General features: G+C 38.9%; 1 protein-coding gene across 4 annotated transcripts; it reads left to right on the top strand.

Annotated features, from left to right (window-relative positions):
* Positions 1-24,107: 24,107 nt before the first annotated feature.
* Positions 24,108-71,126, top strand: LOC127420371 (solute carrier organic anion transporter family member 4A1-like). 4 transcript variants are annotated; one of them, XM_051662607.1, is made up of 13 exons: positions 24,108-24,278; positions 40,309-40,930; positions 42,610-42,982; positions 45,441-45,531; positions 54,058-54,179; positions 54,282-54,393; positions 54,962-55,116; positions 56,099-56,357; positions 57,267-57,429; positions 59,792-59,967; positions 66,406-66,619; positions 66,872-67,068; positions 69,033-71,126. In XM_051662607.1, the coding sequence occupies exons 2-12, from the start codon at positions 40,523-40,525 to the stop codon at positions 67,028-67,030; spliced, it is 2,232 nt and encodes a 743-aa protein (XP_051518567.1). In that variant the 5' UTR covers positions 24,108-24,278; positions 40,309-40,522; the 3' UTR covers positions 67,031-67,068; positions 69,033-71,126. The 4 variants fall into 4 exon arrangements, with proteins under 4 accessions (XP_051518567.1, XP_051518564.1, XP_051518568.1 ...); XM_051662604.1 differs by having other exon boundaries at positions 66,872-71,126; XM_051662606.1 differs by lacking the exon at positions 24,108-24,278 and adding an exon at positions 38,025-38,062 and having other exon boundaries at positions 66,872-71,126.
* Positions 71,127-72,089: the final 963 nt, after the last annotated feature.

The following is a 72,089-nucleotide window of genomic DNA, read 5'->3' as shown; positions in this document are numbered from 1 at the left end:
AAGCTTGTTTGTTACTGGAAGAGATGTTTTCAGTCTCCGCGACATTAACCTTTGTGCAGGACTACTGTCCATGTCCATGTATTCAGTTGGGGCATTTCTCCAATGAAGGATTGCTTTCCAAGGGTCAGTTCTGTCGTGCCTGGCTTTGCGCAGGAGGTTCTTAGCAATCTTGATGGCTGTCTCAGCCTTTCCATTTGATTTAGGATGTCTTGGTGAAGAAGTGACATGCTCAAATTCCCAGCTGGAGGCAAAGCGATTAAAAGGAGCGCCAAACTGAGGGCCATTATCTATGATCACTCTATCTGGCTGACCATGTCTAGCAAACTGAGCCTTGCAGTGCTTGATGACTGTCTCTGCAGATAGATCAGGAAGCAGTTCAATCTCCCAAAAATCTGAGAAATGGCCGGTGACTAAACATGTCCATACTGATGACCTGCCATGGCCTGCTGGGGATGTCATGAGATATCATGGTTTCCTTCTGTTGGTTGTGTGCAAATTCAGTGCAAGTTGAACATTTACTCACAAAGTCTTTGACTTCTGCTTGCATACTAGGCCAGTACAGTGTGTCACGGGCTTGACGATAACATGCGTCACCTTCTATGTGGCTTGAATGTATGCGCTTGAGCATCTCTGGACGTAGTGACTTGGGGATAATAACTTTCTGTCCACGGTACAAAATGCCATCTTGCGCACTTATTTCATCTCGATAAGGCCAGAATTCTCGGATGATGTGTGGTGTTTTTTCTTTCTCATCAGGCCAGCCTGCAAGGACAGTGGCTTTAAGGGCCTGTAGTTCATCATCCCTTTCGGTATGCTCCCTGATTTTCTTCAGCCACTGGTCCGTTACATTCAGGTATTCTGCTTGGTTGTTGAGTTGTACATCTTGCTGCTCTTTCTGCAGATGACATATTGCATGCCGCTGGTAAACAGCTTCCTTGCCTGTACAGTCAACAGCTGCCCTGCTCAACATGTCACTGATGAACATTTTAGGCCCCGGCTTGTAGACAACCTTGAGACTGTAGTTTTGAAGTGTCATGAGCATGCTTTGAAGCCACTTGGGTGCACTGAGAAGTGGTTTGCTGAACATAGAGATCAAGGGTTTGTGGTCAGTCTCTGCTGTAACCAACTCTCGTCCGTACAGGTAATGGTGAAATCTTTGGCAAGCAAAGATGATACTGAGAGACTCTTTCTCGATTTGCGCGTATTTAATTTCTGTGGGAGTCAGGGCTCTTGAAGCAAAGGTGACAGGCTGTCCTTCTTGCATAAGACAGCACCCAAGACCACTTTGGCTGGAGTAACTTTGTACTGTGATAGGCTTAGTAACATCATAATAGTGCAACACAGGCATTGACGTGGCCAGGGATTTAAGCTTGCGAACTGCATAGTCATGTTTGGGTAGCCAGTGCCAAGGGGTGTCTTTGTTGAGCAAGTGCCGCAGTGGCTTGCAAACAGTCAACAAGTGGGGCATGAACTTGGCTAAATAATTAGCAAAGCCGATGAGACGCTGTACACCTTTGGCATCCGTAGGGTTAGGCATGTCCATGATAGCCCTCACCATCTCTGGGTCAGGCTTCAAGCCAGTGGATGAAAGGATATGACCATGGAACTTCACTTCGGTGACCTTAAATTGCAATTTTTTTAAGCTAAGTCGTAGCTTGACTTCTTTGCAACGCTCCAACAGGGCCTGAAGCTTGAGATCATGATCATTTTCAGCTTGCTGGTCTGTGTCACCGCAGCCAGCAACAAGAATATCATCTGCGATGGGCTCAATCCCCTTTAGACCTGCTAATAGTTCATGCTGTTTCCGTTGATACACCTCAGGTGCCACTGAGACACCAAATGGGAGCTTTAGCCACCGTTTCCTGCCCCATGGGGTCCAGAATGTGGTCATAAGGCTGCTCTCTTGGTCCAGCTTGCACTGTAAGAATGCGTGTTTGGCATCAACCAAGGTGAAGATCTTTGCTTTAGGCAGTTTGTGTAACACATCCTCCAGAGTTGGCATAATATAATGAGAGCGTTTCAGAGCTTTGTTCAGGAACTTTGGGTCAAAGCAAATCCTCAGCTTGTCTGTTTTTTTTACTATCACCATGTTGCTGATCCAATCTGTTGGCTCTGTAACATCTGTAATATGACCCTCTGCCTGATATGCATCCAGTTGGGCTTTGACGGCTGCTTTCATAGTGATTGGAACATTATGGGGGCACAATGTACCGGTGTGACACTGGGATCCAGCTCAAAGTCAAATCAAATCAAAATCAAATCACTTTATTGTCACACAGCCATATACACAAGTGCAATGGTGTGTGAAATTCTTGGACCTCAGGCAGAGATTCCACAGGCAAGTTGAACACATCACTGTATTTGTCAATTAACTGTTCCTTAGTCAGAGGCTCAGACTTTTCATGTTCCATCTTTAGCACGTCATCTGGGATTGTAAACTGCATCAGGCCTAGATGTTCACAAGTAGAGCCTGAGAGAAGTGGACTTTGACTTGTCTGTACTATCTCAAATGACAGTTGGCATCTCTCTCCTTTGACCAAGCATTCTGTATCAAAAACACCCATGGAGTCCAGCGACTCGCCTGAGTACAGCCGTAGTTTGACGTTACTGGGGCAGAGTGGTGTGTGTGGTGCCACCTTTACTTTGTCCTTGTAGCTCATCACATTGCAGGTTGCCCCTGAATCTAACTGACAATGCAGTGACTTGCCATGTAATCGCAGGGAAACAAACCATTTCTTCCCTTTCATGTGCACTGTGCTAATGGACTCAGCTGTGTAAATAGCATCATCACTGTCCCCAACCGGCTCCTCCTTGGAATCTTCAGTGCAGTGAAGCTTCCCCTCTGTAGATCTGCTTTTGCTTTTAAGGCACATTTTAGCGAAGTGATTGTCAGTTCCACAGAGTCTGCATGTTTTGCCGTATGCTGGACAATGATCCCTGCCTCTTGAATGCACATTACCACAGTATCAGCATGTCTTGCTTGTGTCTAAGAGTCTTGGTATATTACTCTGCTTCCGCTGGTTAGGCTTGAATGGTTTCCTAGCAACAGCGTGAACTGTTTCGGCTGGAGGCATGCATGCCGCATCCATCGCTTTCATATGCATAGCGGTCTGTTCAGCTGTGCGACACATCTCAATGTCTGTGAGCAGTGTTACATTTTTTTCACTTAACAACCTGCGTCTGGTGCCTTCTTTTGTAATGCCCAGTACGATTTTGTCACAAATAATTTCATCCTTCAATCCACCATAATCACAAGTTGCTGCTTTTTCTCACAATCTGGTCACAAAATTGTCTATGGATACCCCTTCCTCCTGTTTACAACAGCCGAACACATACCTCTCATAAATGACATTTCTGGCAGGTTTGAAGTATGCTTCCAATGCATCTAGGATGGTTTTAACATCTCCCTGTTGCGCCGCTGTGAGATTCAAATTATGCCGGTAAACATGTCTGCATTCAGATCCCATCAAACTTCTCTATGTGGCAGCTTGGACCTCCCTGTTCTTTTCAGCCAGGCCCGTGACCAGCGCGTTAATGGCGGAGGTACATTAGCCGCGATGTGGGCTGGTACGCAGCTAGACGGGCGAGGTGCGGCTGCAGCATTATCAGCATCCATAATTGAAGAGATGGTCGGAATCAGCTGTTACAGTGTAAACTTAAAGATGAACACGCTAGGCATCTTCTGACACCATGTTTATGCAGCAGTATAGCATAAAATAAAAGGCAGACATGCGAGTGCAGCTCAGCAACTGTATTGAAAAAACAGCAGTCAGAAAAACACGACCAAAGCAATCGACTGCCGATCGCATGATCCATTACATCCTGTAACCGTCTTGTTACAATGTGCCCCTCTCCTGTTTCATATTCTTTTTTTCAAGGTAGATTGTGAAAAAATTACATGCTGTTTTCATGGAACAAGATCCCATATGTGTAATAGACACGTGTGAAATTAATGTGAACAAAGAAAAATACATCGAACCCCAAGTACATTTACACAAATGTAAGAAAACCAAAAAGTGTTAGTTTGTGCCTCTCTCCTTAATAACACTTCAAATTATAATCACATTTCATTATACAACTAATGGGGATTTTAAGTGAATGTTAGGGATTCTTTGTATAAATGCGGGTTTTTGTGTCTCATTCTCAGCACGCAGGGTGAAGATTAAACGTGAGCTGTGATGTATGTGTGCTATCTGCAGTGCCTCAAAGGATACACCATTAAAATGTAGATTATACAAACAGCTGCTGTAAATTTGGAAATGTTGCGACTGCTTCAGACTTTATGTTTGACAGCGGCAAAACAAATGCTTAAAGGAAAGAGATGGGATTCCCATAATGACATAATACATTTGAGAACTTCATCTCTACACTGTAAAAAATGAAATTGCATTTTATTCAGCTTGTTTTTTTTTTTGTTTTTTTGTTTTGTTTTTTGGAGTCATAGAAACTCAAAATGTAAATTACTTTGCATCTATATAAAAACACGTTAGACCAACAATAGTCCCCCAAATGTTGTCCCAACTAGTCAAACAGGGTTGTCTGAACGAACATGTTTAACAGTTTTGCTGATGTGTGAGTTCCCAGCATGCATTGCAACATGAATCAATTATGTGGTTAGTGTTTTAGGCTTGTTCCTTTATTTATGCTTTTTGGTGGTGTTGTTTTTTTTTTTTTTTGGCACTGTTGGCACTGTTAGTTAATATTTGTGTGGTGATGTTAGGAGCTCATCTTTTAACTTCATCAGCTTTGTTGATTGTCACCATTATTGAGGTATGTGTGTTAAGGATTGAGGTCTATTGTGTGTCTACATCAAACAATTGTTCATACCGCCTTGCCTCGCAAAAGTCATACCTCTCTCTTCAGAGGCAAAGATTGATGTTAACTTCATATAAAAGTACTTTAAATGGTGACAAAATGAAAGTTCTCACATTGTGAATTATCAGTTGGCTGAACTAGAAATGAGTAGTTCTCTCAACAATAATTTTTTCAATTAGTGAACAAGCAAATTCACACTGACTAAACAAAGCAAAGTTACAGAGGACAATTATTCAAACGTCCTTGAGAGAACCCAAAAATCTTACTGCATCATGTTGAGTTGAATTTTTAAGTTTGCTCAGTATTCTTTTTTTACCGTGTATGTGTACTATTGTCGGTCATGAGATATTGTTCGTCAGTGAAGTACATAAATCAGCGCTGATAAAAAGAGTCTGACTGAGTGGTCTAGTGGTAATTAATTTGCCCATTGCATAAGAGGTTAAAGGTTCTAATCCATCCATATAAAACTATATGTTTTAATTAACAAAGATTGCATCCGCACCTCAGTTGATGTATATATTGAGTGGGGACACATTTGTTTGCATTTTTCTATGGGATTCGACAGCAAAAGAGCTCAAACTCAAATGCAGGTTAGTTATCACACACATGGTTTAAACGTTTCCACACGCTGGTAAGACGAAACTTCATTTGTTTACTTGTTGCCATATCAACACTGCGTAGATTAAAAATCTGCTCTGGGAATTTGCGCGAGAGCACCAGTGACCAAGATGGCACAGCTCACGAACCCCCATGGCACAACAAAGCCATGAAACACTAGATTTATATAGGAAGAAAACACACTGCGTGCCGGCATGCACATTAACAATCAGATCACCTGGTTACCCCACACCTGAGAGCGATTAAGAGAGAGAGAGAGAGATAAAGGCAAAACACACGCTCAACACACACACAAACAATACGGCCGAGAAGGCAATCACAATGGGGGACATATTTCGCTTTTCTATTTCCTGGAAAAGAGCGTGAGCTGCAGAAAAAAGTGCTGACACTAAACGACATTGATAACAGCCAGAACAAACATTTATCATAAATTCAAAATAACACATTCCAGCGCCAGATTGGCAATCAAAACATACACAGATCAAATGAAAATATAATTAACTGAAGAACGTAGTTACACATACTTCATATACATAATGTACGAAAGAGCCTTCTATACAGGACACAAAAAAATCTTCTGTTATTTTGGGAATCATTCATGGAGCTTGGATGCCCTCTATTGGACATTTCTTGTAACTGACACTCATTACATATACACATAATGACATAGTTTTCTATTATTTTTACATTTCAGATGATATTTTTATTATATTTTATTTATGTAAAAATTAAGACATATGTTTATTAACAATAAACTTTAAAAACCAAGCATGCCAAATACCTCAAAACATGTGAATATGCACAAAAAGGAATGATGACATTTAATGCATTGCCATGGCAACAGTATTTAAGATATCAAGAATCCCTTCAGAATTTTAAATCTGCACTGTCTTGACATTATTAAATTTTTTTTTTTGAAGCAGTTCAGGTTAACATAATAGGGATATTTCAAAGTCCCTTTGCAGTTTAGCATCGTCAATGTCTTGGCATGATGTCGCCCACATTTGGTACCTATAACATAAAATGCCTGGGAGGAGTATATCAAATTCCAGAGCATGCATTTTTCAAACAGTCCAAAATGGCCAACTTCCTTTTGGGCAGAGCTTATGACTGTCAGCGCAAAAGTTGTCCGGCTTCATGAGATCTATATGTGTACAAAGTTTGGTGACTGTAGCTCAAAAGGGATGTGCTACATAGCCCCCCGAACATGCCCATGTTCTAGGCTGTGCCACAGTAAATTTGCCACGCCCTAATGGCCAGCGACTCTGATGTGTGTGCAAACTTTCAAGAGTTTTCACGCATGTTATGTACCCCAAAATTACCGAAAACCTTGAAAAGAAGAATAAAAAAAATTAAAAAGAATAATAATAATAATTAAAGCTGCAAGCAGCGATGAATGGGCCCTCGCACCCTGGTGCACGTTGGGGCTGCTGTGCCAACTCCCTGTGGTGATCATGATTTTTATGGCATAAGTCAACATTTAAAACACTTCCACCTAATCAGTGATTTCTCAATGTATTACTGAAGCTAGAGAAAATAAATGACATCAAATGAAATATCAATCATTTTATAACTATACATCAAAACATGTAAATTCCTGTTGCCAGTAGGTGGCGCTATGACTATAACTTAACTACATTGGCATGTAGGTGTATTCAGGCCAGGACTATTATCAAACATGTGACGTTTGGTGCAGATTGGACATTTTATGTATGAGTTACAACAACTTCCTGTTTCATAGCGAAACATCAAACTATGCCAGGCTGCCATAGACACGCCGTGCAGTGAAAACTCAAAAGCTTCACAATTTAGCATCGCCAAGGCCTTTAGATTAGACTGACTGAATATGATGTTGATCTAATTTAGTCTCTAGGAGGAGTTTGTTAAAGTACGAGGCCTGGAAATGTAAAAACTGAACAAAAATTGAAGAGAAAAATTACAATGGCTGACTTCCTGTTGGGTTTAGGATATGGTTCTAAGAGTCTTTTTTTGTACGTATTGACATGTTACATATGCCTACAGATATTCTTACGTGTAGGTGAAACGTGGCGTGAGGGCTGCTTCGTTGAAATTTTGTAGGTGGCACTATTGAGCCATTTTGCCACAGTTCATATATCAGATGTACATTTTCCCCACTTTTGAGATGTGTGCGAAGTTTCATGAGTTTGAGCATGTTTAGGCCTCAAAAATGTGACTCGTTTCATATCGAACTTTGTCAGGCCACCACGGACACGCCCTTCAACGAAAACTTCGCAGTTTAACATCACCAAGGCCTTTAGATTAAGACTGACTAAATATAATGTTGATCTGATTAAATCTCTGGGAGGAGTTTGTTAAAGTAAAAGACCTGGAATTGGCTGTTGCCAGTAGGTGGCGCTATGACTATAACTGAATATTGGCATGTAAATGTATTCAGGCCGGGACTATTATAAAACATGTGAAGTTTGGGGCAGATTGGACATTGTATGTATGAGTTATAACAACTTCCTGTTTCACGGCGAAACATCGAATTTTGTCAGACCGTCACAGCCAAACCATGCAGTGAAAACTCAAAAGCTTCGCAATTTAGCATCACCAAGGCCTTTAGATTAGAATAACCAAATATGAAGTACATCTGATGACATCTCTAGGAGGAGTTCATTAAAGTACGAGGCCTGGAAATGGCAAAAACTGAGCAAAAATTGAAGAGAAAAATAAAAATGGCTGACTTCCTGTTGAGTTTAGGGCAGGGGTCCAAGAGACTTTTTTGTAGGTATTGGCATGTTAAACATGTGTACTGATTTTTATACGTATAGGTGAAACGTTGCGTAAAGCGCACATCGTTGAACGTTTGTAGGTGCCACTATCGAGCCATTTTGCCACACCTAATTCTGAAACTCATATCAGATGTAAATTGTCGCCACTTCTGATGCGTGTGCAAAGTTTCATGAGTTTTCGAGTATGTTTAGGCCCTCAAAAATGCGATTCATTTGGGAAAAAAATAATAAACGCCTAGAAGAACAATAGGGTCCTCGCACCATCGGCGCTCGGGCCCTAATAATCCTTGAAGAACAATAGGGCCTCACACTTTCAGTGCTCAGGCCCTAATAATCCTTAGAAGAACAATAGGGCCTCACACTTTCAGTGCTTGGGCCCTAATAAGAATCCTTAGAAGAACAATAGGGCTCCGCACTTTCAGTGCTTGAGCCCTAATAATAAAAATAATAATCCTTAGAAGAACAATAGGGTCTCCGCACTTTCAGTGCTTGGGCCCTAATAATATTAGCGTAGATGCCATTAAATGTTTTGCAGAGTTATAGAGCATGATAAATATTTCTGGTTCCAGCAGACCTAACTAAAGCAGCCTAATTGTGAGTTGGTGGATAAATTAGGTGTATACTAGGGACGGACATTTTGGTAATTTTGTCTACTTGAGTACTTGTCGAGTACTCGAGGGGCGAATATAGTATATAATATATATATATATATATATTTAACTGTATATATAATAACATGTCTGACAAACATCTATGGCTGCTGCATTGTGCCTTGTTCCAGTGTATCGTCTATTCATTATTATAGAATATAAAATAGTATGTTACAAAATGTACAAAAGATTCAAAAAATAATGCATCATATTTTATCATTATGTGAAGATTCGCTGTCCAACTCTGAAAGAATTTGCCCAACGTACGTCTGTCTGTTCTTCCTTCAGGTTACCGTAGTAATCTTAGTAAGCACGCACCAGTTTTTTTAGTGATTGTCTGAACCGTCTATTTTCAAATAACAGGAGATGCCATAACCATTGCGTTTTTAATATGCATGTTAAATTGAAGTTCAGTTTGAAGACGCTGCATTGTGTTCCATTTAGCTGCACTCTGTCTAGCTCTGTCTAGCTGTTTGAAACACTCGCCTGCTGTATATGCGTTGCTTCAGCGCATTGAGTCCACTGCCACATGCGCCTGGTGTGTGTGTGTCCCCAAATGTTCGCTCTTGTGAGGAAAGCCGTGATGCTCTGTATTGTTGTTGCTGTGATTCATGAAGCGTTCCATTCACGGAGAGTCTGAATTTCCACCTTTCAACTGGAAAAAGTGCAACGGAATGACACTTTATTTTGGACATCTAACTTGGAAACTCATGCAGAAATCTTCAACTCCCATTTTGTCGAGATGTAGGTGCGTGTTATTTCACACAGGGCAGGGAGGTTTACAGTCAGTGACAAACATTTACTTTTATTAAATAATATCCATTAATGAGTCAAAATTCTTACATGAAATGATAATAAAACGTGTTTAGCAAACATTTTGCAGAGGCAGGTGTTCAAAACACGGTTAATTACACTCTCTTTTGATTATCGTAATGATAGCATTGCAGTGTTGTATCAGTTTGGTTGCTATGAGATGTTTCTGACAATCAATGTACCCTTCAAAACTACAACGTAATCAATCTCAAAATTAAAAATAAGCTTCCTCTTTGTTTGTGTGTTTAGTTGTCAGGTAATTGTCACTGGATTATGAATTAAGTAAAAAGTCACATCATGCGTGATCACTATAGATCATCGATCATCGTTTTCATGATTGATCATTGCTGCCACTCAAGTACTCGTGCTCATCCCTAGTGTATGCCTGGCTAAATAGATGAGTCTTTAGTCTAGACTTAAACTGAGTGAGTGTGTCTGCATCCCGAACAGTGTTAGGCAGACTATTCCATAGTTTAGGAGCCAAATAGGAAATGATCTACCTCCTTTTCTGGATTTTGATATTCTAGGAACTATTAACAGGCCAGAATTTTGCGATCGTAATGAACGTGATGAAATATAGCGTGGTAGAAGGTCACTTAAGTACTGCAGAGCTAGACCATTCAAAGCTTTGTACATTGTTGACTACATTTTAAAATGAATATGAAATTTAACAGGTAGCCAATGTAACGATGATAAAATGGGGCTAATATGATCATATTTCTTGGTTCTAGTCAGCACTCTGGCTGCTGCATTTTTAACCAATTGGAGTTTATTTATTGAACTTGCAGGACATCCTCCCAGTAATGCATTACATAATCTAGTCTTGAGGTCATGAATGCATGAATTCGTTTTTCGGCATCAGCCACATTAAGCATGTGTCGTAACTTAGCAATATTTCTGAGGTGGAAGAATGCTGTTCTACAAACATTGAAAATTTGATTTTCAAAGGACAAATTGGTATCAAATATAACACCTAAGTTCTTTGCTGTAGAAAACGACGTAACAGTACATCAATCGAGAGTCAAATTATATTTTAACGGCTTCTTTTTAGAGGTTTTTGGTCCAATAATTACTACATCTGTTTTGTCGGGATTGAGTAGGAGGAAATTTCTGACCATCCAATCGTTGATTTCATAGATACAAATTTCATTGTGTTTTGAAGAAATATAAAGTTGGGTATCATCGGCTTATCAGTGGAAACTTATTCCATGATTCTTGATAATATCTCCCAGGGGAAGCTTATATAAGGAGAAGTGCAGAGGCCCTAAAACTGATCCCTGTTGCACTCCATACTTAACTTTTATTTGATTTGAAAATGTCTTGTTTACACAGACAAAGTGGTAGAAGCTTGCTAAATAGGACCTAAACCATGCTAATGCATGTCCACAAATGCCAACATAATTCTCAAGCCTGTTCAAGAGAATGTTGTGATCTATGGTGTCGAAGGCACCACTAAGATCTAAATGCACTAGAAGAGAATTGCAGCTGCGATCAGATGATAAGAGCAAGTCATTTGTAACTCTGATAAGTGCAGTCTCTGTATTGTGATGGGGCCTAAATCCTGACTGAAATTGTTCAAATATACTATTTCTCTCTAGAAATTAACATAGTTGGGAGGACACTAACTTTTCTAGTATTTTTGACATAAATGGGAGATTTGAAATCGGTCTATAATTAGCCAATTTTCCAGGATCAAGCTGTGGTTTCTTAAAAAGTGATTTGATAACTGCCATTTTAAAGTTTCTTGGTACATGTCCTAAGGATAGCGAGGAGTTAATAATATTAAAAAGAGGTTCTGGGATTACAGGGAATATCTCTTTTAAGAGCTTAGTTGGTATTGGATCTAACATGTTGTGGCTTTTGATGTTTCGATAAATTTGGTTAACTCTTCATGACCTATGTCAGTGAAGGATTGAAGTTGCTCGTGAGGAAAATTATGAGATACTGTGTTCTGTGGTACTGTGACAGACAATTGCATAATTTCAAGTTTATTTCTGATTATTTCATTTTTATCAATAAAGAAATTTATGAAGTCATTACTATTGTGCTGCGACAGAATATCTGGCTCAGTCCAGGCTTTATTCCTAACCAATTTAGCCAGAGTACTGAATAAACACCTAGGATTGTTGTGGTTATTTTTTATAAGTTTGCTAAATTATGCTGACCTGGCAGCTTTTAGTGCCTGTCTGTAGCTACAGACACTATCCTTCCATGCACCGCGAAATACCTCTAATTTTGTATTCTTCCACTTGTGCTCCATTTTCCGAGCTGCTCTCTTGAGAGCATGAGTGTGATCGTTGTACCATGGTGCGGGGTGTTTTCTTTAATTTTCTTTAATTGAATGGGGGTGACACTATCATGAGTGCTAGAGAAGACTGTACTTATATTTTCTGATATTACTTCAAGTTCTTATAGACTTTCTGAGTATATGAGATAAATCTGGAAGATTATTAGTGAACCTATCTTTAGTGGTCGAAAGAATAGTTGTACCTGAACGATAACATGGTGTAGATTGAGTAACATTAGCTGATCACAGCATACAAGAGATGAGGTAATGATCTGAGATGTCATTGCTCTGCGGCAGAATTTCTATTGTATCAGTATCAACTCCATATAACAGAATTAAATCTAGCATATGATTATGGCGATGAGTTGGTCCTGTCACATTTTGTCTGACTCCAAGAGAGTTTAGAAGATTGATAAATGCTAATCTCAGTGTGTCATTTTCATTATCTATGTGAATGTTGAAGTCACCAACAATTAAAGCTTTATTCACAGTAACTACTAGATCTGATAGAAAATTTGCAAATTCACCAAGGAAATCAGAATCAGCCCGGGTGATCTATATACTGTAGCAAGTGCAAAAGACAACAGATATTTTTTAAGTGTATCTGATGGTGTCACATTAAGCATTATTAGTTCAAAAGACTTAAACTTATATTCTGTCCTCTGAGTAACACCAAAAACTTCACTGTAAATTGAAGCAACACCTCCTCCTCGACCCTTATAACAATAACCTGGCACCAGAAATGCCAGATGTCAGATGATCTGGCACCAGAAATGCATTTAACAATAGTGGCTGGAGTCTCTATTTCCACGTTCCTTAAAATAGAATCTCCTAAAACCAAGGCTCTTTCAACATGATTCTCAGTGGGTGCATCACTGAGTGGGGAGAATCGATTGAAAACCCTAACAGGAATGGGAGAGTGGTGTCACTTTGCTGAGCGAGTATGCAGCCGAGACATCACCCAAACTCCCTGCTGTGGGGGCTCTACAGACAGAACCAAAGTGTGTGTGTTGCTCACTGTACTGCCCGCATCCAAAACAGTATCTACCAGCTTCTCTTTCTCACTGACCTCCACTAGCATTTGGATGAGTGTCTCTAAGTCATTAACCTTCTCCGTCAGCCTGACTAATTCCTTACATGTAAACCTCTCACTGCTGACGGAAGAAGCTTTAGTAAACATGTGACATGCAATGCAGGAAGCAATAATATGAGCGGATGCCATGACTTACCGCAATTATTTGTTGTCGTTGTTATGGTTGTGTGACAAGGAGGAGGGTGTGGCAGAGACATGATGGTGCACAGCCAGCACTGAGTCAGCTGATCAGTGGGAGAGTGAGATAAATGGGAGCCAGAGATGCCAGTTCGAGAGAGAGAGAGACGCACGTGGCTTTGTGTTGTTTTAAGTTGAGTTTGGCATTAAAGAGACCCTATTATGCTTGTAAAACTGGGATTTTACCTTTCCTTTAGTGTGTAACATAGCTCTTTGTGTATGTAAAAAGTCTGTAAAGTTACAAAGCACAACGTCCACACAAAAGGGAGTTATTCTCTCCCACAGACAACACTGCTCAAGAACTACAAGGAATGGGCTGTTTGTAGTCCAGCCATTTCTTCTGTAAAGTATCTACGTCACTATGTAACACATTTGCGTAATGCCCGCCTAAGGGCTACTTTGGCCCGCCCTTTAGCAAACGTAGTTATAGCCGAGGCCAGGATGAGTTGGTGTTGTTGCCATGTCGAGAAGATGCTGTTTTCTTCACTGCGGAAGCAAAACCTCTTTGTTTGGACTTCCAAAGGCAGACGAATTAAAGTTTCAGTGGTTAAGATTTATTTTTACCACTATTCCTCAGCAGTACAAACACAACCAATGCCAGATTTTCAAGACAGTTACACCTGAAAGACGGTGCAGTTCCCACTTTGTTGGGACACCCTGGTGCTTCAGGATCACAACCTGTGAGTATGCTTGATTATTTGTGGATATATCTGCTTCAAATGCAGAGTTTTGTGTTGTAGCTGCGATGTACACCCAGTGCACAGCTGTAGGCCTCTGCTAACCTGCTAGCTAATGTTATTGTGTTGAAATAGTTTTGCTAATCAGCTGCTGGCCCATTTTTCAAACAGATTAGGCCAGCTGACAAATCAGAGCAGACTGGGCTTTTCGGAAAGGGGGGCTTTAAAGAGACAGGAGGTAAATCAGAGAATTTCGGCCAGAGTATGAAGAGCGGGGAATAGAAATGTACGGTATGAGAAAAATTAGTTTTTTGAACATTAAAGCATGTAAACCTATTCTAGTAGACCCACAAAATAAAATGATGAACTGTAAATTAGTATAATATGGGCTCTTATAGTTTACATTGACTGTTCCCACCTCCTCCTTGCCCATCCTTTACTCGTTACATTGGTGCCGAAACCCAGGAAGGAGGAGGGATGCGCTGTTGTGGAGTCCTCGTCACTGCCATCTGTAAGGGGTGGAGCCGCGGCCGTCCGCCGTGGGACGGATGAGTCGCTGCCAGCCACCGGGAGTTGGAAGAACCGCTGCCATCCGCCAGGAAGGGGTGAGCCGTTTCTACCACCAAGGTCAGAGGACTCACTGCCGTCTGCCCGGGGAAGAGCGGCTGTCGTCCGCCAGAGGGCGGAGGAGTGGTTGAGGACCAGGCGACAGTGTGTCCGGGGATCGTCGAGCTAGTTTTTCTCTCTCTCACTCTGTGTCTCCCGCTTGCCCTTTCCCTCTCCCCTCTCCCTCCCCTTGTCTCTCCCCTAGGTTCCCAGGAGGCGGGATGGACCACCGGCTGGTAGAACGGCTGGAAGGCAGCATCTCCCTTCCAGAGATGGAGGGGAGTAGGTCAGTCCGGATGGCACCCTGGCCTGAATCAGGTGGGGGAGGAGGGCGTGGCTGGGCTGTGAGGGTGCAGGGCTGGCGCTGAGTCAGCTGATCAGCAGGAGAGCGAGATAAAGGGGAGCCAGTGATGCCAGTTTGAAAGAGAGAGAGAGAGACGTGGCCGCTGTGTGTGTGTCTTAAGTTTAAAGTTGAGTTTGGCATTAAAGTTTATGTTTACTGTTCTGCCAGTTCCCGCCTCCTCCTTGCCCATCCTTTACTTTTTACAGGTTGTTCTTGAGCGGCGAGTGTTTGAGATCAATGTGAATCCCTCATGCAATTGTTTGCTGTTGTTGTGTTAGTTTCTGTTCAGATGTTTGAGATTGATGCAATAATCCGTGTAAAACACAGAGGAGAAAACGAATGCACGCAGACGAAATGCAAGATGTAGACAAGCGGAAAAGAGAAAAGTAAGAAAACGGGTGCATGTGGTAATATACACGCAATTGAAACAGTTGGAAAGCGAAAAAGCATGCAATAAAATAAAACGATGAGCAAAGAGGAATAAGCAATGCTAAGCAGGCTAGCAAGCTACAAACAAACAGACTTGTGCAGCGTGCCGGCATGAGTCTGTTCGTGGTTCAAAGCATTTAAGCTCAATTAACAGCATTTTGACCATGTTTATTACCTCAAAAATAATTTTAACATTCTTTGTTTATTAAAAAAAGCAGCATGCTTAAAATTTATATCTATGAATATAATATTTAAAAGAAATTAGAGAACAGTTGTCAACCACAAACATAGGCCGATAGACTAAATAAATTTCTGTAACTATTAATTTGAGTTAAAAATAACATAAAAATTCTTGGAACTGATTCAGATTGAGTTATGCTTAAAGGAGCAATATGTAACAATTTTCATGTAATATTAGCCCTTTTTTGCCAATGTGTGAACGGCTTGTTATGCAACTTAAAAAATTAGCCCTTCCCTGACTTCCTAGGTTGCCTATTAAAGTCTGTAGACTAATTTTCATGCGAAGGGAGCGGGTCGCTTTTGCCAGGAAAATGCAAAGGATGTGACGTTTATGCGTGCTCCCGAGAGCCTTGCCTCAGACAGTAATAGCTTCTCTTCCACTATTCAACAGCGACAACAAACTGCAGCACTAGGTAACGTTATCTTTGAGATGGAATCCAGCAAACGTCCGGCTCCCAGTACAACACCGACTCCTACACAAACTCTGAGTAAGCCAAAAAAACAAAAAAACATATATCTACTGAATCCAGTCTGACTAAGTGGGAACGTGATCGTGGTCGAGCGAAAACTACAGTGAACATCGGCAGGGCATTTGATTCCTGGAGGGACCTTCTGTAAGGGGGAATTCACCCACTGGTCCAAGGACGGTATCCAGTGGCATGCCTGAAGGTCTCCTGCATGTTCTGTCTTATCGTGCACAACATTAAATAATACTTTGATTATGTAGGGCTTTACTGGTTGTTTAGATCAGTGTTACTATCAGAAATAATTAATAATTATTTCTGTAGTTATTAATTAATATTTAAATTAATCAATTTAATCTAACTCATTAAAACCTCATATGGGGCTCCAGTAAAGGTACTGCGCTACGTTTAGGAGCAAGTTTGATTATTAGCAATAATTAATAATGATCAAAGATAGTTATTAATTATTAAAATCAACAGAACATTGATGAGAATCAATGTTAGCTTTTGAAATCCTTTAAATCAACAGTTATCAAAGATAATCGTTAATTGTTAACATCGATGAAACATTAATTAAAATTAATACTAGCTTATTGATCATTCAAATTCAATCATCAAAGATAATTATCAATTATCAAAAATCAATAGAATATTAATAAGGATTAACACTGATGGGGCACCACCCTGAAATCAGGGACTAATAACCGAATAGTAAATCAATATTAGATTGTTTTCTTAGGAAAACTGACATCCGAAGAATATCGATTTTCGGGAAAAAAACAAAACAATGAATGAAGGTTTGAATCCGAGCACTGACATCCCGTCAGCATGACACAGGCGTATGCAAAACAAACCAAAACACTTCTCTTTGTAATATAAACAAAGTTTATTTATGCAGTAATATCAATTAATAATTAATACAATGCAGTCAATAAACTTCCGACTTACAACTACAAACTAAACAGTGATATGATTAGATATGGAAATAAAAATAATCCTATAACACATAAGGTGTGTGTGTGACAGTGTGTGTGTGTGTGTAAGGACACGCACAAAATGGCGGATGTGATGTCACGTGAGACTTCCAGCCAGGGAATATGACCGTGAATGGGGGCGGCGAGAAACCAGTCAATGGCGTCTACCAGTTACCGCGTGTATCCGCTTGTACGATAGCTTAGGGACAAAGCTGGGTGTGGCAGCGGGGGCATGGTCAAGCATCTCTCCGGAGAGAGAAAGCGGTAAGGGCGCTTACACCTGAGCTAAATTATGTCTAACACCTGTCTCTAATTTCAGTGAGCACGGGGAGAGCGGCATAAATAGAGCGACACAACACTCAGTCGAGAGAGAGACTGGATACGACAGAGCCAAGCCAGAGCAAGGATTTTCTAGTAGTGGAAGTTTACTTATGAAAGCAGTGTGTGTTAGTGTCAGTTTAGTGTGTAAAGGTAAACTGTAAAGTGGTGTCGCCAAGAGGGGAAAATAAAGCCTCACCTTAAGAAGGAAAAACTGCTCCTCGCCTCATCTTTTACACTTGGCTTTAGCATTAAGCTATCTAGGATCCAAAAATGTGTGCCAGAATGTTTGTGAGGGGTCGCATGCGTGTGTGTGAATGTGTGGTTAGAATGAGAGAGAGAGAGAAGTGACGGCCCTAAAGCCGATTTCGCGATCGTGGGAGAGAAAGCAGCTGTAAGTTCATCGCTCAGAGTACTTTGACTCTTTAATGGATGAACTCAGTTTACCTGTCTCACCCGCGATGGAAAAATTGCACAACAGTCCAATTTGGTTGGATCACAATACAGCAAAACAAATTAATGATAATTAATACCCTGAGTATTAATAATGAGCGGACATGGCAGTCCGTAAACTGTACAAGCAAAAAACATTGAAACACAAGAATAACACACTATAACATTGGACTCAAGATGGCGCAGAGTATGGCTGCTGCGTTGCGAGCTCCGACACAACATAGTAATGTTTTGTTTGTTTTGTTCACAATTCTTATGTTTTTTGTCTTGGATGTTATCTGCCTTATTGTCTACGACAGACAAACACTTTTGGACATTGGTTCAGCAATCTCACACCGTAAACCGGACTTCACATTCCTCAATGCCGACCCGCTGTTTACAAACACGGCAGCGGAGCCCTTTGTCTGGGCAGCACGGCCGCGGAAACGCAGGAGGAAAAGGGGAAACAGAGCCGCCGTTCTCATCAGAGTAAGACGCCGCGCAAATCGACCCCCGCTACCCACTATTCTACTGGCAAATGTTCAGTCTCTGGATAACAAGCTCTGCGAGCTGAAAGCGCGGATCTCTTTCCAACGAGATACAAGGGACTGCTGCATTATCTGCCTAACAGAAACTTGGATGTCTGTGGAGATTCCAGACTCAGCCATTGAACCCGCGGGGTTCTCCGTGCACCGAGCGGACAGAGCAAAAGACCTCTCAGGTAAAAGCAGAGGAGGTGGTGTATGTTTTATGATCAACAAATCCTGGTGTGATCAGAGGAATGTACATTCTATCAAGTCTTTCTGCTCTCCTGATCTGGAATTTCTTATGCTTCTGTGTCGACCATTCTGGCTACCGAGGGAATTCACAGCGGTCATTATCACTGCTGTGTACATCCCCCCACAAGCCGACACAGACCGGGCACTCAAGGAACTGTATGGGAGTATAAGTGAGCAGGAAACCACGCACCCTGAGGCCGCGTTCATTGTGACCGGGGACTTTAATAAAGCCAGTTCAAAATCAGTCGCACCAAAATATCACCAGCACATTAGTTTCAACACATGAGGTGACTGGGTTTTGGACCATTGCTACTCTCCATTCCGGGATGGCTACAAATCCCTCCCCTGCCCACCATTTGGCAAATCGGACCACTCTTCCATTCTGCTTCTGCCCGCTTTCAGGCAGAAATTGAAACAGGAAGCACCCACCCTCAGAACGATCCAGTGCTGGTCAGACCAATCAGATTCTACGCTACAAGACTGTTTTGATCACACGGACTGGGAGATGTTCCGGTCCGCCTCTGATGACGACATCGAGCTTTACACTGATAGCGTAATGTGTTTCATCAGAACGTTCGTAGAGGACGTCATTCCGACCAGAACTGTACGAATCTATCCAAATCAGAAACCTTGGATCAATAGCGATGTTCGCGCGGCACTTAATGTGCGGACCTCCGCTTTTAATTCCGGGAACGTGGAGGAGCATAAACAAGCCAGTTATGCCCTCCGAAATCAGAACCGCAAAACGCCAGTACAGGAGTAAGGTTGAAGGACTGTTTAAAAACACCAACTCTAGAAGCATGTGGCAGGGAATTAACATCATCACGGACTTTAAAGGGAATAAAAACTCCGCCATGAACACCGCTGCCTCTCTACCGGATGAGCTAAATATTTTTAATCCTCGTTTCGAGGGAAATAACACCGCCCTCGCGGAGAGAGCTCTCGCGGCTGAAGCTACAGAGGTTAGTTCATTCTCCGTCTCTGCAGCGGATGTAACCTGATCCTTCCGACGGGTGAATATCCGCAAAGCCGCTGGCCCAGACGGCATTCCGGGCCGCGTCATCAGAGCATGTGCGAACCAGCTGGCTGGTGTTTTTACGGACATTTTCAACCTTTCCCTCTCTTTGTCTGTAGTCCCCACATGCTTTAAAACATCCACCATTGTGCCTGTTCCAAAACAATCAAAAATAACTTGTTTAAATGACTGGCGTCCTGTTGCTCTGACCCCCATCATCAGCAAATGTTTTGAGAGACTAATCAGAGATTACATCTGCTCTGTATTGCCTCTCTCTCTTGACCCGCTGCAGTTTGCTTACCGCAACAACCGCTCCACTGATGATGCCATTGCATCTACAATACACACTGCTCTCTCCCACCTGGAAAAAAGGAACACTTATGTGAGAATGCTGTTTGTAGACTACAGCTCAGCATTCAACACCATAGTGCCCTCCAAGCTAGATGAGAAACTCCAGGCTCTGGGCTTAAACAGCTCGCTGTGCAGCTGGATCCTGGACTTCCTGTCAAGCAGATGCCAGGTGGTTAGAATAGGCAGCAACATCTCCTCATCACTGACCCTCAACACTGGAGCCCCGCAGGGCTGTGTTCTCAGCCCACTGCTGTATTCCTTGTACACACATGACTGTGTGGCAACACATAGCTCCAATGCCATCATTAAGTTTGCTGATGACATGACGGTGGTAGGTCTGATCACTGACAATGATGAAACTCTGACACACTGGTGTCAGGAGCACAACCTCTCCCTCAACGTCAGTAAGACAAAGGAGCTTGTGGTGGACTTCAGAAGAAAAGACAGAGAACACAGTCCCATCACCATCAATGGAGCACCAGTGGAGAGAGTCAGCAGCTTCAAGTTCCTGGGTGTCCACATCACTGAGGAACTCACATGGTCCATCCACACTGAAGTCATTGTGAAGAAGGCTCATCAGCGCCTCTTCTTCCTGAGACAGCTGAGGAAGTTTGGAATGAACCGCCACATCCTCACACGGTTCTACACCTGCACTGTGGAGAGCATCCTGACTGGCTGCATCTCCGCCTGGTACAGCAATAGCACCGCCCACAACCGCAAAGCACTGCAAAGGGTGGTGCGAACTGCCAGACACATCATCGGAGGTGAGCTTCCCTCCCTCCAGGAAATATATACAAGGCGGTGTGTGAAAAAAGCTCGGAGGATCATCAGAGACTCCAGCCACCCGAGCCATGGGCTGTTCTCACTGCTACCATCAGGTAGGCGGTATCGCAGCATCAGGACCCGCACCAGCCGACTCCATGATAGCTTCTTCCCCCAAGCAATCAGACTTTTGAACTCTTGATCTCCCACGATCAAAATACATCAGCACTGCACTTTATTACCCTTACTCTTATATCTCACACCGGACTGTCATAAATTATATTATTATTATTATATTATGTTCTCTCTTAACAACTGACTATCAACCGACAGCCTGAATGTCAATACAGTACAATACTGTACATTCTATATATATATACTTCTTTATATATTTTTATTTTTTATTTTTATTGAATAATGTGTATCTATATAGTGCGTATTGTATACTGTACAGTGTATGTTATTATTTGTATATTGTTGAGTGTAATTACGTGTATAACAGATGTTTAAATTGTGTTGTGTTAATTTGATGTTATTGTAAATTGGTATATGTCTCATCACTGTCATGACTGCTATGTTGACTGGAACTGCACCCAAGAATTTCACACACCATTGCACTTGTGTATATGGCTGTGTGACAATAAAGTGATTTGATTTGATTTGATAATATTCTATCTCTGCCCAGACGTAAACCTCTTACTTGAATCGCACGAGGACACAGGTAGAATGTGTTTTCCTCCATCCTTTAACTCTGACCCGGTTCCTTGAGGCTCGGGTGCTGACGGGAGGCCGTTTCCTTGCTCTGTCGGTGGGTGGTATGGCTGTTGATTCTCGGCGGGCTGGAGGAGAACTCAGAAATGTCGACTTGATTGAAGATGGAAGAGAAATCTTTAATCTCTTCACTTCTGTAGGCAAACGGATGAAGATGCAAATTGCTCTGCGGTCTCCTTCGGATCCGTTAGAGTGTTCGGTTGAACACAGAGTAATCTCAACTCATCCAGCGAGATTGAGATTGTATGGCCACAGTTTCAAGTCGGACGTTACTTCCTTGTGCCACGAGGTTGCACCTGAGAGCAGCGATGAGAGCGTCTATACCCGGTGAACAAAGTTGCTGGAAGCTAATCCCGGAAGCATTTCAGAGGTATTTCAACTCCTGATGATGTCATGTTTGAGGGACATTCTGTTGTGTGCCTCATCCAATAGGAGTTGAGAGTTCGATCCTTTAGTGAGCAAGGCTTCATGGGATTTGTAGTCTGTTTTGGACTCCCTTTATTTGATTTTGGCACGATTTTTATCAGTATAATTTACAACTTGGAATGTGGGGGCTTGAGTTAGGTTTTTACGACTGTGTTAGGCCTGCCTTTGTCTTCTATCTGAATACATGAGGCCCAACAGCCATCTTGAGGCAACAACGAAATTTTGTGTCACATCCATGACTGTCATGGCAGGTATCTTTAAAAAGACGCGTACACAGAAGCGGCTCTTTATCGAGTGTTTTACGTCACTTGGACGGAATATAATATTATATATATATTTACTGTATATTTCAAAGGATACAGCTCATGCCGGAATGCTGCTGGAAGCGGGTAAGTGTCTTGCTGAGGCGAAGAACCCAATGCCAGCGGCGAGTTGGAGAGACTCTTCGCCGGAACACTAGAGGGTGCCAGTGAATCTTTCACTGCAGGTGCTGAGAGTCAGGCGATGAACGTCCTGATGCATCTGCAGGGAAGTCCCTTCCACTGGAGGGTGTCCATCGATGGCAAAGAGAGAGCTGTTCAAGACAAGATGATTGTTGTTGTCAAGACGAGACAATGTCGGTCTTGAAGGAAGAAAATTCTAAAGAAATGGTTTCTGCGCACCCACTTATATAGGCCAACTGCATGCCTAAAGGGGCAGGGCTCAAACACCATTGCCAATAATAAGATTGGCATTATTATACAAGGGCTACAACTAGGTCGTCGAAGGACTAAATCGATAGGGAACCATCCAATCTTTCCCCCTCCGCAATACAAACTAGATTATCTACAGAATAGAAATATACCCAGAACATTTGTTCAAACAAGTCAGATCTGCCCCTGCTTGCCTCAAGTCATACAGTACTTATAGTAGTCAGTTTATCAGCACTGAGAATAGCTCACTTCCTGAGAAAAGCAACGTCTCACATGTAGAGACAGAAGCAGTCAAACCACTAAAGTGGATCGATGTCTCTCTTACACCACAGAAACAAGGTCATAGACAACCAGAAAATGAGCAACAGCTATTTGAGTTACATCGTTTTACTGTACAAATAATATAAAAATAAAATACATAAAATATTTACTGACATCATCAAACATTCAAATCAACAGGAACCAGAGAACACTTGATATGACACAGGTGGAAAATAATACTACCCTCACAAAAAATGACCATGTAACCATAATAGTTAAGTACTGTTCATCTATTGCTGCTGTCATAAAATCTCCTTCAAACAGTGCATTTACATTTATTTATTTATTTATACTATTTTATTTATAGGAATTTTTTTTTTATAAAGTTGTGTATTGAGAAAGTGCAATAAAGAGATAGTTCACCTAAAATTGAAAATTCTGTCATCATTCACTCACCCTCATGTCGTTCCAAACCTCTATGACTTTCTTTTGTTGAACACAAAATGAGATGTTAGGCAGATTAACAGTCTCAGTCACCATTCACTTACATTGCATCTTTTTCCAAACCATGAAAGTGAATGGTGACTGAGGCTGTCAGTCAGTAACATTCAGCCTAATATTTACATGCAGACCAAAGTGCAGTTAACTCTCAAAAATCGTATTTAAAAAATCTGACAAAGTTTTCTCTGCTTTTAACGTCAAACCGTGAAGAGGCATGCGAACAACACTTGCGTACATTGGATAAGCCAGTAAGAATGCTGGTAAAGGTGTTTACATGCAACGTGAAATCGGGGTAATGGCCAAAAAATCTACCCGTGTCGATCAGTTTATTCTTAAGCAGTTTACGACTGTACAAAGGAAAGCCATTTAATGCGTTTACATTGTCACACACGTCGGCTTATTAAGAATAACTGTAAGAAAAATTATTATCTCCACAAAAGAAAAAAAAAAGTCATACAGGTTATGAACAACATGATGGTGAGTGAATGATGACAAAATTTTCATTTTTGAGGGAACTACCCCTTGAACAATTTAGTACAGTACTCACTTTTTGTTATGACAGTGATATCTGATACCTTTTCAACAGCTTAATTGTAGTAACAATAACTGTAATAACTGGTATTTTGGCATCAACTATGTTTTCCATGGTACATTATTGTAAGGATTTTACTTTTAAAACATGAATGAAATGAAGAACAAGGGATACGGAGAGGAGCACCACCCATACTAAACCCTTTTGATTGAGGATGATGGTTGTCAAATTGTAAAAAAAGTGGTCACACAGCCGTTAGTACCAAGGTTAGTCAGTATGACACCTATTGGTTCAGCAGCATAACGCCATGGGGGGCGGACTCTCATTGGGTGACAGCTGCTTAATCTGAACGATGAGCATGTTACATACAGCCTAAGCGTTTATTCATGGGAGCACGGATATAAACATCGTGTTGAGAAAAGCACAGCAACCCGAAATGCATTGAAAGACCTGTCTGGAACGGAGGACTCGTCTGAATCCTCGGTAGCGTGAAAACGTGAGTAGTTTTCATGACATTTCCATGTTGAGACAGTGATGAACGCACCATGTGCGGCTGATGATAGTGAAGGTAGTAAACTCTACAGTAAAGCAGCACTTGACAGACAATATCTCAAAAACATCGAGCCATATGGTTGTACAGCTAGGCCCACTGATGCTGTCTGTCCATTATGTCTGTTTATTGTGTATCACAATAAAAGCCTTTTTAGTCGTGAGCAATGCAGACGACAAAGATTCATAAATTAGTCTGTATTGCGTGTTTCCTCCACCTGTTTCCAGCATGTCCCTGAACACACAGATCACTTCATGACACACATGGGCGTCCCATCCGAAAAAAAGAAAGAAAAGAAGAAGAAGAAGAAAAAAAAAAGATTCCAATAGCGTTTGTGTTTTAAACGATCAGCGTTTATTTGCATGTGTTGCATCATAAGGGCGTGACACTTTAAACAGTAGATTTACTGTTTACTGATTTCCTCTGAACAGCATACAGGTATATTCGGTTTACACAATCGCACACATTGGTTTCCAATAATACGTTCATATTGAGTATGTTCTGTTATTTTAAAGGTTCTCGCGCAAAGCTAACGTAAAAACCTTCGCGTCCTCATGAGTTTCATTTGTTCAGCTATTGTATCTATATTATATAATAAGATTAGCACCTATTTAGGATGGGATAATACCATAATCCACGTGCATGTGGCCCGCACGCAGGAGGCTATGCTGAAGGCTACATTATTCAAAGTAGCAATTACCCAAAGTTTCAGGTTAATGCAATGGTTATATGTGAAAAATAAAACCTAAAAATAACCATTAGAGAACGTTATGTATGCTTTCTGTATGGGTTTGTCACACAAAAACCTCTCTGCAACGTTCTGGGAACGTTTATTTATGGTTATTAAAAATAAAACTAAAAAAGAAAGTCCCTAGAACATTAAGAATTACTTCCCCCAAAAAATGGAAGATCAAGTGTTAGCCTAATAAGCATACAGTATGATGAATCCTTGTCACTCATTTAAGATTTATATGGCTGTTATATATGTTCTTGCTCTCTGGAAAGTTTTTGACTTTAATACAGTCTTTTCCCCCAGAGACCATTCAACGTTAATAATTGCATGAAATATAAATAACCTGACATATTACACAGGTGATGCAAGAGATTAAATCAATTGAAAATACCTATAGACTCTTTCTGCCCCACCTCCTCTGCTAATCTAAAAGCAAGACCAGGGTTTATATGTGATCACTGTTAATAAGATTATTATTATTATAATATATATATATATATATATATATATATATGTGTGTGTGTGTGTGTATATATATATATATATTATACCGTGTGTGTGTAGGTTATTGCACTGCGTCCTATTATATAGTCCATTCCCTGTCAAGTACCAGCTATATAAACAAAGACAGCACATTCATAAGAAGTTTGTAGTGTAAATGGACTGTATGCAAAGAATTAGAAGAATGGAAATACAGAATTACCTTCTTTTGTGCATTAACTGCATTCCTTTTGAATATCAAGCATACTTCTATGACAGTGACACATTTTTTCATTTACTCGCTCAATTATTTACTTTTGTTAATTTTAACCAAAAAATAAATAAATAAAAAAATCTTCCATAGTGCAGCTTTAAGGTAAAACTTTTCTAAATATATAAATTGCAATTTTGGAATATATATGTTGTTTTATTCTACATGGAGAGGGTCCCCTCATGGGGGCTGCCATGCTATGGTCACATGACAGACCGCATACTACTCGCTTAATCTCAGTAACCACCCTGTTATTGGACACTTTCACTCATGGATTAAATTAATCATGGCTGACTGTGAATGGTGAATTTCTAAAATGGCAACGGTTAGTGAAAACTATTGTGTTTGAATGCTGCTGCATCCAGAACCCTAGGTGTCAATGTAAGTCCAAGACAACATATTCAAGAAATCACTGAAAAGTGAGTGTTGCTAGATTTTTATATAATTCTAATATATAAATATGTATTCGATCAAAGTCTGGCATCGAATGTGATCACAGGGCAATACAAGTGGCTGTATTTTTTATGACACTCAGTGTTAACCCACATTTCCAGTGCCAGAGGCAAAACCTGGTGTGCAGGGAATCTGATTGGCTGCATGTCTAGGTCATTCATTCCACTTGGTTACATCTACACGCAGACAAGTTTACAACAAATGATGAGACAAACCCCTGGAGATATAGGACACATGGTCTGCACACACGGCCCTAAGAAAACATCTAACAGCAAACACATAATAAATGATATGGTTGGAGTTCAACTATTCATCCGAGCAGGTACATACTGTACATTAGTATAGTCAAAAGGATAAAAGTCAACAGTCAAAGTACTCAAACAGTCAGCAGAGTGTTAGAGTTCATAGTTTAATATGGTTGTCTACTTTGCATGTGTGGCTTTATATATCTGGTGCATATAGGTATGCTTATTTGCCTGTGCATGTCTTCCTGTGTGACCTTCCTGTCAGTGCTTGAAATGATGGGTTTCCTTGTATATGCAGGATGTAGTGAGATCAGCAGATATTACTGGCTCAGAGACTTCCCTTGTCTGGTCCCATCAGATCACTTTAGTAGGTCTAGAGTCTGTATCCCACAAGGCCATGCTGTAAAACCCTGGTGATGCAAGGCTCTGTGCAAACTGGGTTGTTTGATTTATAAATAGACACACAGACAGATCCATACGTACAGGTACATACATACATGACATGTGGTCACCATTGTTGAGTGGGGTATCCTATTGCTAAAAAAAGAAGAAATAACACTATTCATGTTCAGTAGATGAATATAAATAAGCATTTTGTACTTGGAATTGTTTACTATAAATATTAATCAAACATCAATAAGAATGCACACAGTAGCTTAACAGGAATAGATGATAAAACTGAAAAAAGGGCCTTGATAACAAACTCAAGGCTTTGCTATGTTTGCAGGTAAACAACTAGTGTCCACTTTGTTAAATTTGCAGAAAGCAATTCATTAGATGGCAGTCATCATGCAACAAATAGATGTGCATAAATGGGGCAAGGGTGACTAAAACACTAATTTATAGTGGTGGCCACACACAGGGGCATTTCTAGAACTTGAGGAGGTTCGGGGCTTAGCGGGAGCAGGGGTGTCACGTCACATGAACTTCAAACAAAATGTAGCAATATTATTGCGTGGCCTACATTTAAAATTACATTCGGGGCTACAGTCAAAACATTCGGGGCTGAAGCCCCGGAAAAATGACCTGGCGACACCGATGGCCACACACATTCAAGTCTCTACTCTTCAATTAAGTTTACTTTTTACCTCATTCATTAATAAGGGCAGAGAGCTGACAGTATTTTCTGCTTGTTGTAATAGAAGAAGACCCCTGCACTAAGTAGGGAGATCATTGTTAGGCGCCATTCATGTCTCTTCAATGATCTTAAACAAACAGGCACTCCTTTAAATGCAGGTTTTATTAAATCCAGGACTCCGGTAACTTCCTCATTCCACAAAAGATGTAATGTCAAGTACCGCCCACACCTACAAATATCATAAAGTATTTTTGTATACAGTGTTCAGTTGTGGTAGTGGCTGGTTACTAGAAAAATCACATTTTCAGGAAAGATCCTAGCTATTTCAGTAAACTAGTTTGATTTCATTTTCATCTAGGAAACTAGGTATATTTTTAGCAGCTACTAACTGTTTAGCTGTTATTGATATTGGATTTGTATTAGACTGCAGTATGGGCTAGTTTACTTTGTTTGCTTTGCCATAGTCTAGGAGCGGTGAACATCTTGCATGGAGCGTTATTTGCTGATGGAAACCTGCTTTTCCTTTCATTTTTCAGATTTGTTACCATATTTATCACAAGTTATCATATGCTGAATTCATTCAGTTTAATTCCAAGTTTTGTCCAAGGTGATCATTTGTAAAGATTAACTTAATATAAATGCCAGAGTGTGGAACTTTGAACAAGGCTATTTTATGAAGTTTTGTATATGTTAATTATATAAATATGATATATTTATTTATATATATTTTTTTACAAATCACATAAATCATTGGTTAGTCCATTAATGTATTTTGCTGCTGTTTAATATGTTCTTGATTATTCTAATTTCGCACTCAATTCTGATATGTAGAAATCAGCGTAACATTTCAGAGTGGTGGTATATATAATATATCCCACTTTTGATATTTTTTATCTAATGCAATTTTTTTTTTTTTTTATACATTTAAGGAAATGCAAAGCACTGTGTTTATAAATGGGACATTTTTCTTTCATTTTGTAAGCAACATCCAAAATTATCCATTCAGTATGCACCCTGTTCCTGAACTTTTAAAAATAGATGTTTATGTGAATGTTTAACAGATTAAGCTTCCTTCCTTAAAATCTTAAGTGAAAGTGGCGGTCTTGCATTGTTTCCTTGTTTCTTCTGTCTGTAATTCATACCTCGCCCTATAACAATCTAGCATGGTTCAAAGAAAAGGGAAGGGACCTGCACACCACAACAAACACATTCTGTGTTCCCACCCTGAGACTCTTTGCTCTCACTGATCTTATCCTTCCCTCCTTTTGATAACACTTTTAAAATTAGAAATGAAAGAGTTTATAGAACACAACAACAAATAATTCGAGTTTTTCATTAATCTCATTTGGATAAAGTATGAACCACAGAGTCATTCTGAACACAGAACTAAAAAATTATTCATTCACACAGCCTGAACTGCACCACCAACACCCTTGATTCTAATGTCATGCCAAAAATATAACTTTTTCCACCATATGTACATTATTCATAGAGGCAAATGAGTCAGACGTGGAAACTTCCAGATTTTAAACAATATTTACAGTAAACCAGGGATTGCAATGGCATGGACTGAGTTCCTCTGTAATGTAAAATAACATTGTGTAATACATAGTGAAAATTTGCCTTTATGTACATTTATATTGAATATAAATCATTCCACCATCAGGCTGGACGGTTCTGTGCAGGCTGAATAACGGTACCAATTGTAGCATTTCCATTAGAACATAGTTTGGGATGGTATGATTACAAATCATTCCCTGCTCGAATTTCTTAACCGTACTTGGGACAGAAAACCGTGTTGGTGGAATGGCTTTAGTGACATGCCTTCTCATGATAGGTCACTTGCCCAGTCAGTCCATTTTAATCCTAATTTCACAGCACCACAATGGAAAAAGAAAACGTAACCGTGTCAACGAGACCCAGATCTGTACAGAACAGATTCATCAACGGTAAAGTTTCAGCCTGATGGTGAAAATGCAGCTATTTGGGCACTTTCAGAATAGAGATTCAGTTGTTTGGTTGGTGTGAATGTAGTTTTTCTGAACCAGTGAACTGAATTAGAATCCACTTGAACAGGTGGTCTGTGGTGCAATTCACGTGACACCCGGTACAGTTTGCAATTGGGATAAAAGTAATCTGTCCTATCGCACAGAAGTGAACCCAGTCACATACTTTATATAGTGTAATGCATTTCTCATTCTGTAGCTGCTTTCCTCTGAATAAATTGTATTTAGAGAACAGCTTGAATTCTTTGCATCTATTGCATCTGTGGCAGGCAAGTGCCATTATCTGTGTTAAGGATGGGACAATATCGAATTTAGAAATATCGCAAAACCAAAATAAATGACGAATCATATTGAGGCAAAATCCATATTTTCAAATTTGCAACAAATTTGCAACATTGTTTTCTGTCCATAGTTTCATAGTATCATAGTATCACCATAGGATAGTATCACCATGGTATGTTTTACTAAAATCATAAAAACCACAAAATAAAACATGGTTACTATATTAACACCATATTACTGTAGTATCACCATGGTTAATTGCATCAAAACTATGGTTACTACGATATTACTATTGTAAAACTACCTTTTATATTAATTTTTATTTATTAATGTAAGTAGTATTAAAGAAAATATTAAGAGTGGAAACAGGAAACGAACCCACACGACAAGTAACATTTGCACCGTCATTACGTCCCACACAATTGCAGCAAAACTTACATTGCAGTTTGTTTCCACTAGACAATTGGGGGTGCAAAAAGCCACACTGTGTGGCAGGTGCTATTTACGCCTTTGTGCAAATACTTCATAAATGACCCGTCAAACATAAATATTTCTCTTTCAGTTTTTTCTTCTCTATTTATTGGGTTCGCACAAGGTCCTTGAAGTGCTTAAAGTTCTTGAATTTAGCTTTTAGAAATTTAAGTACTGGAATACCTGAAAAATCAAGTTGTTTTGTTGAAAAGTGCTTAAAAGTGCTTGAAATTAAAATGGAAAACATGTCCATCAAAGATGAGATCCACACACTCCACATTCATTGAATTATGTCTCTTTTAATATCTTTTTTATTTTTATTTTTTTTTACAGTCAGTTATAGAATGGATGCGGTAAAAAAAAATGTGCTACTCTCTCGTTAATGTGCGCTGAAATGAAACACATCTGTGAAACTCGTTGAACTGCCCCCATTTTAAAGAGAGTACTGTTTTAGTGTTTGTTATACAAATGAATGTAAACTCAATGTACACTATTTCAAACAGTGACAGCTCATATCATTATATATATTTCATGACATAATATTATTTGATACATTTTTACATTTTAAAAAGCGTAATTGTGATTAGAATAATGATGACAAATAATAAAATATATTTGCCCTATATTCAGTAAATAGTATGTGAATGTGTACTGTATATACAGCATATCTGATCTTTTCTTATTGAGAAAGGTAAATGAAAAACTTTTATTTGAACTTTGAGCATTCATATTGTGTATTAGAAAACTTTTCTAATGAGAAATTACAATTAGCATTTCAAAAAAAAAAAAAATATATATATATATATATATATATATTGAATAGTGAATCCCATATAGTACGTAGAACCAAATCGTGAGGCATCCATATCGTCTCAACACTAATTTCTAAAATAAGTTTAGGTGGTTAATCCAAAGGGACAGAAACTACAAAACAAGGTGAAACAGAGGTCTTCTCCACCTAAGTCACTATGTAGTTACAGTGGTTAAGAGCTAGGACTCAAGGTGGAACTCGCAAGGATAATTCAACTTACCTCGGTTCAGAGCTAAATTATACAATGTGAAAAGAGACTAGGGGTGTTAACGTTCTCGGTAAAAAAATGAACTGTACAGTTTGCCAACCACGGTTCAGTAAGCATTTGCTCCGTGGTTCATCTCTAGTTTAATAATGCATTTGGATCATACAGTTTGGCGAAGAAAATAAAGCGCCAAATAGACATGCGCAGTTGTAACCTCCGCTAATGCACCTGTATGTCTCTGTAGATGGACACACTCTGCCTGTGTTTCACATGGGTCAACATTCTACAGAGAGAAGCTGTCCTATTAACTGTTAGTATGTTAAATCAGTTGATGACATCACAGTTCGCACACGTTAGTTGGCAAAATGGCAAGCTGAGAAAACAAGCCGCAAGAGAGAAGCCCCTGCGTCATTTAAGTCTCCTGACTGGGAACTTTTTCTTTATGCAGTCAATTACAAAAGCAATGGTCAAAAAATGTTTACAAAACAGGCACTGTTTGCAGACATTGCTCGAAGCGAGTGCCGTATACTGGTAATACATCGATGTTTGATTAGTTATTTACGCTGACATCACCCGAGGATATATAGCGTGCGGTGCACACAGAGCCACAGGTGACCCCGAAAATGCACACAGACACACACCCATCAGTCTTTAAACAGGCACTCGGTGCTAGTTCGGACATACATGAAACAAGAACTGAAGCGCTTTGGGTGTTCATAGTCAACATTATGTTGCCCTTACGCCATTGATGAAGATGTGGGATTTCCGTGTATGATTAAAATATCTCAAGTTGCGTTACGACATCCATTCTCATATTCATTTTAATAGCAAGTTGATTTCTTCTATAGTGATGTACAGATTCTTAATGTTGAATATACATTGAGTTGAGTTTGAAATGTATTTATGTTGATGCATGTAGCATAATAATGCAGGGATTAAGTTAAAATGTTGAGAGAGTAATTAGAGAACTTTTTTTTTAGTTAAGGACCCTAACGAAAATTAACCATGGTTTAACTATAGTAATATTGTAGTAACCATGACTGTAATAACAAGAACCGTTGTCACCATGGTTTTCTTCGCAGAAATCATGGTTTTGCTGGAATTAACCATGGTTTTATGTAGTAATACTTAGGGTTGCAGGGGTATACTGGTTTCACAGTATACCACGGTATGAAAATTGCTGGTTTTCATACCATGTACATTTGCTTATCTACGGTATTGAGAAAAAAAATGCAACCGGATGGAGAATCTCACCTGTGCGTGCGCATCTCCTTTCCTCCTCGACTGCCTGTCAGACTCGTCAACTTGCGCCATACACATGCAGCCGAGAAAATGTCAGAGAGAAGCGAGGCGAGGGGGTCTGACATAAGTGAGTGTGTGTGTGTGTGTGTGTGTGTGAGTTAAAGCAGTGTTTCTCAACTGGTGGGTTACGGACTGGGTCGCGGACGTCAGGGGAAGAACAATGCCATGGTTCTCCCATTGAAGATATTTCAGCGGCCGCCCAAGTGATAGCATATTTAGGACTCCCGAGGCAGATTTAATAATAATCTCACAATCAGCTAAAGGCTTCTCATCTGCACTTTCGCACATGTGTAACGGAACCAGCTCGCAATAATGATCTGCTCTGCTCTGCTCTCTGACGCTTGCGTGCAACAACCGGGCTTCCGTCAATATTGCGGAGCGCAGACCTCAAAACTGATGTGACCAATTTCAATTCTAGTGAGACTTTTCTAGTTTAAAGCGTTACGGAGAAAGTCAAGTAGAACCTCTCAAACAGTAGGCAGCCCTGACGTGCCAAACAGCAATGAGGAGGAAAAGAGCAACACTGTGCTATGTGCAATTTTTTTTATTATACATCATCACCTTTAAAAAATTGTTTCATGATTTTACATGAGTAAAAGTAACTGTTATATTTTGACAAAATGTTATAGTTTCATATGAAATAATCTAAAGGTAGACCTTCTATTAGACCTCATTTTATATCAACTGTGGCAGTTGTAGTTAAAGTTTCAAGATGTGTTTCAGCTACTATTTATTTTTTCATAAATACTATAATTTGTTATTATTATTATTACTGTTATTTAAGACTAGCTACACTGACCTATCCATGGTAATGAGGAGCCTTTCTTCCTGTGTAATATGTATGTTCTGTTTGAATTATGTTTGAAATTAGGAAACAACGGGATAATGATGGGCTCTAAGTAAATATGCTCTTCAATTTTTAAAAGGGGGGAGAGAAAACCTTCTGTCGATTTTGTTGTTGACATCAACAACAAAAATAATGTCACTTGCTGCATGTCCTTGTACTTGAAAACCATGAACAAAACTATGCAACATAAAAGGAAATGTGACCCAGGATACATTAAATACAGGTTACGTTTTTACTGGGGTGGGTCGCCACTTGATTTCCAATGTAAAATCTGGGTCCTGAAGCAAAACCAGTTGAGAACCACTGAGTTTTAAGGTACAGACAGGAGCAGTCTGGCTGCGCTGTCGCGCACCGACAGTACATGTTAACTGTTAATAATCATAGGACATTACTATAAAAGCTCACACAGCTGATGTTATTTTTCATTTAGTAGTTAATTTAACATGCTATGCTAATATGTAAACTAACATGCTTTAGTTATATAACATGTTATATTTACATGCTATTTTTTTAATCATATAATTCAGTTTATTATTATAGTTCTGTTAGCTTTCTTATTTATTCTATTTATTTTATTTATTTTCAAAAGGGAGACTTTTTTACGCATACTTCCATTAAAAAAATGGTTTCAAGTTTCAATTATAATAAAGCATTTGTTCAACCAAAAAAAAAAAAAAAAAAAAAAGCTTCTGTTTTCACTCCTTTAAAAAACCTTCTGTTTTCACTCCTTTAAGGTTCATTGTAACTGATAATAATAATTGTGTAATACCGTATACCATGAAACAGTGATATTTTCTGAGACGGTTATCGTACCATGAAAATCTCATACCGTTGCAACCCTAGTAATACTGTAGTAGCCATAAAGTAACCTTGATTTAACTATAGTATTGTAACAATGAGAGTAATCATGTTAATTTTGTGGTTACTATGACTTTACTACAAATACAATGTTTAAACTATGGTTACTGTAGTAAAACCATGGTGATTTGTAGTGAGGGCAAATCTCTTGAAGTGTCTGTTACCAAATAGAATATTTTTTACTTTGGATTTGGCAGTAATATTTTTTTCCCCTGAACATAACAAATATCGAACCTAAAACCGTGACCCTTAAAACATGATACAAACCGAACCGTGAGAAATTTGAACTGTTACACCCCATAAAGAGACCTGCAGGGGCAGGGTAAGGGGGGTGAAATCAAACTCTAGTTTGGACAAAGCCATCTCTGTGTTCACTTCTAATGGACAGCATTATTTGAAAACTGTGAATATCTATCAGTTTTTCAAGCAAATTTTATGAGATTTTTTCGAGAGTGTGGCGGAACAACCCGCCCCTCCCTCTCATCATCGTCGCTCCGACTCTTAGAGCTGTCCTTCAGCCAGGCTCGCAATGGGAGTTGGCCAGGAGAGTGAGAAGAGGTTAATTAATATGCACCCGCTCCTCGGACCCCCGGCGAAAGTTAGATGTGTCACCGGGGGAGAACAGCACGTGTTGTGGCCGACGGGCTAGAGGCCGGGCCACATTCCCCTCTCACCTGCCGCGGGCCTGGGAAGACAGGCCACCAAGGACGGCGCCGCCCCACGCGCCGCGAACCCAGGAGGGGAGCATGTGCGGCCGTCAGACCCTGTTCATGCCTGGGCCATTCCTTGGACAATTCATCGCCCTTCACAGAGCCCCGTCTCACCGTGAGGATGCCAGATTCCCCTTTATTTTGATCACCATTCATCCTGGACACTGTTATCCCCATTGTGACAGGTTCTTTAACTCTCTGCAAGCAGAAAGCAGGAGATGGCAAGATCCAACTCAAAAGGGTATTTATTTTTCTCAACACAAATTCGCTTTTCAGCATATCATATCGTGTACACAGAGCACTCTGCTGCGTGACCACTGGGGTCTGGCTCGCTCTTAAAACCGTCTCCCACTCTCACTGCAATGACAAACAGCTATCAGATACAATCATTAACTATGTTTCCATTGAAGGATTTTTGGCGAAAAAAGTTTCAGCACATCAAAATAAAGCTGATGGAAATGCAAATTATTGCTAGAATTTCACTAGTGTTGACATAATATTTTTCCGTTTAACTCTAGTGCATAAACTACATGTCGATACTTCAGATGTTGTGAAAAACTGGTTTGGAAACACTTTTTGAGAAAATTGGCATTAACGCAAAGATTTAGTGTCACATAACAGAATTTACCCCAAACGTTAGCCTGTGTTAATCATGACGACAAGGTATACATCCTTGAATGCAAATTTACTGTACGTGATTATGGATTGATCTTAACGGCATACCTGCACAGATCTGATACTGCAAACATGACACTTCCAGGAGTGCCAACACAAATATCTCATATCATGCACATTGACAAGTGCACGGAGAACAAATTAATGGCCACAGTTTGTGATTAATTTAATCACGGTAGCCATCCGTTTATTTATTAAAGTTGCTTTTCCACACTATTCAAAATAATAGACGGCAGTCATGGAATTAGCCCACAATACAAAAAAAAAAAACAAAAAAAAACATATTTCTGTGCACAAAGATGTTTTAAATTAAAAATAAATACACAGTACTAGGAGAAAAGCATCAGTGTGCTTTTTTGAACACTATAGCCCAGTTCTGTGAAATTATTGTTTAGCTTACTTTAGAAAAAATGCTGGCAAAATTCCCTGTATTAAATTAAATAAACTACCAAATTAATAAAGCATTAAATTAAAATAATTAATTACCAAATGAAAAAAATAATATTTTGAAACCTATATATGCCTTTTCTTTACACAAACTTAAATTAGCCATACCCTGTTCTGTCGATGAAACAAGTCGGCTGAATGGTATTCTCAGAATGTTCTACACTTTTTTCAAGACTATAAACTATCAGAACTATTTGTCCAATTCGGAGTTCACTTTCAGAAAAACGAGCTTTTGAACATTTTAAAACTTTTAAATATTTTTAATCTAACCCTCTTTACCTTGGATCGCATTTGCCGAGTTTCTTCAGAAAACGTAAATTGCATTAAGACGCTAACATTTATTTTGGATGACAATCAAGTTCAGTTGGTCGGTAAAAGCTGCTGGACAAATATGTGGGACATAATGCATTTGTGATGATAATGCTTTATATTAGATGATTGTTCAAAATAGCCTATTGAAAATCAGGAATGTATCATATGTAAACCTTGATATTACACTGCATCAGTTTTTCTTTAATAGCTGTGCACACAGCAAATACACATCGATGGATGGTCCTTATACTAAGATTGAAAGTATCCCCCACTACTTTGTGCAGGTTGCCAACTTGAACAGGGCCAGGAACAGGTGGCAACCTGTGATAGGCGCAACATCAGGACCAATATTACAATCCTATCAGATGGGCAACTGTTCCCTTTGATTGCAATTCCTCTTCTGATTACGTTTATTTGTGAAATTAAAATGACAGTAAGCTGTTTAATTTCAATGAATTGTCTCAATACTCTCCCCATTTTACCAAAACTTTGGAGGGAAAAAAATGAGGGACATCTTGGAGGCTAAAGGTACACAATTAGTGATATACACACATTGGAAACGGCTTAAGGGCAGATTTATTTTGCGATAAACCAAAACTTATGTGACAAAGTGGTTTTTTAGGCATGACGTCATCACGCACACCATTTTTATCAATAAAAGTCCATTTGAATGAAAACAGGCAGAAGACGGCAAATTTCCCAAACTTTTTTTTATGCATTTTCACTTTGTTGATAATAGCGTGAAAAGTAGATGGAAACTAGGTTACTGACAGGTGATGATCCTCACCGTTCTCATTCCCCGATCTCGCTCTCCATTCACAAGCCGGTACTTGACCACGGCCCCACCACCAAACCCATTAATGAACATTTTATGTTTATTATAATTTTCCAATAAATGCATCTCCGAGTCTTGATGCCACACCCACTCTGTCTGTCTCTTGCTCACCCCGCTACAAGAGTCACTGGGTCGGTCATTCTTTTTGTTGTTTATAGCTGCCACTGTAGTAAGTACTAGATTAATTACTGTGCTGTGACTTTTGGGTCTTTTTTTCCCATTTTTGTCAGATTGTGACGTGTATCAGATTTATCACATTTTGATGAGAATTTCTTTTAGAAATTACTCCTTAGTCTTAAGTATGTAAAAAGTATTTTTGAAGGGTTTGAAAGGCCAAGGGACAAAATTGACTTGTTCTCCTCTTCCTCCATAGCTTGCTTGAAAAATGACAAAAAGACAAATCCATTGTTGCAGCCACTCGTAGCTTTATGATGAGTTAAGATGAGACAGCTACAGTATGATGCTTGAGGTGCTGATTATCCAACAAAAGATAGATAAGGTGGTGGTCGTTCAATGGAATTTGAAAGATGGAGGACGGGATTGGGTCAGTGCTGCCAGTGATGTGAAGGATTGATAGGCTGATAAGTAACATCCCATTTTGGGGCTGTCTTCCTTGCTTGCTTGTCTCTCACTCTTTTCCTCTCTCTTACACAATCAAACTCTCCCAGACTGTCTTAGACCAGTGAGGTATGATGAGGAATTGAGGCAGGTAAAGGGAATGCTTTTTCTTATTCTTTCAGTGTAACTATTGTAACAGAGTTTTTGGCTGTAATGTGTGATGCATTTGTTTTCACAGTGTAATGTAGAACACAGACATGCAGGGAACGTTACTTTTTTGTATGTGAGTCAATGTAGTACTGTCTACTGGTAAAGAGTGCACATGCTGATAATAAGTACAGTAAAGCTTGAATGCTCTGCAAGCCACATAAGTGAAAGTGTTTACTATATTTTAAAATGCAATAATAGCAAATTATAGGCAGTTTGGAGCTTTACAGGAGATGACTTGATTTTTGTTTTATTGTTTTTACAGATATAATTTTATAAAGTAATCTTTGTGCAAGTATTGGTTGTAAATAATTTTACAACGCATGACCTGCTTGGAATAATTATACATGTGCCAATAAAATCAATCAAAGGACTTTGTTCTAGTCCAAGGACTGTAGGTAAATATAAAATGTTATGACAATACGATATGTAATACAACAATGCAACACAATGTAAAATACAATAAAATATACTTAACAATTCACGGGTAGGATCTAGAATGGACTACTGTTTAGATTATAGAGTAAGTGCAATTAAAATATATTTAAAATTAACACGTGGTAGTCATAATACAATGTGCAATTGAAGGTCTTTTAGGAAACACAGGCCAAGATAATTTACTTAAATTGAGCTTAGGGTTAGACAGGGAAGTTTGAAAATCTCTTAATGGTTTTATGCAGAAATAATGTGCCTACAATAGTATGTTTGTAAGCCTCCATTGTATAGCTTTGAGAATAACCAGTGCTTATTATTTCCGATGTTAACCATTGCCTAAATTGTTTCTTGTAAATTATATCAGTGATATATTATCGTTTCCTATTCACAACTTTCTAAGAGAGAACTTAACCGATAAGGAGCTATTATAGTTTGCAAATGTATACCGAACACAGACTGAGAATAAGATTGATCAGAGAGAACTTGTGAACTATAATTGGGCTCACAGTTGATGTTTAAAACTCACTGAAAAACAATGCTGTCTCTCAACTGATGTGCTGGCCCAAAGCCATTACACCTGCCCTGCACCTGCCACTCATTTATCTTTTCCTGTCATATAGTAATAATTTACATAGTCGAGTACTCAATTCAAGTTTGAATAAGGAATATTAAAAATCTCATAACGACCAACCCTGGAGTCGCGAGTTCGAATCCAGGGCGTGCTGAGTGACTCCAGCCAGGTCTCCTAAGCAACAAAATTGGCCCGGTTGCTGAAGCCTCCACACGCGCTATGTCTCCGCGGTAACGTGCTCAACAAACCACGTGATAAGATGCGTGGATTGACGGTCTCAGACGCGGAGGCAGCTGAGATTCGTCCTCTGCCACCCGGATTGAGGCGAGTCACTACGCCACCGCAAGGACTTAGAGTGCATTGGGAATTGGGCATTCCAAATTGGGGAGAAAAGGGTAGAAAATATAAATAAATAAATAAATAAATAAATAAATAAAAAATCTCATAACGGCCCCGTGGTGTTATGTAGATCATGCAGGCAACGGACAGACTTTATCGTAGTATTTGGTTGACCACGGGTAGAATGCACAACTATTCCCTGCTCATTACTGTTTTTCTAGGTCTGTTGACCAGTTGGAAGAGATGGCGGCTGTGGTTGACATAACACTGGAGAGACAAGAAAGTATTTTATGCTTTCTGGTTGGATTTTTGACATTTTAATTTGAAAGAGCGTAATACATTTAACTAGATTTTTACATTTCGTTAATGTGAGTGGTGCTTGCCCTTGCCAAACTTGCTACGACAATGCCGTTTCTGATGTTTTATGTGACTACTAGGTCATTTTTTTTAGCAAGTTGGTCACTGGCCCAAGTCAAAAGAGTCTACCCGCACATCTCTATAATATTCTGGTGCCTGGATATGGCCTGGGTCCCTCCTTCAATGTAAATCTATGTTTTTTTTTTTTTTTTTTATTGTTTTTTGTTTTGTTTGGGGGGGGGGGGGTGTTTGTGGGGAAAATTTTAAGTCTGATTGGTTAGAATTGTAATAGCATACCTCCTCCACAAACAGCATGATTTGAGCACAAATGTGCATGACAAGTGCGCTGAAGTGTAGTTGTTCCAAACACGTACAGTATATGACATTCTTTCCTCCTTGCATTAGCAAGTACCACTAATGATTTACTGTTGCAGATTAAAATTGTGCCAAACTTAAAAATGTTGTCCCTTTCTCCCTCTTTTTTGCAGAATAACATTTTCGAAGATCCATTCAACTCACACCTTTGTTATCATTAGGATAAACTGCAAATGACAGAAAACCCCTTTGTACAGAGAACATCGTCCATAGACTGCAATCATACCACTGTACACAGAACATAGAACCAGCCTTTCCTGTGGAAAGCATTTGTGATTATTTTATACATCTTTCATAAAGTTTGTCGCTGCACCCCCTATTGGGGCCATGCCCCACCTGATAAACAATGACACCTCCTTCAGCTCCAAACAAGAGCTTCTGGTCCTACAGGACAGTCCACTGGGACCCAGTCCTGACACTCCCAGCCCGCTGGAGTCACAGGGCTCTGGTTCAGGCAGCCCATCTGCAGATGCCCACACTGTGATCCAAAAGACCAACAAATTAGGGGCTGAGCTCACAGAGCCACCCCTCGGGATAAAGTTTGTCCCCACGGACTCTGATAATCTTTGTGGATGGGGAGCATTGACTCCACAGTTTACTCAGACCTTCAATACCCCCCGCTGGGTTCTCTTCTTCCTCTGTGTGGCCTCCTTCCTCCAGGGCATGATTATTAATGGCTTCATCAACACTGTCATCACCTCCATCGAGAGACGTTTTGACCTCCGCAGCTACCAGGTAAGTTTGTCCAAGTTAAAATCAACATGAAATAGAAAATGACACACTTACCACTGCATCACACAGTCACAGAAAGAGACATACTAAGCTGAGAGTCAGCAGGTTTTCAGTGGGGAGGAAAAAAAAAAACATTTAGAAATTCTCTGCCATTTTCTGAAGACTGTTTTAAGGAAGCAATGATTCTGTACATGACAAGTTTTGTTTAAGTTCACGAAGCATTTTGACCACTGTATTCAATCATATCAGGTACACTCATGACATGATGTCGAATGTCAACATGATGCCTATACTGCTCTTCTTTCAAATCCGACCAAACGTTCAAAAGACACATTTCTTTAGATTAAAATTCAAAATGGCGTAATGCTGATATCCATCACAACTGGAAGAAAGCATAGAGTGGATTTGATGTACATTGCAAATGCTGAATGGTTTGCAAGGTGTCCCAAGCCAGGCTCGAACCGGTACCCTTTTGATGTGCACAGCACACAGTTACAGCGTACTGACCTCTGCGCTACATTGCCACAAGCATTACAGGTGCTAAAGAGACATACCAAGCTGAGATTCAGCAGGTTTTGAATAAAATAAAATAGAAGATTCTCTCCACCATTTTCTGAAGACATAGATTAAGGGACCAATAATACATAAAAGGTTTTGTTTATATTGTTAAAGCATTATGATCACTAAGTGCCGTTGTCTCCAAACTGCTCGGGAACCCTGAAGGCATGATGTCAAAGATGCATACCAGTTTTCTTTCAAATCCGACAAATCATTCAAAAGATGCGTACATTACATTTAATTTATTTTTTTTTAATGGTGGAGAGCCGATTTGGCTGATATCAAACACAGCACCTTTGGTGCTTGGCCCCTAATAACTTGCTTATCTTCGGAAACAACTTTCCCTTTCCACTGACATCATTTATGCCACACTGGGCTACAATGTTAACCAATGGCCTATTTTTTTTGTCTAAAGTAATAAAATGGTTTTACCATTATTTGAATTTTTCAATGTAATTATTTAACATTATTTACCAACTATGTTGGCCGGTCAAATTTTTCAAGATGTTCTGAGGATAATCACACAATGCCAACCAACATGTCAGTTTATGAACAATGAAACATGTTCGTGGTTCTATATACAGAAAAAAAAAAAAAAAACATGAATGCTGGCTAGAACGGTCTACATCTTGGTGAAAAAGTCTTATGGTAGTTAATTCCTCTGCAACCCCAATCTAAATATGAATTTTAGGCTGAATTCCAATTTACATACTTTTACTAAGGATGAAAATAACGTATTGCACTGTTGATTATAAAGTATGTTCTTTCAAGTATTAAGCCATTATAGCAGTATTGATTGGCACATACTACAGTGTCATAAAATTGAGTCTTGATTCTGCATCAAAGTACCTTTGCAAACCAATCCTCTTCCATAGCGCAAGAGGTTGTGGGTAACATTAGTCCAAAAAGTATGTCTGAATGCATACTTCAAAAATCCACTTGAAATAGTACACAATTTGGGTATCTTTAACATAAGGTTTTTGGCCCATTACTGTAATCCCAATCTTACCTACTATGGTACAGATAGTATGCAAATTTGGTTCAGTTGTATTGTAAAGCTAGTATAACTAGTATGAAAGTATATTTCTCTGCAGTATTAACACTGTTATTTGTTGCCTCTTCAGGCGGGACTCATTGCGAGCTCCTATGACATTGCTGCTTGTGTTTGTCTGACATTCGTAAGCTACTTTGGTGGTACTGGCCATAAACCTCGATGGCTGGGCTGGGGTGTGCTGATCATGGCACTGGGGTCACTGGTCTTTGCCCTCCCCCATTTCACAACACCACCCTATCATGCGAGAGTACCGGAGCACATGGGACTGTGCTCAGCCAATCACACGGAGACGTGTGTAGGTGAAGAAGGAGGGCTCTCAGCTTACCGCTATGTCTTTATGCTGGGACAGTTTCTACATGGGGTCGGGGCAACCCCTTTGTACACACTCGGGGTCACCTATCTTGATGAAAATGTCAAGTCAAACTACGCACCTGTATATATAGGTAAGTAATTGGTGCTTGAGTATTTCATTAAATGTCTAGGACAGGGGTCTTCAACCTGTTGGTGGATGGAAAGGCCAGGGACTCTGTTACATTTTGTATAAAACTGAGTGTAACAAATTAGGCCTGGCATATAATAACATGCATATAGTAACATATTAATATATTTATATACTTTATGATGCTTACATTGCAAAGCATTAAAAATAATCACTATTGTTGTACAGAGTGATATTATTTAATACATATTTATGTTGCCATTTAAAATATTTTAAAGTGTATTTGAATTATTACTTTATTTATTGAAAACTAGTTAGCTGCAATTGGTGGACCCCCTGTTGAAGACCACTAAAATAGTAAATGCACAAAATTTCTGAAACACTAATAATTTTCTGGAAACATACACCACTAGATATCAATGTCAGTGTTTAAATACACTTAATAGTAAAGGGTAGTTTAAAGGAATATTCTGAGTTTAATACAAGTTAAGCTCAATCAACAGCATTTGTGGCATATTGTTTATTACCGCAAAACATCATTTCGATTTGTCCCTCCTTTAAAAAAGAAAAAATCGAGGTTACAGTGAGGCACTTACAATGGAAGTGAATGGGGCAAATTCATGGATTTGCCTGCCCATTCACTTACATTGTAAGTTCCTCACTGTAACCCAGAGTTTTTTTTTTTAAGGAGGGACAAGTTGAAATTATTCATTTTGTGGAAATCAACATTAAGCCACAAATGCTGTCAATTGAGGTTAATACAGGTTGAGCTTTATCTGTATTGAACCCGGAATATTCTTTTAAATATTTTACTTGATTTACTTTACTTTGATCTTAATGCTCAAATATTTACCTCATACCAATCAGATACACATCTTAAGAGCATTCTACACACAATAAAACAACAGCTGTTCTTCAAATGGATTCTCGTAAAACATTTTACTAATGTTTCACTTGTAAGTTGACGTCTGTCCTTATCTACAGTGTTTTTGTTTATTTATTATTTGTTAAAGGTTAAAATGAGTCTGGGCCAATAGAGTGAGGCAGACCGTTGTGTGATTGTGGTTGTAGTTTTCACGCCTCAAGATGTTATCACAGGCTATTTTAGCAAGACCTGTGAATAGGAGTATGTGTCCAATGAGGTTAACATAATTTAAAAGTTGGAAGATTATCTACGACCCCGTTTCCATCTGGTATTAAAATGCATCTTGGGTGATCCGATAACGTGGTCAGGTGAGACACATCGCTGTTTACACCTGGTCACTTAAATGCATCTCCTGTGACCACTTATGTTCGGATTTTAGAGGGGAGGGTCTCTGTTTCATGACAACATACATCAGTCACTATGTCAGTGTGTTACTGCATGATAATAAAGCACAAAAAGTCAGAAAGGAGAAAGAAATGGCATGCTGTTTCTCCTAGATACAGTTGAAATTTTATCTAAGCACAAATGCCTGTATTAAAGGAACTTCAGTTGTTCATGCTTGTCATCTGTGTTGATATCAGACACACTAAAGAAGATCCTTGAAGCTTTTGTGATTGTGTATGTATCCCCTTTTAAAATTTTTCCGATCAGATGGTTATTTCTTTTTAAAGCCGCTCGTAACTGCCAAAGTTTAAACTCTTGTTTTAGCGCAGCGGTTTATTAACAGGTGAGGGGTGGCGCTTCAATGCTGCCAGGGTGCATACAAGACTGATTAGCATTTACACCTCAAATGCGATGTGGACACGTGTGTTTTTGACAGCATTCATATGTGGTTTTTGTGATCTGATCACAAAACGTTTTAGACCCCATTTAGACCTGTTTTTAGGGCTGACCACATGTGATTGGATCACCCTAAATGCATCTTAATACCAGGTGGAAACAGGGTCTACAGGTCATCAAGGTGATTACAGTTGCATTTTCATACCTTGCTGTTGTATAAACTTGTGACACCGTGATGCCATGCTGTTTACATATTTACAATGTTTAATAAGACTTGATTTTATTGCAAGGTTTGTTTGATTGTGTAGACAATCCAAAAGTACTCAGCACGATATCCTAAAATGCTTTCTGTATGATTTTAGCTTATTTATTACATGAAAAGCACTCAAGAATTGCTATTTGTCCTCGCTGAACCCTGCAATTTTGTCCCACTCAAGTTTCGACACACCTAGTCATTTTTCTTTTATTCTTTATCAGTAAGCACCACTAGTTTCCACCTCGTACATCAATAAAACCCCCTTCAATTGTTTGTCTCTCCACCGTCAAGTTTTCAAAGGCCATTGAAGACAATCACTGCTTACTCTTTTGCATTTCACCAATGGGTCTTTTGATGAATAAAAAAAAAACATGAATCAGTATGAGTCTACAATAACCAGTCTAAAATAACAGTTGTGTTATTATATAACACAATAGAGCAATAGAGAGAGTTACAGAGATCTACAATCCACTTCAAATGTGCTATGTTCTCTTTTCCCAGGGATCTTCTACACTGCTGCCATTGTAGGACCTGCAGCCGGATACTTGCTGGGTGGATTCTTTCTGAACATTTACACAGAGATCGACCAAACGTAAGTGGCATTGTCCCAGCCCAAAGTGGAAAGAAACTCTATGCTCAGAGCAAACTTTCAGTCATTTGGTTAAAACTGATGTGTGTAATTTTTTTTATTCGTTCTCGTATTCCAAATGAATATGCATTCAACTAAGGCACTTTATAGGTTGTACTTAAAAGTGTAACACTGATAGTGTGGCTCTGTGGCACTATCCAAATATTCTAATCCAACACGGCAACATTGGCTTGACCAGTGTAGTGAGTTTGGGGCGGGACCATCTGTTGGTACAACCAGTGGAAGGTCTGATGGGATTTTATTTATTTATTTATTTATTTATTTTTTTTTGCCATTCCGAATGGTCAGCTATCAGACATGCACTTGCCTCTCCTCTTTAACTCAATATCTGGAGTTCGGCGCTGGGTCATGTGTCGGACACATGCCACACTCTCGCACTGCCACCGCTCGTGGGCCAACAGCCTCAGGAATAGGTGGGAGGCTCTTTTTTTTACATGCTTGGATCCCAGTGGGGGTTTGTAATTCAATACATTCACTTGGAAAGATGCTAGTGGCCGCTCCTTCACCACATGGCTTAACTGCCCCCATACTGTCACATGACCTGTAATATATTCATTTGTGGTCTTGGTTGTATATTGTCAAACAAAAAGACCCTTTTTGTTGTTGATTTGTTGTTCTGTACATCCCCTTTACCAAACCCAACCAGACATTAGATAATTTATTTGACTTTTTGACACTTTAAATGAAGTCATTTTCTCATCTACCTTTTCTTTCATGGCTGTAATATGGAGAAAAAAAATTAAGTAGGTAGATGTTCAGGGTCTTATCTCTGACTGATTTAGTGCAAGTGGCTGGAACAACAGTAGAAATACATGCTGTGTGGTGAGAAGAGGACAGTGAAGGACAAGGTGGTAGGCAGAGATGGTTATTGTGGACATTAACCCCATTAATCCCATTATTTACATTTCTGTACAGTGGATGCAAGGCTCATACCACTTCTGACACTGAGTGTTGAAGATGTGACTGGCTCTGCTGGTGTTTGTTTTGAGTTACCTTTGAGGTGGTGATCGAGTTCTTCAGTGGCCGTTGGCAGTATGTAGATTGCAGGGTTACCAATGTCAGATATTTATGCAATATCACATGAGCAAGAGCGCTGCTGTTCCGTATATCATCATGGCTGTGATTCGGCTGTAGGCATGAAGTTGCAGGTTTATGGAACAACATTGTGATTGCAAGTGTGATATTGCCTTTAAAGAACAGTTCAACAAACAAGTAAATAAGTAAGGGATAATGTACAATCAGCTGGTTGTTATCACAAAATAAACCCTGAAAGGGTTATCAGGACCCTGACGCAAAGCTGAGCAGTCTTGTATCACCCTGAAGGGGTTTATTTTGCGATAACTGGCTGACTGTATCTTATCCTGCTTATTACACGGCTACTAACCAAATAAATAAATAAATGGACATAAAATATTGATTTGCATTGAAATTGTTAAAATGTGAGAAGAGAACGCTGAATTGCTGATTTGCACCTCCTGTTTGCGTCAGAGTTCTGTTGGTGCTTATTTTGCGAAAATGACTGTATGACTGCACATTATCCAGCTTATTACAAGACTACTTGCCAAATAAATATGTAAATTGACATATAGCTCTGGAAAAAATAAGAGACCACTGCAAAATTATCAGTTTCTCTGGATTTACTATTTATAGGTATGTGTTTGAGTAAAATGAACATTTTTGTTTTATTCTATAAACTACTGACAACATTTCTCCCAAATTCCAAATAAAAATATTGTCATTTAGAGCATTTATTTGCAGAAAATGATAACTGGTCAAAATAACAAAAAAGATGCTGTTTTTTCAGACCTCGAATAATGCAAGAAAACAAGTTCATATTCATTTTTAAACAACACAATACTAATGTTTTAGATGGTCAGAAATCAATATTTGGTGAAATAACCCTGATTTCCAATCACAGCTTTCTTGGCATGCCACTCCTGATGCAAAAATTCAAGCAGCTCTGTTTGTTTGATGGCTTGTTACCACCCATCTTCCTCTTGATCACATTCCAGAGGTTTTCAATGGTGTTCAATTCTGGAGATTGGGCTGGCCATGTCAGGGTCTTGATCTGGTGCTCCTCCATCCACACCTTAATTGACCTGGCTGTGTAACCTGGAGCATTGTCCTGTTGAAAAAAACAATCCTCAGAGTTGGAGAACATTTGTCAGAGCAGAAGGAAGCAAGTTTTCTTCCAGGATAACCTTGCACGTGGCTTGATTCATGTGTCCTTTACAAAGACGAATCTGCCCGATTCCAGCCTTGCTAAAGCACCCCCAGATCATCACGAATCCTCCACCAAATTTCACAGTGGGTGCGAGACACTGTGGCTTGTAGGCCTCTCCAGGTCTCCGTCTAACCATTAGATGACCAGGTGTTGGGCAAAGCTGAAAATTGGACTCATCAGCGAAGATGATCTTACTCCAGGTCTCTACGGTCCTATCCTTATGGTCTTTTGCAAACCTCAGCCTGGCTCTTCTTTGCTTCATTGATGAAGGGCTTTTTTCTAGCTTTGCACGACTTCAGCCCTGCCCCTAGGAGCCTGTTTCAAAAACCGTCCTCACCGTTCACTTCACCCCAGCTGCCATTTGCCATTCTTTTTGTAGGTCACTTGATGTCATCCTACGGTTGTTAAGTGACATTCAAATGAGTTCAGTGGACAGTTGTTTTCACCCTCTGCCGGTCTGTAGCTTTGTTGTCCACAGTGTCTGTTGCTTGACCTTGTTCTTATGAACCGCCGTCTTTGAAATTTTAAGGATGGAAGCAACCTGATGCTCACGGTATTCCTCTCTCAGTAAAACCAGAATTGAACCCTTCATTTCATCACTGAAAATAAATATGCTTTACTCCACACAACACATGCGATACAAATGTTTGACAAGTCTCCGACTCAGTGGTCAATAGTTGAATTGCATTTTCTACATTTAGCCTACATCCACTGATTGATCCTCTTTTAAACAGTGATGGATATGCTCAATTTGATGATGTCAAAGTTTTTTTTTTTTTTTTTTTTTTTTGCAATAGACTATTTTTGACACTCCCTTATATTTAATTGGGGCGGTTTTTTTTTTTTTTGCTGATTCGTCTTTAAGACATCAAGTAGCAGCTTTTCCACTATCGGGCTAGTGCAAGCCAGGGTTATCAACTGGCCAGCTGGGGCCAATAGCCTCGGACCTCGAACCATGAGACCAAAATCAATCTGCGTTCCCACCATTGGGCCAATAGCCCCGCAGCATTGCCCTAAAACCTGTGCTTAATATGCCGCCAGGGTACCAACGTTACTCACCCTGCCCATTTCACAAACAAGAGGGAATCTTAAGATGAGGTGTCATGTTATCTAGTTATCTAGTATATAATCTGAGTTTATATCATATGTAAACATTAGCTAGATAGCAAGATAAGTTAACATTGACAACTCCATCGACTGTAACTGCCATGGTGCCAGAGTGGTCTCTCCACTAACAGCAGGACGATGTCCCATATACCATCCATGATCTCGAACCATGGAAAGTTCTTCTATTGGCCCCGTCACTATAAACAAGGCCATTGGCCGCTGGCCCCGAAGAAGCCTTGAGGTAGCAAGATGAAGCCCCAGTGACAGTGGGAATGCAACTGGCCCTGGTGGGCACTAGCACACCCTCATTTGGCCCAATAGTGGAAAGACAGCATATGTATGCCATCTTTGCATGTGAAATGAGAAACAGCACATTGCTTCATTCACACATAAACTGCAGGTTGCTGTCAAGTTCAATAAAGTAGTGATTCCCAACTGGGGGTATGCAAAAAGAATTTGATTTTGATATGTCGAACCTAACAAAGTCACATGTATGGCTTCAAATAAAAACAATAAAATTAGGGATCGGTAAAAATATTGATTTTCCAACTTAAACCCAAAGTATAATTTGATACATAACGCGTGACGCAAATCTCATAATCAGCAAAGTGCTCGAGCATTGAAAGCATGAAGCCCGATTTTTCTAAAGGCACGTCTTTGAACACGCAGACTGCAATTGCACCTGGAATTATCTATATGAATTAGTAGATCCACAAGGTGGCAGTACTTACATTTGAGCTGTTGCTGTCACGAAGAAACACTAGAAGACATAATCACTGATAAATAACAGGAAACGAAGATACAGTGGGTATCCATTCAAAATAGGCCTTCTACCGCCGTGATCTCCGCATAAATGGGTAATTAGCAACTCTAACCCGCTAAGGGGCGCTATAACATAGAATTTCAACAAGCCAGAGCTGAACGCCTCAGAGCTCTTTCTCCCAAAGTAAGGAACATTAAGTTGGAGGCGGTAAGGGCAAGTTAAGCTTGTTTTGCCATCCACCATAAAGATAAAAAGAGGAGACAGAACAACAACAAACTTAAAAACACCACAAAATGTATTTTCTGGCTAAATGTTGCAATGGAGATGCATGATAAAGACTTTACTGCAGCATTCAGCGTTCACGAGGACGCCCACGCATCAGAAAATTATTATTATTTCATTAGAGAGAATTATCATTGTGAGTATTTTTACACGTATGCACAGACGTTATGAGCAAGCATCATTAGACCGCATATTCAAACAATTGTGACTTCCAAAAACTGTTAATTCTAAACCTGTTCTTTCTTTTAATGTGCCTATAGGCTAGCCCATATTATCTATTTTTAATCAGGATTAGCAAATGTGAAGTGATTAGTTTATATGTATACCATTGTGTCATATTATGTTATATTCTCCTGGCAATAAAAACTAAAGAAAAATTTTACAGAATCATTATTTTTGGGAGCAGAATACTTATCAAATGAAATATTATAAAATATTTGAAAAATAATCCAAATTTTCCATTACATGAATTAGGGTGGAAGTTAGGACTGTGACCAAATTATTTTTATAATGTTTGTCTCAATACATGCGTTAAAAGTTTTACGCTACATATGTAATAACCAGAAATGCTATGCAGTTCAAACTTGTAGGTTACGAGCTTTGTTATTCATTATCTGTCGTAGTATTTTATAGTAGTTAATATTTGCTATTAACCAATGCTTGATAACATTAATTATTTTTCAGAGTGATTATTTTTCGGAGCGACTATATGATTTCAGATGTAACCCCAATAATCTATTGGCAACATAGGAATTAGGGCAGCAACTAATGATTATTTTGATAATCAACTAATCTAACGATTATTAGAACGATTATTCAACTATTCGTTGATTATTGCAATGATTAATCATTAGCTCTTATCTGACTATTCAGCTTGTGCCACGACTTAAAAGATTGTATTAAACGTCCTTGCTAACAGTACGGAGGGCAAAATCATTTTTGAAAAATACCTTTAAATAACATTCACTGCAAAAATCCTATTGTTATCAAGTGTTTTTGTCTCGTTTTCCCATTTAATATTGTCTAAAAATCCTTAAAACAAGATACATTTACTTGAGAAGCAACATATAAGATATTTAGACTTGCTTTAAGAGAATGCATCTTAAATATGTGTATTTTGTATATAAGTGTATTTTTCACTTTGTTATACTTCTGCAAGTGTAGTAAAGACAAAATATACTTATATTCAAGATCTATTCTCTAAAAGCAAGTCTAAATATCTTATATGCTGCTTCTCAGGTGAATGCATCTTTTTTTAAAGGATTTTTAGCTATTTAAAAATATTTGTATTTTTAATATTATATTCAACATTCTCAGATAACAATTTTTTATTCTGCAGTAAGATAAATGTACGTTGTTTTAAATGAGTTTTAGATATTATTTTTGGAAAACAAGCCAAAACAAAAACAAATCAAAAACTTATTTTGTTGCAGTATATAATAGGGTGAAGACTACACTCTCTCAACTTTCTGTTCACTTCAATCCATCTTTAACTCACAAAAAACAAACTATCTCTTATTAATAAAGCCTGCATATTGCCAGTTTTCTTCACGATAAGAAATGCACAGTGACGCATATATTATGATTCAATAAGTTGCGAGCCATCACATTATAATCTAGCTGCAGCAAGCGTGCGTGAGAGGGACGAGTGTCCCCGCAACAGAGTGTGCATCAGCCGGATGCGGTTTCAATCTATCCCCCTTAGATCGGGACACATCGCGCAACTCATAGAAGAGGCGCTGACCGCACAGAGAAATGACCATTTCGGAGTTTGTAGTTATTTACATGACCTGCTTTCTTATTATTTGAACTTTAATAAAGCTATAACGCATTAAATATAACTGCATTAAAGATGTAACGCCGGGGTGTTTCCTTTAAAGATGCTCGACACGCAAGTTTTGTTTCAGTGGAGCGGCAGCTCCAGCTCTGCTTATTTCACAACGAGAGTGCTTCTGTATTTACTTATTTTGTATTATTCCCTCATACTTTGCAATCTACATCACCTGAAGCTGTTTGGACAGTTAAAAATGCATCTGGACTTTGAGCTGTTTTCTTCCTCTCCTCAGTCTGGCGTGAGCTGCAGTGCTGCTCTCACTCGCCATCATTAGAGTTTCAAAGGATCTCATGTTACATTAAATTACATGAAATGACTATTCGACAATGACCATTTTTGTCAACAATTTTTTATTGTTGGCGTTGTTGAAAATGTTGACTAATTGTTTCAGCCCTAATAGAAATACACAACAAAGTGTGTTGAGAGTGTCGCTCCAATGGCGTGGAGTTTAACGCCGGTGTGCCTGTGTCTGTATGACCAGGGTTTGCTTCTGCGTTTGGTGTATTTTTCCCATTCTGTTTCTTGTCTCCATTCTTAATATTTTCTTTATTACTATTTATTATAAATAAAAAGTGTTTAAATCTTTAGTTTGAGCTCAAAAAGATGCAGTGGGGACTCTTGTGTTGCCAGACAAGAAAATTATCGATTACATTAGCAACATACACTGGCGGCCAAAAGTTTGGAATAATGTACAGATGTTGCTCTTATGGAAAGAAATTGGTACTTTTATACACCAAAGTGGTATTCCCCAATTTGGAATGCCCAATTCCCAATGCGCTCTAAGTCCTCGTGGTGGCATAGTGACTCGCCTCAATTTGGGTGGTGGAGGACGAATCTCAGTTGCCTCCACATCTGAGACCATCAATCCGCGCATCATATCACGTGGTTTGTTGAGCGCGTTACCGTGGAGACATAGAGCATGTGGAGGCTTCACACTATTCCCCGTGGCATCCACGCAGAACTCGCTACGTGCCCCACCGAGAGTGAGAACCACATTATAGCGACCACGAGGATGTTACCCCATGTGACTCTACCCTCCCTAGCAACCGGGCCAATTTGGTTGCTTGGGAGACCTGGCTGGAGCCATCGAACTCACGACTCCAGGGGTGGTAGTCAGCATCTTTACTTGCTGAGCTACCCAGGCCCCGGAAAAGCACCATATCTTATGCTGTTGTTTTGACTTATTGGAAACATAAATGACGTTACAAAAGTTAGGCAATGTTCGTTAACATTAGACATAACGATTGCTAGTCTGATAAGGTCAAACGTCGTAATGTTATTATAACTGCAGGATATTCTGGCCAAATAGACAACAGTAGTAACTAATTTATGGATTGTCATTTTTACCAGCCAGTGGTCAACATCATTTCAAGACTCGCATGTCCTTGACAAACCTAGGACTTAAGGATTTATTTATATAAATGATTGCCATTATAAAGAAAAATATACATGTGTGCTAGCAAGTGAAATGTTCTGCACCGATTACAGTATAATTATTCTATTTCACTACACACACACAGACGTGTGTGTGTGATTACACAGCTATACATAAACCATATCAATAAAATGTCTTACCTGTTGAGTAAGAAAAAAGCCATCTCTGGGTTGCTTTTAAATCCTTTCAGATCTCGGAGTTGTCGCCACCTCTGAAAAGCCAAGCCGAAGTTGATTTGTGTTTTATTACTGAGTCTGTCGCTTTCCCTTTTTACTTGTAGACTCTGTTCTGTTCGGGGTTTCTTTGTTTTAACAACCGGTGATTCCCCAGAGGTTTGCCGTTTTGAATGATCCATGGTCAATTTATCGTTGTGACAAACTTTTAGCTTCACGCTACTCCCACACCATACATGTGCTACAGTAGCCAGAGCTTATTTTCTCTGCGTACGAATATGACGTGACACGCACGGGCGAATGACGTATGTATGCAGTTTCATGCGAAATCCATCCCGACAGCTCTAAAATATAAATAATTATTCTAGGTTTATCAAAGTGTATTTGGGTAAAGACATGGTTTGGAAGATGGATTTTTGTTGCACTCTCTCATTAATAACATTTTGTTCTTTTTTTAACAAAAAAAAGGTACATAGTGTACATAAAATACAAAGCAATCTAGGAGATGATTTGAAGGCTAATAGAGATTTTTTTTATAGAGATTTTTTTCTTACATTCTGTCAACATAATAAAATAGATAAGGGCAGTTTCTGCATTAACAGTAACAACTGACTTTTTATGCTAAAAATTATCTCTTTCTCTCTCTTTCAGGACAGAGCTGACTCCAGAGAACCCACTTTGGGTGGGGGCATGGTGGATTGGTTTCCTGGCCGGAGGGGCGGCAGCTCTGCTTATTGCCTTGCCTATACTGGGTTACCCACGCCAGTTACCAGGTACCTGCAAGTGCAATTTAAAAAAGACAAGTGACTTGTGAACAGTACTAATCTTAATTGTGTTAGTGTGAATAACTGTCTTCAACTCACTTTCTCTTGCAGGCTCTCAGCGATATGTGGCTATGCGTGTCTCAGAGGCCCACCAGCTGAAGGATGGCAGTCAGCTGACCGCGTCTGATCCTCAGTTTGGAAAAACAGTGAAGGACATGCCAAGGTGTGAACACATGACCAGAGAGAGAATGTATGCTAGGGCTGCTTTCCCCTGCTTTTGTTCAAACAAAAGTTTGCATTTCTTTGGTTATCTACCACATTACCCTATCTGTTAACAACCATTTGGTTAACTTTAACATACATCTGACATGTTTATATTTAGCCAATCAGTTGATGGGAAGGTGCTGAAGTTGTTATTATCTAGTTTGCCAAGTTCTTCCAATTCAGTGAAGGGTCCCTAGATTATTAATCTTTTAAAGTTCGGGGAATTCACTGCCATTTTTGTCTAATTGTGTCACACTAAGAACTGAAACAAAGTCCTGTTCAGACAGCTCCCATCCATACTTTGGTGAAGTAATGCTGCATAGGCTGTTGTTAGTAGTTAGTCTCAGCCTCATCCCCTCGGACCATCTGATCCCATCGCATTCCCTCTCTCTACTACTGTACATTTATCAATAAAAAGTAGAGATCATTGGAATACAATGGTAACTGTTATTACTGGATAGTCCCTCATTTTTCACTTTTTTATTATTTTTTTTATTTTATTTCTCCTTATCTCTTTCTCTTTTTAGATCTATGCTGCTTCTCTTGAGGAACCCTACCTTTATCTTTTTGTGTCTTGCTGGAGCCACAGAGGCCACGCTCATAGCCGGGATGTCCACATTTGGCCCCAAATTTCTGGAGTCTCAGTTTAGCCTGAGTGCTTCAGAGGCAGCAACTTGGTTTGGTAAGAGTCACAAAAAATGTCAGTCAAACCCATTGCCACAGCCTCTTGCTCATATTATAAGCTTATAGTATTGGGGAGATTGGGGTTACTTCTCACACAGGGAAGTTGTCACAGGGGCTATACAGTATCTCAGTAACTATAAGGTTAAAAGCCCAATTAAACAAATGTGTGTTAACTCTAGCAGTAGTTTTGAATGTTGGTCTCAAAAACCTAGTTCAAAACCCTCTTAAATAAGAGTTTTATATTCCAATTACATTATATTTTTGTTATGGCTCTTGGGTAAACAAGTAAAAACAATAAAAGCACACCAGCATACATTAAGTTAAGGATCAACAGTATTCTCAGGACAAGGGTACTATTCACAAATGTCAGGTCAGGGTAAGCTGTCACATTTGTTTTGTTATAACTTTTATAATTTTATACAATTTATTAGCAGTATTTTTATAACATGTTTTGGCCACAACTATGGTTTAAAACTTGTGCATATTACCTTTTACATTTTTGCTGTTTCATAAATTGTTTTGTGCTTCTTAACTGCTTTCATTTAGTTAAAAAGCCTGTATTTGGCTGTTTAATAGTAGGTTCCATTGTGACAACTTACCCCATATAGTGTAACAACATGCCCTGCTTAATATGAGTTAAAGGAACTGTATTTTTTTCCTGGCCAGTAACTGTGGGAATGTTCCATAGATTTTTGTAGCCAAGACTTTAAAGGAATATTTCGGGTTCAATAGAAGTTGAGCTATTCGACAGCATTTGTGGCAATGTTGATTACCACAAAAATTAATTTTGACTTGCCCCTTCTTTTTTAAAAAAAAAAAGCTAAAATCTGGGTTCCAGTGAGGCATTTACAATGAAAGTGAATGGGGCCCAATTAGTAACCGTTAAAATACGAATTGTTTGAAAAGTATCCGGTCTGTGCTCACAGGTCAAACGAAACAATTACATATATTGAGAACCCCCCTTTTTAACTCCATTCTAGGGTATATGGTGGTGCCAGCAGGTGGTGGTGGCACCTTCCTGGGTGGCTACATTGTAAAGAAGCTAAACCTCCGCTGTCGTGGAATCATCCGTTTCTGCATGCTGTGTGCGCTGGTCAGTCTGATGGCCATCTTCATCTTTCTGCTACATTGTCCTAATGTGCCCATGGCAGGAGTGACTGCTCCCTACTACAGCAGTTTACCTCAAAACCACTACAGCACCCCATACCTGCAGACAGACAGCCAGAGCCACAACAGCAGGTACTGATCACTTCACAGGGCTGAAAAACAATACAATCAACTGCAAAAATGCACAAAATCTAGCTTATCATTTATAGCTTCCATTTATCACGCAGAGCAGGTTTTATCAATACAGATAAAACGGCTGGATGGATGTGGATATTTAGGGATTATCTACAGCTAGGGGGTCATTATCTGAAAAGTAAACCCTGGCAGGGTTATCAGGTCTTGTATCACACTGAAGGCATTTATTTAGCAATAATGACTGGTTGACTGTGCATTATTTTTACACATCTACTTACCAAAGTAAATAAATGGCATAAAATATTGATTTGACTTGAAATAATATGAGAAGAAAGAGACCACAGAGTGATATAAGCGATAGGTTGCCAGGTACAATGGTAAAATACAGTATACAGTTTAGTGGTCTATATAGCAGTTTGGTACTCAATAACACGGGTAATGATTTAAATTAAACGAATGTTCCGTGTTCAGTACAAGTTAAGCTCAATCAACAGCATTTGTGGCATAATATTGATTACCACAAATATTAATTTTGAAATTTTAAAAAGCAAACATGAATTAATGTAAATGATTTTATACAATTATAAGCTTTTACATTTCTGCCTTTTAAACCCTCCAAAAATTGGCCCCATTAACTTCCATTATAAGTGCCTCATTGTAACCCATATTTTTGCTTATTTCAAAGAAAAGGAGGGACAAGTCGATTTTTTTATTATTTTTTTGTGGTAATCAACATTATGCCACAAATGCTGTCGATTAAGCTTAACCTGTATTGAACACGGAATATTCCTTTTAATACCTAGAGTAGGAACAAGGGAACAGAGTGGCAATGTATTATTGATTGGTTGAGGCATAAAGAAATTTAAAACGAACATTCTTCTCTTTTTATCTGTCTCTTTATCTCAGCCTGTCAGAGCTGGGCAACCTGACCGTGGGCTGTAACGTTGGATGTCACTGTGTTAAGGATTTGTTTAACCCTGTGTGTGGTGCAGATGGAGTGATGTATTTCTCTCCCTGCCATGCCGGCTGCAGGTCCATTAACCACACATACAGCCCCAGGGATAGACAGGTACACTGTCTCACTTACACTCATTTACCAACATGATCACACTTCACTCCTAAAATCTGTAACTGTATTTACTTGGGCTGCATTTACACTGCAAGGCCTAATGGTTTTGATTATCTGACACATGTGTTTTTGTCTCATCTGTTTACATTCACTTTAGACAAACCGACTTTGCTTACATGAATACCCAAAAAAATGCAGTGCTGTGCTGCCCAAATTGATATTTACCACACTCCCAGTTGAGCTCTATTTGTCTCAAATTGTGCAAGTAATGGATTCCCTTGTTGTTATACATTGGGTTTTACTAGAGTTTTATCCCTCTTTCGGAGCATTTCATCTTGCCATGTAACTCACAATTCAATAAAACAGGCTGGGTGACTACAAGGAAGAATAGGTACAATAATAATAATAAAAATAACAACAATGGGTCATTTGACATGCAGATGCAAGGGATTTCAGTATTTCTAATATAAACAACAAAATAAATGCATATAAATGTAGCTTTCGCTCTTTATCGTTTACTTATGTGTACTCCCTCCATTATTTAAATGTAGAAATTGCCACATATTCAATAACTTAACCTTATCCTATCTGTCATGCAACAATGATGAAAACTCTAAATTAAAAGAAGAATATGTGACCTGCTACATCATTTTGAGTCGCATTGACCAAGAATCACATTTTTTTAAGATCTACATACTAAAGTAAAAAGGAGCTTTCTAACGATATTATCAGTATTGGGCAAGTCACTTAAAAATAGTAATCCACTACCAATTACTAATTATTTGTCTAAAATTGTAATTAGATTACTCATTACTTAATTGAAAATGTAATCACATTACAAATTACTTTTAACTTTCTAAAACACTTCAAGTCATACACTCAGCACCTCACATTTTTCCTTCACAATGACTCGTTATGGGGCCATAATTTATATATTCTACATAAATAATATATTAGAAATAAGCATAACCTTATAATGTATTTAAAAGTAATTTAATTAATTGAAAGTAACTGTAATCTGATTACAAGAATTTAAAATGTAATCCAGTACACTACTTTGACTAGATTACAGTAACTGATTCAGTTGTAATTGGATTACATCCAACACTGGATGTAATTAACATGTTTCTATTCCGAACCATTGCTGAGATACAATCATTTAAATGATGTCTGACATTATTTGACATTATTATACTTCTGAGCTAATGATGGAGATTGCACATCCATGTGGAGCTCGCACATCCACAGGCAAAAGTACACTTTATTTTTTATTTTTTTGTATTGTTTCCTTTAACAGATTACATAGAAGACCATGTTGTATAACAAATAACATAGAAAACGATTTTATATCCCATGTGAATACACCCCGGTGACTATTCCACCCATTACCATCCCCATTTAAGTACATAAGAACAAAAAGCTGGATTCTAATAATACATTATCAGGTATACTCAAGTGCATAGGCACACATATGTTCTTACACATACAAATGTATCCTCGTGTGTGTGTGTATATATATATATTCATATTTTATAGAGCCTTTCTTCAAAAAGTCAACAAAGTAAACATCCAGTATATACATACAGTATGTCAGTAATCCAATCAGCAAACAATAAACGATGAGAAATAAAACACACACCAAAACAACCCAATCTGATACATCTTGACAATTCTTACTCAGATTACTTGGATACTTCTCCAAAGGTCCCCACCTTATCCCATAAATAAAAATGGCAAAAATACACAGTGATGGTATTTAACATTTTATCAATATGCTTTTCTCCAAAGTTTTTATTTTTTTTAAGATAACTATAGACATTGGATGAAGTGCGCTGAATGGAGAGGCGATATATTCAGCGATCCCGTTTAAATTGACAGCAGCTAAAGCGATTTGACACACCACATTTAAAAACAAAAAACAATATTTACTGTATAGTTTGAATTTAACTATAACATTGGCATGATTTTAAAGGTGACACTTTGTTTTATTAAAAACTATCGAAAGCCCAAAAACGCCCCATTGTGACTTATGACTCATTTTTATGGAGCGCATCACATATGTCATATGAGGATACGAGTGTTTGGATTTAAGTCAGATGGCCAGATATCACATATGTATCGGATTTGAACCATATTTGAAAGTGGCCCAAATCAGATGCTAAGAATTCAGATTTTACGCATGCTACAAGATCGGATCTGCGCAAGATGTCTGTGGGGGAAAAAAATGTATTGGTTGACAGTGTAAATGCAGACTTAGATGATTACATGAAAACATGTAGACATTAATTGTATTAAATTCACTGAAGATCAAATTAGTCTTATTCTTAATTTAATTTTTCCATGTGTATTTATGCATTCACAGGTGTTCTCTGGTTGTAGCTGTATAGTAGGGAATGTGTCATGGGGAGAGGAGGGTTTTGCTGAAGAAGGGAAGTGTGTGTCATCCTGCAATCACATGCCAGCCTTCCTCACCTTCCTTTTCGTTGTCATCTTCTTCACTTTCCTTTGCAGCATCCCTGCACTCACTGCCACACTCAGGTATATATTATATAACCCTAAACTAATATATACACTCCCTGAGCACTTAATAAAGAACACCTGTACACCTCACATTCATGTGATTATCTAATCAGCCAATCGTGTGGCAGCAGTGCAGTGCATAACATCATGCAGATACGGGACAGGACCTTCAGTTAATGTTCATATCAACAATCAGAATGGAGAAAAATATAGCCGCAAGCGGCAATCATCGGGGTCCAACACATGTGAAGAAATAACCAAAATAATTAGAATTGACAGAAATGATCCAGTGGATGCCATATTACACAAACTGACTATATAAAAGCTGCTGAAATCTGATTAGTCGATGGCCATGTTTTTCAAAATATGCAACTGTCCTCATAGACCTTGATGACACCTTGGACAAATAAACTGCATGCAAAATTTCAAGTCGATCAGACCAACGGTTCAGTAGTTTTCCGTTTTGTTTTGAACCATTATAGCGCCACCAAGAGGCAGAGGTGCGTAATATTTGTGTGTGTCCTCAGAATGACCACATACATAAGTGTACAAAATTTGTTGAAAATATCTCAATCTGTTCAAGAGTTATAATCATTTTAGTAAAGTGGCCACACCCATTATGAACGTTTTGGCATAACGTTTGACAATAAATTACAGTTTTACAATACCTTTGATAACTTTTCATTTTGGGACTCCAGAGAATGTTTCTGCACTGGTTTGGTTCCAATCAGGCAAACGGCCTACGACTAGTTCGAAAAAGTAATCTTTTAAAATAATCTCAAGTATTTATTGAACATTTTGTTTCAAACCAATGGTGATTAAGGCAAAGTTGTTGAGAATGAGGAGGTTTACAGCATGGTCTGAATAACGTGTTTCTTTTTTAAACACAGCGGCATATACAACAATTTACATGCATGTAAAACGCAATGGCACCTCCAGGTGGCCAATTTTTGTCACATTTTGCACAGACCTCTTGGGCCAAGAGACAAATAGGCATACCAAGTTTAGTTCAGATCGGCCTTATTTAACCTTAGATAAAAGTTGCTGATTGGTCGATGGCGGGCATGTTTTTATGCGACTGTGCTCATAGACCTTGATGGCACCTTGATTTGCATGCACTGACAAAGACAGTGCATGCAAAATTTCAAGTCGATTGGACCAACGGTTCCATAGTTAGAGCCATTTTTAGTTTTTTAATTATTATAGCGCCATCAAGAGGCAAAGGTTTGCAATAATTTTTGTGTGATCTCAGCATGAGCCCATACATAAGTTTACCAAATTTGGTGATAATACCTCAATCCGTTGAAAAGTTATAACCGTTTTAGTAAAATGGACACACCCACTATGAACGTTTTGGCGTACCGTTTGACGATATATCAGAATTTCAAAATTCCTTTGATAACTTTTCATATTGGGACTCTGCTGAATCATTCTGCACTGGTTTGGTTCTGATCAGGCAAATGGCCTAGGATGAGTTTTTGAATTTTTTTCAAACAATCCAAAATAGCGGGAAAATGAAGGGGCGGAGCAAAATTCTGTCCCTTACCGTTCAAGATTTATGGCCCAAAATGTGATTTTTGTTTGTTTTGTTCGCAATAGCGCCACCTAGTATCTAAAGGATGTGTGTCTGTACGCCTGAGTAGTGGGGGGTTTTGGAACCATCCTGCCAAGTTTGGAATCTCTACGACTTACGGTCTCTGACGCCCAGACACTTGTAGGGCAGAAAAAAATAAGAAGGAAATCGGAACAAATACAGTAAGTTTCCTGCACCTTCGGTGCTTGGACCCCTAAAAATGTGATCTCAGTGATTTCAACCGTGGCATAATTTTTGGTGCCAGACAGCCTGGATAGGGCAGAACAGTCTCTAGAGTTTACTCAGAATGGTGGTAAAAACTAAAAACATCCAGTGATCAACAGTTCTTCGGACAGAAACGTCTTGTTGATGAGAGAGATCAAAGGAGAATGGCCAGACTGGTTCTAGCTGACAGAAAGGATACGGTAACTCCGATAACTCACTCTGTACAATTGTAGTGAGCAGAATAGCATCTCAGAATGCATAACATGTCGAACCTTGAGGCAGATGGGCTATAACAGCAGAAGACCATGTTGGGCACTTTATTAGGACCATTAGTTAGGACTAATAAAGTGCTCAGTGAGTGTATATAAACATTGCTTGATGCATAAGAAGGCAAAACACTTTATCTTTTTCTCGCTTCATTACCACGGCTACGACTAGTCATATTTCGGAGGCTTTCTCCACTTTTTCCGAAAGCACTCTGAAATTATTAAACCCAAATTTAGGAATAGAAGAGATAGTTACCCATTTTAATAATACCCTACATTTACATTTACATTTATTCATTTGGCAGACGCTTTTATCCAAAGCGACTTACAAAAGAGGAAAACATAAGCGAATCATCTTAAGGAGACAGTGGTACGAAAAAGTGCCATATTACAAAGTTTCACTAGCATCAGAATAGTATTCAAAACAGATTAAAATACCTGCACTTCCATCTTAGACTCTGTCGCTCCTTTTAAAATTTCAAAACCTAAATTTAGGACAGAACCTTGGTTGAATAGTAATACACCAGCTCTCAGACAGGATTTTAGGAAAGCTGAGCGTAAATGGAAAAAAGACAAACTGCAAGTGTCTTATGAACTCATGAAAAATACTCTATCCATTTACCAACATTCTATAAAAGATGCAAAAAACAAATATCTTTCTGAAGTAATATGAAATAATTCTCATAATCCCAAAGTTCTGTTTTAATACAATAACTAAAATCTTCTCTCCTACTACTAATTCAGGCCTTGACGCTACACCTGAGACTTGTACAGCATTTTTAGATTTTTTTTTATGGGTAAGGTGGATGCCCTACGATCTAGTATGACTATTAGTAGTCTTGACCTCTCTGAACCAGTCACCTGCTCTGCTCTGTTTGATCGGTTCGAACCAATATCCCTCACAGAGCTTATGGATATAGTCCAACAGATTAAGCCTACCACCTCTTCTGTTGATGTTATTCCCACCCGGCTCTTTAGAGAGGTACTGGATGCTATTGGCTCAAGTGTATTGGCCATTTTAAATAGCTGTTTGAACATTGGCTGTGTTCTGTCATGCCTTAAGCAGGCAGTGATCAGGCCACTTCTCAAGAAGCCTAATTTAAATGTGACCGATTTTTAAAATTTCAGACCCATATCTAAACTGCCTTTTTTATCAAAAATCTTGGAGAAAATGTTCTTTAATCAGCTTTCCCTATTTGTCTCAGGTAACAATATTCTAGATAAATTTCAATCAGGTTTTAGGTCGCAACATAGCACTGAGTCTGCACTTCTCAAGGTGTCGAACAATTTATTGCTCACTCTGGATTCCGGTAGATCTGCAGTTATAATGTTACTCTATCTCAGTGCTGCATTCGATTCAGTTGACCACGCTATCCTTCTTAAACGTTTAAGAGATGAGGTTGGCATCAAGGGCACTGTTTTAGATTGTTTACATCATACCTCTCCGATAGGACTGTGAGGGTTACGATTGGAAATTCTTCCTTTTCCTCTGCATTGCTCACTTGTGGGGTACCCCAAGGGTCCCTATTGGGACCCATTCTATTTTCTCTCGATATGCTCCCTTTGGGTTCTATCATGAGGAAATATAATATTTAATATCATTGCTACGCTGACGATACTCAGCTATATATTCCTCTTAGTTCTGATTACTCATGCTCTGTGCTTCTAAAATGCTTTGAGGACATTAAATGCTGGACTGCAAAAAACTTTCTCCAATTAAATGAGAGCAAAACTGAGGTTGTTGTGTTTGGTCTCCCTGATGCTGTCTCTGATATCACTAGGACCCTAGATACTCTGTCTTCAAATGTTCATCATTTTGCAAAAAACCTAGGTGTTATTTTTGAATCTGAGCTAAATTTTGGAAAACAGATAAATGCTGTGGTGAGGAGTAGCTTTTTTCAACTAAGGCAAATAGCCAAATTAAAACCTCTGCTCTCATTTAAGGATCTGGAGATAGTTATCCATGCCTTCATCTCATCTAGACTTGACTATTCCAATGCACTGTATATGGGTCTAAATCTCTCATCTCTGTATCGCCTGTAGTTGGTTCAAAACGTAGCTGCTAGGTTGCTTACTGGTGCTAGGAAGAGGGAAAACATTTCACCGATTTTAGCATCTCTCCACTGGTTACCGGTGCAATACAGGATCCATTTTAAGATCTTGTTATTTGTTTTTAAAGCTTTAAATGGTGTGGCCCCTTCTTATCTGTCAGAAATTCTGAGCTATCAACAATCCCCTAGAACCCTCAGATCCTCTGACAAATTTCTCCTGCAAATACCTCGCTCTTGCCTAAAGTTTAAAGGGGATCGTGCTTTTTCTGTTGCTGGCCCTAGACTATGGAACAGTATATCTCTGGACGTTAGGTCTGCCCCTTCCCTTCCTGTTTTTAAATCATGCCTGAAGACGTATCTGTATTCCTTGGCTTTTACATTAATGTTTATTGTAGATTTTATTGGTAATTTCTTGTTTTTGTGTTATTTTCTTGTTAGTCTTTTATTCCTCTGTATCCTGTTATTGTTTTATTTGCATATGTACAGCACTTTGGTATACACTAGTTGTTCTTAAATGTGCTATATAAATAAATTGACCTTGACCTACAGTTGTCCTCAAAAGTTTGCATACCCTGGCAGAAATTGTGAAATTTTGGCATTGATTTTGAAAATATGACTGATCATGCAAGTCTTTGTCATGTCTTTTATTTAAGGATAGTGATCATATGAAGCCATTTATTTTCACATAGTTGTTTAGCTCCTTTTTAAATTATAATGATAACAGAAATCACCCAAATGGCCCTGATCAAAAGTTTACATACCCTTGAATGTTTGGCCTTGTTACAGACACACAAGGTGACACACACAGGTTTAAATTGCAATTAAAGGTTAATTTCCCACTCCTGTGGCTTTTTAAATTGCAATTAAAGTCTGTGTATGAATAGCCAATGAGTTTCTTAGCTCTCACGTGGATGCACTGAGCAGGCTAGATACTGAGCCATAGGGAGCAGAAAAGAACTGTCAAAAGACCTGTGTAACAAGGTAATGGAACTTTATAAAGATGGAAAAGGATATAAAAAGATATCCAAAGCCTTGAAAATGCCAGTCAGTACTGTTCAATCACTTATTAAGAAGTGGAAAATTCGGGGATCTCTTGATGCCAAGGTCAGGTAGACCAAGAAAGATTTCAGCCACAACTGCCAGAAGAATTGTTCGGGATACAAAGAAAAACCCACAGGTAACCTCAGGAGAAATACAGGCTGCTCTGGAAAAAGACGGTTGTTTCAAGGAGCACAATACAACTATACTTGAACAAAAATGAGCTGCATGGTCGAGTTTCCAGAAAGAAGCCTTTACTGCGCCAATGCCACAAAAAAGCCTGGTTACAATTTGTCAATAACACCTTGACACGCCTCACAGCTTCTGGCACACTGTAATTTGGAGTGACTAGTCCAAAATAGAGCTTTATGGTCACAACCATGTTTGGAGAGGGGTCAACAAGGCCTATAGTGAAAAGAATACCATCCCCACTGTGTAGTATGGTGGTGGCTCACTGATGTTTTGGGGGGGTGTGAGCTCTACAGGCCTGGGGAATCTTGTGAAAATTGATGGCAAGATGAATGCAGCATGTTATCAGAAAATACTGGCAGACAATTTGCATTCTTCTGCACGAAAGCTGTGCATGGGACGCTCTTGGACATTCCAGCATGACATTGACCCTAAGCACAAGGCCAAGTTGACCCTCCAGTGGTTACAGCAGATAAAGGTGAAGGTTCTGGAGTGGCCATCACAGTCTCCTGACCTTAATATCATCGAGCCACTCATCTCAAACGTGCGGTTCATGCAAGACGACCAAAGACTTTGCATGACCTGGAGGCATTTTGCCAAGACGAATGGGCAGCTATACCACCTGCAAGAAGTTGGGGCCTCATAGACATCTATTACAAAAGACTGCATGCTGTCATTGATGCTAAAGGGGGCAATTCACAGTTTTAAGAACTAAGGGTATGCAGACTTTTGAACAGGGGTCATTTCATTTTTTTTCTTTGTTGCCATGTTTTGTTTTATGATTGTGCCATTCTGTTATAACCTACAGTTGAATATGAATCCCATAAGAAATAAAAGAAATGCGTTTTGCCTGCTCACTCATGTTTTCTTTAAAAATGGTACATATATTACCAATTCTCCAAGGGTATGCAAACTTTTGAGCACAACTGTATATTAAGAACTAAGGGGATGTAAACTTTTGAACAGGATGATTTGTGTAGATTTCTATTATTTTTTTCTTGTGGGATACATGTAAATATCTGTTATGTAGCTTCTGAAAACCGGTACTAAATAAAAAAGATATGATCCTCTATTTGTCATTAAACATAATCAAGTTCTTTGTCTTCCCCTACAGGTGTGTTCCTGACAGTCAAAGATCATTTGGACTTGGAATCCAGTGGATTGTAGTAAGAACACTAGGGGGGATCCCTGGACCCATAGCGTTCGGTTCAGTGATTGACATCTCCTGTCTGCTGTGGGAGGAGCAGTGTGGGGAATATGGCTCATGTTACCTGTACCATAACTCAGCTATGAGCCAGTACTCACTCATTGCAGGCATCATCTACAAGGTTGCAAAAATTACTCTTTAGCTTTAATGAAACACTTTCACAGTGTTCACTATTTTTGTCTGTGTGAGTACCTTATATGCATCATTTTGTTCCGAAATGCTTTTGCATCAACATACCACCAAAACAGGAACTGAACCCCCCTATTCAAACAGACCTCAAACCTGAGTCTGCACAAAAACCTGTTGTGTGACGGCGACATACTTCATCTGTTCTCTTGAATTGTGTTTAATCTAATTCCTCTCTCTCACTCAGGTTTTAGGCACTCTGTTCTTCTTGCTGGCCAGCGTTCTTTACCAGCCACCACCCGAGTCTCCTCAGAGCAGCTGTGAGAGCACAGATGTGGGAGGACATGATCTGCCAATCAAAGACCTTCCCCCTGAAATCATCTCCAACCCACATGCCAAGTTATGACCCCAGACTGCTAATACACTGACACCTCAACTGAAAATGTGCGAGTATACATTTGTGTATGTGAATAAGGTCAAACCATCACGGTTCACTGTGCCCATGTCATTTCAGCTGTACACTGTTCAGACCCATCATGCAGTTATGGGTCTGTAATTCTCATATACTGTCATCTCACCAGACTAATTGTCTTCTATTCAAAACAAGAGACACAATTTAATAGCATCTCTGTCACAATGAGTGACCAAAGGTCAGAGGTGAAATGTCGCAATGGGACCAAAAGTGCTGTAGGGGTTATTTATGAAAGGTGTTTCAACTCAAGATTGTTTTAAATACAAGATCTAACAATAAAACATTTAACATTTTCACCACAGCATGAGTTAAACCATAACCTACCAAAAGAAAACAATATTAATTTGAGAAAATACAATGGGTTTATAATGAGATTGTTGTTTAGATGGGAAATTGCAATGTTTTTTTTTTTTTTTTTTTTTTTTTTTTTGTAAGGAAAAAGACATATAGTTGAAGTCAGAAGTTTACAGACATTTAGGTTGAAGTCATTAAAACTCATTTTTTAACCACTCCACAGATTTCATATTACCAAACTATAGTTTTGGCAAGTCGTTTAGGACATCTACTTTGTGCATGACGCATGTAATTTTTCCAACAGTTGTTTACAGACAGATTGTTTCACTTTTAATTGACTATATCACAATTCCAGTGGGTCAGAAGTTTACATACACTAAGTTAACTGCCTTTAATCAGCTTGGAAAATTCCAGAAAAATGATGTCAAGCCTTTAGGAAATTAGCCAATTAGCTTCTGATATGCTAATTGGCATCAATTGGAGGTGTACCTGTGGATGTATTTTATCTCTTTGCTTGATATTATGGGAAAATCAAAAGAAATCTGCCAAGACCTCAGAAAAACATTTGTGGACCTCCACAAGTCATCCTTGGGAGCAATTTCCAAATGCCTGAAGGCACCACGTTCAGCTGTACAAACAATAGTACGCAAGTATAAACACCATGCCATCATACCGCTCAGGAAGGAGACGCATTCTGTCTCCTAGAGATGAATGTAGTTTGGTGTGAAAAGTGCAAATCAATCCCAGAACAACAGCAAATGACCTTGTGAAGATGCTGGAGGAAACAGGTAGGCAAGTATCTATATCCACAGTAAAACTAGTCCTGTATCAGCATATCCTGAAAGGCTGCTCAGCAAGGAAGAAGCCACTGCTCCAAAAAAGCCAGACTACAGTTTGCAAGTGCACATGGGGACAAAGATCTTACTTTTTGGAGAAATGTCTTCTGGTCTGAGGAAACAAAAATTGAACTGTTTGGCCATAATGACCATCGTTATGTTTGGAGGAAAAAGGGTGAGGCTTGCAGGCCTCATGTTGTGGCAGCATCATGTTGTGGGGGGTGCTTTGCTGCAGGAGGGACTGGTGTACTTCACAAAATAGATGGCATCATGAGGAAGGAAAAGTATGTGGATATATTGAAGCAACATCTCAAGACATCAGCCAGGAAGTTAAAGCTCGTCGCAAATGGGTCTTCCAAATGGACAATGATCCCAAGCATACCTCCAAAGTTGTGGCAAATGGCTTAAGGACAACAAAGTCAAGGTATTGGAGTGGTCATCACAAAGCCCTGACCTCAATCCAATAGAAAATTTGTGGGCAGAACTGAAAAAGCATGTGCAAGCAAGGAGGCAGACAAACCTGTTACACCAGTTCTGTCTGGAGGAATGGGCCAAAATTCCAGGAATTTATTGTGAGAAACATGTGGAAGGCTACCCAAAATGTTTGACCCAAGTTAAACAATTTAAAGGCAATGCTACCAAATACTAATAAAGTGTATGTAAACCTCTTGACCCGCTGAAAATGTGATGAAAGAAATAAAAGGTGAAATAAATCATTGTCTCTACTATTATTCTGACATATCACTTTTTTTTTTCCTCCCCTTTTTCTCCCCAATTTGGAATGCCCAATTTCCAATGCGCTCTAGGTCCTCGTGGTGGCGTAATGACTCGCCTCAATCCAGGTGGCGGAGGACGAATCTCAGTTGCCTCCACATCTGAGACCGTCAATCCATGCATCTTATCACGTGACTTGAGCGCGTTACCACGGAGACATAGTGCTTGTGGAGACTTCGCTATTCGCATCCATGCATAACTCGCCACGCACCCCACCGAGAGCGAGAACCACATTATAGCGACCACGAGGAGGTTACCCCAGGTGACTCTACCCTCCCTAACAACCGAGCCAATTTGGTTGCTTAGGAGACCTTAGGAGGCTGGAGTCACTCAGCACACCCTAGATTCAAACTCGCGACTCCAGGGATGGTAGTCAGCATCTTAACTCGCTGAGCTTACCAGACCCTGACATTTCACATTCTTAAAATAAAGTAGTGATCCTAACTCACCTAAGACAGGGAATGTTTTCTACGATTAAATGCCAGGAATTGTGAAAAACTGAGTTTAAATGTATTTGGCTAAGGTGTATGTAAATTCTGACTTTAACTGTATATGATATAGAAAAAGAGCACTTAATATAAATATGATGAACAGAGAGAAATAATATAAAACAGTACAGGTATTAAAAGTATTAATCTATTAAAAATATATTATTAAGATGGACTCAAATGTTGCTGAATTACACCTAAAGAAAAGCTGATAATTAGTTACAAACTGTGCCTTTAAAGAGTTTAGCACCAGTTGGTACAGCTAGATAAAGAGATTACAGTTCAAGAAAATATTCATTGTAAATCTCTCTAAATTGAACTTTAACACATTCACTTTACACATGGAAATACACAGCATCTTAACCATGTATAGCACTGAACTATGTGCCATTAAGTCAAGTTTTGTCCTGCAATGCCATATTAGGCAGTTCTAGTCAACATTCTGCCAGCATGTGTCATTCTTGTATTTGATTTCATACATTTTGAAAATCTTTCACATTTTATTTTAATATGTGCCAAAATACTGTAGCTCAGGACTGAGAGGCTTTGTGATGTGAGATCACATAGAGATGCAAATGAGAGATGAAGAAGGAGCAGGTTTTAAAATGAATCTTTTGTACTTTTGCATGTTGAGTCTGATATTGCATAGAGAAAGAAGCATTTACTCTCCAGGATGGGATATTCCTGAAAAGCATTTCACCTTGAGTTTACACAGAAAACTATTCTAAGAGATATTCATCTGCAGTTTTGTAAAACGAAAAATGTAAGATAAACAGAAACATCTCTTTGTGATTATTAATGGAATAGTTCACCCAAAAATGAAGATTCATAAACTTATTCATTTTTCTTTCTTATTTGGAACACAATGAGAAATATTGAACACAGCTTTTTTTATATATATATACATTAAAGTGAATGGTGACTGAGTTCTGTCTGACATCTCTTTTTATGTTCTGAAGAAAAAAGTAATATGGGTTTGAAACTACATTTGGGTAAAAGATGACAGAATTTTCCTTTTTGAGTGAGCACTCCCTAAAACAGCAGAGTCAGTAGGGGTTTTCTCTGGTTGAGCATGGCTCTACCCTGTTTGAATTAAGCAGTCGAGCTGCTTGAGTCCAAATATGAGAAGCATAACTGATATCTGCTTAATAAACATAATTTGCTTTTATTATTTAAGTGCTACTAAATGCATCTCACCAATGATACTTTATGTGGAAGTTTTCTATTTATTAAATGCATTGGTTATAATAAATTTTGTCAGATTGTACCAGTCTGAATGAATGTGTATTATTTTGCTAATTTTTTAATTTCCCTAATGTGAAGGATTTCTGCTTAATTTACATTGATGGCATACCATGAATGAAAAAGATGCACTTGAAAATTGAGGATTTGCACAGTTAAATTAAACATGCAACAAAGAAAGACTAACATGATATTGAATTGTATTTCAATTTCTGTTGGTTCATATATGGATTTTGTGAGTTGGCCTGTTATTGTCTTTATTGATATATGTTCATATGAATTAAGATTTCTTGCCACTGTTTCTAAACACAATGTAATTAGTTTTGGTACTTGTCAAGTAATTTTTTATGCAAAAGTCTCAAATAAAAGTATGTAACAACACAATAGCAAAACAAATCTCATGGTTTATTGATAACTGTGTACATGTTTTACTCAAAACACCATTGCATTGTGGATATAAGTAAGACTAAACAATGAATTGTGCATTTGGCTGTTGGATTATACGCTGACTTTATTGTTGGTACCACTAGATGTCACTGGTGATTCAGTGCTGTAAATTTTGCTCACCAACTGAACTGACAAGGGGTCATGTTCAAAGGAAAGAAAGGAATGTTTCACAAAATACAACATGTGTGAATACACAGATAAAGATCATTTAAAGTCATGCACTGATGTGCAGATATGTTCAAAACACATGGATTATGTTAGAAAAATGCCATATTGAAATGTCACTGGATGTGGGTGATTAACTGTGATGATGGCCTACACTTCATCTCATCTCCTAAATTTTTTTATTATTAGATTATCAAATCTAAATCTACATCTTGAATGTAAATGTTGAACCCTAAATATATTACATGTAAAGCAAAAGGTTGAGCTGAATATTAATAGCACCCCTGATCAGACCTAAAAGATGATCCCTCTGAAGTAAGAAATATCAAAGACAGTGGATTTCGCAGGTCATTGCAAAAGGGATGGAGAGTCTTTTGAAGTAGGATGAGAAACATCCTCAATGACTTGTATTAGCAATATAGGCTAAATTTAAGCTGTGTGGTTTGAATTCACAAGCATGATTCACATTATATTGAAGTAGACTGACAGCCTGTGTGGAATGCAGTGAACACAGACAAGCAAAATAATACAAACAGTTAACCGTCCCAGTGCTCTTATACTAAATATCATCACTCTTGGTGCTTGTCCAATCACAATTTGAGGACTGGAAGTGTTGCATACTCAATTAATGGCATTATGTGTGATCATGTTTCACTGGAAAAATATCAGAAGACAAGGAATGAATACAGGACATAGTTAAATATATATATATATATATATATATATATATATATATATATATATATT

This window comes from Myxocyprinus asiaticus, chromosome 29, assembly GCF_019703515.2.
Source record: "Myxocyprinus asiaticus isolate MX2 ecotype Aquarium Trade chromosome 29, UBuf_Myxa_2, whole genome shotgun sequence".
NCBI classification, from domain to species: Eukaryota; Metazoa; Chordata; class Actinopteri; order Cypriniformes; family Catostomidae; genus Myxocyprinus; species Myxocyprinus asiaticus.
This window is presented reverse-complemented; position numbering and strand designations above follow the sequence as displayed.

Excerpts from the sequence above, each read along its gene's own strand:
- LOC127420371 (XM_051662607.1), top strand. The coding sequence starts at position 40,523 with ATGCCCCACCTGATAAACAATGACACCTCCTTCAGCTCCAAACAAGAG. Across the intron at positions 45,532-54,057 it reads TACACAGAGATCGACCAAAC|GACAGAGCTGACTCCAGAGA; the intron begins GTAAGTGGCATT and ends TCTCTCTTTCAG. Across the intron at positions 54,394-54,961 it reads ACAGTGAAGGACATGCCAAG|ATCTATGCTGCTTCTCTTGA; the intron begins GTGTGAACACAT and ends TTCTCTTTTTAG.